A 70,759-nucleotide genomic window follows, 5' to 3' on the forward strand; every position below is an offset into this window, starting at 1 on the left:
CCAGATACTAACAAATCGTGGCAGGTACGCTACTTACTTGGAGAGATTTCACCATAGCACTTCGAAGCTATGCCCAACGTGCGACATAGAGGATGGATCTTTGCACTACCTCTTCCATTGTCCTATCTTCGCAAGAGAAAGGACTGAATTACAAATCGTCCTGCATGAGCAAGGCATCAACTGGCCCTGCAGGCCAACTGACATATGGACCACAAAAAATACCTATACTGCCTTCGAAAGGATCAGCAAACAAATCAGCTATATTAATAACAAACAAACTTTCCTTTAACTCCTCATACCATTCTTCTTATTATGTTCTGTGTCATTTTGGCTGCTCTTTTCGGTCACTTATTTTATCTCCATGTAACTCCATGGACTCCTACACGCGTCTCTACTATCATATACATGTGATACTGCCGTCCTAGATAACTCAAAATTATGTAATATTAATGTCCTTTTTAATATCAAATGATTGTATATAATATATTATTGTATTCTCTCCTTGGTAATGCCAAAAGCGGGGCCAAGGTATGTACTTATTAGTACTGTACCTTAATAAAAATAATTATGTAGTCGACGGCCGGCGGAGGTTCCGGACGGAAAATGTCCTTTCCTATCCAATTCCGCGTACGAAACGAAAAAAGCCAGAATTTTTCTTACGTTTGTCGAAAATCTCTTCTCCCACCGATAAATAAAGACATTTCGTAGCGGAAGGGAAGAAGTAATAACCGACGAAGAGAAAAGGCGGAGAGGAGAAGATAAAAGCTTATAAGACACGCGGCATTAATTACCGCAACCATCGTAATTCGAAAGCCAGCGACATTTCCGGCAGAAAACACGCGGCGGGCGGAGGAGAATAGGGCGGAACGTCACACCCGCCGGCGTCTCTCGACTTCTTCACCTTTCCTCTATCGATTTCCTCCGTTCGTTCCGACGCGTACGGCGGCGGAGGAGACGACGAAAGGCATTTCTCGCCATCCGCGTGGCCCGGATTAATTTTCTTCGGTATTTCGTAAGAGAAGAGGCGACGGGTCAGAAAAATAAACAAAATACCAAAGAGAAGACGTACGGTACAAAATCAATTTTAAAATGCGGGGCAAAAAAGGCGGACGATTCCGCTTTAGGTACTTTAGACGGGCGAGTGGCGAATTTCGACTCGGCAGGAAGCGGGAATCGGCCGCCGGAGTGGGGGTGGAAATGGCATTTCTTCCATCGCCCGGACCGGATGTTTGGCTCGGCGCGCCGCTTTCCGCCGCCCGGGGACGACCGACGCGACGCGTACGAATTTTAAATTGGCCGGATTTTCCGTTCCTACCTCCCTCCTTACTCCGCCCGACCGGTGGAAAAGACGTTTCGCCCGGACGGCCTTACGTCCGTGGATTTTCGGAACGCGACGTCTTAACGGTCGACGCGGGTAAGGCCACTCGTCCGGCATCGGCTGCTAGGCTATATCGCCCCGTGGTAAAGTGTGACGTAATTGTCTGGTAATAGTAGTTGTACGCGTTTACGACGGTGGTTACGCGGGGAAAATGCCTTCCGGGAGGTGTTTCCGGGGTAATCGGCCTCCGTTCGGGCGTTACGGACGCGGATCAAACCCGGAAAACTCCGTCCGATCGGTCCGTCGGGCCGGGCGCCGACCCACTACCGCCTCCCCGGTGTGGGGGGAACGGAACCTCTCGGCCACCGGCGAGCCGAGAGGTTCCACCGGTAATTAATTTTTTACCGGTATTTCGGATTTAAAAAAAAACCTCTTAATTAGCCCGATATTTATTTTCCTAAAATTCCCAGGAGGGAAGCGGATTTCCCTTTTTTCTCACCCCGTACCGTAGCGAGAAAACAGAGCGGGTGGCGACGAGTCGTTCCATTTGTAATTTAAGGTTACTAAAAGGAATTTTCTAGTCCGTTTATAACTCGATTCCTTCCAAAAACGGAATATAATAACCCGGGACAATGAGACAAATATCAGCCGCGCGAAACATCCAATAATGTTAAGAAAAATACAATTTCGAACGGATTGTAGAGATAATCGATCGCTTATCAGAAAATAAAAGCGAATCGTCACTATTAGTTGGGACTCGGATTGTGGTCGGAGGCGTTCGAGAACAAAGCGCGCGATAGAAAAGTCAAATTTAACAACGAAAGAGAAATCGGACTTATTGGTTAAAACGTACGAGCGTAGACACCGATAACCGCCGCGTAAATAAATTTAAAAGTGTCAAAGACGTAGTTAAGAAAGAAACGAATCGTTTCTTACAGCAAAAAGTACGAAGAACGCTTCTTAATTAAGAAGACGCTACGTCCGGCTAGTATCGATTCCACCAGAGCTTTTTCTAACGCAGCCGCCATTTGTAAGTAAATTAGATCTAGATTAGACGACCGCAGCCAAAACGTATTATGTTTTTTAAGAGCCTACGTTCAAAATAAAAAAAATAACGTAATTAATTAATAATCGGCATTATTTTAACGTCTGTTACGTCGTAATAATCGCTATTACGAGAATGTTGTTTGTCTAAGCGGGAGTCGACAAACTTTTTTCGCGGCGGGCGGAATAACCCAGAGAATGACGAGCGCGGGCCGAGTGACCGTTTTGCTGGATACGGTATACCGAATACAAAAAATAAAGACAATCGATATATTTATTAACCAATAAACAAAAGACGACGGCTGCGGCCAGCCGGTAACGGCTTTTCTTAAAAACTTCGTTGCGGGTAGGTCTACTTAGAGAAAGAGCGCTCCGATATTGGCAGTGGCGAAAGGTCGAGAATTTTCCTTAATTAATATTATATTACCGTCGGATACAAAAATCGGATTGGACCAATTTTGGCATTTTTACTTACGCTTATTTTAATTTTTTTCTACGTAGTAAGTTTATCTAAATCTATGATATTTCCGTAGAAATAATTATATATTTTAGCTGGTTTGCGGCGCGGCCAGGCGACCGGCCGGACCAACCCACCCGGCGGGCCGTAGTTCGATGACCCCCGGTCTAAGCCCATTAAAACTCGAAAATAAATGGTTGTTCGATAATTCTGTCGGTAATTCGGTTTAGTTTTAAATCGTTGGTTAATACGAATTTATTGGTAAATTACCGACAAACTGTAATGTAATGTCCGGTAAATTGACAATCGCTAGTTCCGACGGATTTAAGTTTTAAAAAAAATCGGAGAGTTTCCGTCGTTTCGGTCATAAAACGTCTTCGGTCGTCCAGATTAAGATTTTCTCTTATAAATATCGCGTAGAATAAATTGCCAAATCGTAATTAATTCCGTTTTAAGCCAGGAAAATGCCCTCTTTTATTTACTGGAAATCCGCCGCTAAAGGTCGCTTCGTCCGGTATTTCCGTCTCCGTTCCCCGTCGGCAAATTACCAGAATTTTCTTCTTCGGCCCACCCTCTTCCCCTACGCTACTTACCTTCGCTTTCGGGGCCGAAACGGTTACGGCCGTTTTCCACGGTGGGACGAAAAACGGGGTGAGAGCCCGAGGGCCGCGGGTCCGGGACGTTGGCCAAATTTAAATGTGTCTCGGCCCCACCCTTCTCCGCGCGGAATTTTCGAGTTTGGTCGTTTCTTGGAATATTTACGCCGGATTGCCCCCGTCCGACGCTTTCCAAACGATATAGAAAACTCGTCGGCCCACCGTTTTTACAAGTTTTGCATTACGGACGGATGTTTCGATAAGAGGCCCGGACGGACGACGATTCGATTTATTCTTCCGTTTGTCGGCGCGGAAGGATTTAGTCGAAGGAAGGAGACGGGTAATCTCGCCCTATTTTCCTAATTCTGTTTTTATTCGTCTTCGGCGTGTAAACGTTACAAAAAATGCGCGGTCGGAGTCCCCCGCCCGAGGTATCCTCTTTACTTTTCTTACGTAACTTATTCCGACGACGTCGCTCCCCGAAGGAGTATTTATTTCCTTCGCCCGATTAATTGACGTATTAAACTTGGCGTTTCTTGGCCTTTATTTTTATTATTAATTCGCCGTAAACATTTATTTTTCCTCCGTTTAATTCTCTTATTATTCCGGCCGTTTCTTCTGGGGGTGGCGCCCGGCCTTCCGTTTCTTACCTTTCGTACATTCGATACGTTCGCTCCGCATCTTCCGCCAGTTTTGTTATTTCTGCCCCGGAAGTGTCGCTTTAATATATCTATTTCTCCTCGAAGAGCTCTTCTCTTTCGATTAAGTTATTATTACTTTTTCCCTCCGTCTATCCCGACGACGGACTTCATTCGTTTGTCTTTTTTATTAAATACACTCCCGGTTCTTTCCTCTTATTTCTCCCTTTATATTTCTCGTTCCGCCGTTTTATTCGAAGCGAAAAAAATTTCGGGCCGGGACCATGGTAACCGGCTTTCGTCGGCGGTTCGGACTCTTCGGACGACAACCGCGCGCAAAGTTTTCCATCCCGGAGGTTAGAGTTAGAGAGGGGCAAAGAGGCAGTTATTAATAAATGCGGAAAGTTTTTACCGGAAATCGATTATTTATTCCCAACGGTTTTCGTCCTTTGCCGAATTTTTCGTTATTCGTTTCCTAACTCGTTCTTCGGTAAAATAAAACCCGGCAGGTGGGAATTTTGATCTTACCACTTTTATGCACCCGCCTAGCCCCGAGCAAAAAGTAAGCTTAAAAATAAAGAAACGAAACACGGGAAAATTTACGCCAACGTTGCCGGACGATTAAAACCGCCGGGAGGTAGTCCGACGTTTAATGGAAACGCGCCAGTTTATGCAAAACGTGGCGAAAGCGTTGTTTCCGTCGCGGTTTAACCTTCCGGAACGGATTGCCGGTTTATCGAATGACGCCATCCACCCGCCCGTTTTAAAGAAAGAATTATTGCCGGAAACGGGACTCCCGGCGCGCCCGGCGGCGTCTTATCCGGACTTCGGACCCGCTTTCCGAGTACGCGGTTACGCGGTTAGTGGGACGCGTAAGAGGTAACGGCGGCTCCTAACGAAAGATTTGGCGGCGCCGAACAAATATCGCGAGGATGCGCGCGAATTTCTAGGGTCCGCGGAAGATGCGTAATATTTGCATTCGAGCGTGACGTAGAAAAAACCATTTTTTCCGCGGAAGTAGTCCGACCGAAATTTTCTTTTACGTCGCGTGTGTTATTATCCGCTCGTATCTTAATCGTTTCGTCGCGCCTTCCTTTAGTTCGCCTACCGACGATTAACGACGAATCTTTTAGACACTTTGCGGTATTAGTTTCGGGTGGATTCGACTGTTTTTTTTTTTTTAAATATTCGTAATTACCTAAAAATGAAAAATGAATAGTATGGCGATTAATTATCGGTAGATAAATTCTTAATTAATCGACTTACGGAATAATTATCGAACCGTTTAAAAAATAACCGTTCGACGGGGAACCGGACGGGTTCATATAATACGGATTCGTATAAACACGCTAAAAGAAACTCGTATAATACAGTAAAACGTCATCGCCGACTCGTGTCGCGACGGGATCGGTCGAATCTAGACCAATAGCTGATATTGCGCAAACTGTTGAGTTTAAGGCCCTGTACACACTAGGCGTTCGACGAGAGTTTAGCGGAGCATGCGCACTGGCTCGGTTTGGAAATGGATGTGGAAGTGATTGCTTGTGTGTGGCTCCTCTATCGTGGCTATAAAAGACGACGGCGGAGGCAAAGAGAATTTTGGGTGCACCCAATATTACGAGATAGACTGACGCATGAAATGTTTGCGACGTTGTATCCAAAACTAAGACAAAATAAATTCAAGTTTTTTAATTCTTTTAAAATATCTATAAAATCCTTTGACGATGGTTGGTCTCTTTTAGATTTCATCAATAAATAGATCAGTATCGAAATGATCGTTCTCCATTTCAGCACATATATCTCAAAGCGCTCGGCTGACGCCCGCAAAACGCGCGATCGCATGTACGGTAACATGGCAGCACATATATCTCAAAGCGCCCGTAAAGCGCTCGCAAAACGCGCGTTTTAACAAAAATCTATAAGCGCTCGCAAAACGCGCGTTTAACGCGCGCTTGGCTTTTGAGTGTGTACGGCTACATAGAACTCTGGGTTCTTTTAAACGCGCGTTAAAAAACGCCTAGTGTGTACAGGGTCTAAACGAGCGGCGGACCTACTAAAAACCATTTATTATTTAACGTCCATAAAAATTATATTTATATTAATGACGTCTCCTAAGTTCAGCGAATTTCTCGCAGAAAAATAACTTGTCGGAAAACACGCGCCCGCCGTTCGATGAGCCGCACCGCCACGAAAACGAGCTTAAGCGATGGCGCGGTCGAACGGTGCGCGCTCGGTAAGTAATCCTACAATTTTTTGTTTATAGCGTAGTTTATACGGATTATTACCAAAAAATTATACGTGTTTTGGGAATGTCGAATCGAATTAGTCTAGAATCGATTAATTTTATGGAAGAAAACCTTTCAAACAGCCAGTCCCTAAGCTGCACACGTGCCGGGCTGTGATTGGCTGGTGTATTTAAGTGACTCGTACAATATGGAATTCATAAAACACGGAACGTATCAACCGCGTTATAGGGTGTCTACGGTATTAGCCGGGACACCGCGCTCTTTAATAAATTCGTCCCGTTCCTTAAGACGCCTTTTTACCTAAATAAAATAGATTTCTATCGAAATATTTCGGCGCGAATCGGAAGCGCGCGTATTTACTCGGGTGACTATTTATTTGTAACCTCCAATAAATTCTTCGATATAATAATTGCCCCTCGTTTTATAGGGTTTGACGGGAAAAAATTCGTGGCCAAAGACGAAAAGCGGAAATTCGATTATTTCGGACTCCGTTTATCTTTCCGTTAAATTAATTTCCGACGAATTTCTTTCGATACGGAAAACCGGGTCGATGGCCCGGACGATTCCTTTCCGCCGGCATTTCTTCCTACTTTACCGAAATCGAAGAAATTTCGTCATTTTGCCGTTTAAAAAGAAACTTTTTCCTAAATTTCGGTAGATCGTACCGAGTATTTACCGTTTTACTTTCGTAGGTTGAAGAATTATTTCGACGGGAAGATTGTTTACTCTTCGTCCAGTTTGGAAAATGTCGGGTTGCGGGACGAACGGGAATCGATTTCGGACGATACTTCGATTACGGTAACGTTGTAAAGACGGAGCCAGTCGACGGAATCCCCACCGCAGCTCGGTTTCTATTCCTCTTCTTCCCTCCAACTAAATGCCAAAGGTACAGTACAAAATACAAAGATAAAGCTTTCCAAATTTACACGGAACCGACGGCCCGTAAAAATACGTCGGTTATAAATTTCTTCCGAATACTCGAAACGCGTCGATTATAAGACTTCGGACACTTAAGACAAAAACAATAGACTAGATTCAGAGAATAGTTGTCCGACAAAGAAGTTCTCTACTGGGACGGAAGGGCCGGAGCGGACGTTTCTTTCTATGTCAGAAATAACAACGAACGCGTTTAATTTTCGGTAGTTTAGAAAGAAACGTGGCGGTCGAGTGGTGGAAAAATCAGCCCGTCGGTCTACCTCGTCGACTATTCGACGACTGTCGCCCCCGGTTCCTCCCCGGTCACCCCCGACTTCCGAGAAAAATGGCCTCAAACGTTTGGCGGGAGAAAAAGCGCCAGACGTTCGAACGACAAAGGCTTTATTTGTATAAAACACAAAGGCCGTGGGTGCGGCTGCCGGAGGATAAAGGTTTCTATTTGTTTTAGCGGCAGTCGTCTTTGTACCGAGCAGTACGTTCGATTTTCGAAATCGTCGACCAGATTACCGATTTGCCAACGACTTTTTTCTCCTAACGCCCGGAATGCGTCGTCTCGCGTTCGCGGCCCTCTAATTCGGCCGGCTCTTTCCCCAGTCGTCGGGTAAATAACCATATTTATTTTTTTCGTTCCATCTATATTTATTACAGGAACGGGTTTCCACCGGAAGCGGTCCTCCCACCGCTAGGTCCCGGGTTTGCTCGGCGGCCTCCTCCTTTAACGGCCGGATTAACTTAATGATCCTCCCCCGCGATTTCTACCCGGAAAATTAAGGAATATCTCCGGAAGGCAAATTTCCTCGTCCGATATTCGAATAAAGTATTAAAACGCTTCGAACTTTGATTTCCGGCCGGAGACCGGATTTGTCCGGTGGAATATATAATTACGCGCTTTTGTACACTTCCGGGGAATTTCCCCGGGCCCGCCACTTCTTTATTCCGTTTCCCGGGAACGGGCGAGAAGCCTCTTCCCGCATTTCTTCTTTCCGCCCGGCTTAACCCACGGACGAAACGCTTTTGCGCCGATCCCCGTCATTCCGTCGGGATACAAACAACGGGAAAACCGTCGACCGGAAGTTCGTCTTATTAAAACCCCTAAGTGCGGAGTAGTCTGGCGTCGAAAGACGGGCAAATTACTCGCCTCGTGTCCGACAATAGAATCTCTATTTACCGCGCCGCGAGAAATTCACAAAAAAAGAAAGAAGTTCCCGGACGCGTAAGGACCGAGTAAGTAACTCGGCGTAATTTTTTCCTACGAACGAGCGACGGTAATCCTCTTAATTGTCGAAACTCTAACCGTACGCTTAATTATTCATTAAGCGGAATCGAATTACAATAATAGGGGTAGATGGCGGGCGGTGATCCGGCCAATCCTTAATTACGTCAGGCGGCAAAAATTGAAGGTAGTTTTCGGACTTGTCTAGGGAAAGTCGATCGACGGGTGGACCGTATAGTTAATTATTAATATCCGCATTATTCCGATTTACCGAGAAAATTAAATCAAGCCAGGACGAGTAGTCGTCGCTCGTCTACGCAAAATGAATTACGCTCTCGAGAATTTCCATTAGTTTCGGTGACGTTGGCATTTTTCGAAGTCGGACGTTTCTGCTTTTATTTTAATATAAAAACCAATTAATTCGACACCTGGCTCGGACGATATTTCGCCGTTAATTATCGGAAATTGCCTTAACTGGCTACCCGCGTCGGCTATAAAAACAGTCGCTTTCTTATAGTACATATTAAAGAATAAGGAAATATGGAAGAAAAGTTTTACCGAGTCGACCACGCCATCGAAATCTATATATATAAAATTGCTTGTCCTGACTCACTGATTCATCTCACTCCATTCACTCACTGATTCATCATCCCCAGAGCAAACCGCTGAACCTAAAGTGGTGAAATTTGATACACAGTTAGGGTACGTCATGAAAACGCGCACTAAAAAGGGATTTTGAGAAATTCTCCCGCGGGGGGAGAGGGGAAGGATTAAGTCTTAACCGGAAGAACGGCTTCCACTGTACTATTTTAAATACGATTTTTTGTTACGATTAGTCTTCATTAAGTACTTAGGTGTATTAAATTGTAACATTTCAGACATTGTCATAAATATTTTTATCTATTTCGATTTTTTAACCAAATGTTCGAACCTTTTTAGATTCGAATTTGTTATTGCGTATCAATTCGATTATAGAACGATTGTAAACGTTCCAGAAAATTGATCAAATTGAAAATAGTTGGTTTGATTCTCAGCAATTTCATCATTCTCGGCAGTAGGTGTTATATAACAATTACTATGGTTGTTGAAATACTGAATATAAATAGGGTTTGCTGGCAAAACCTCCGCGGGCCAAGTCGCGGGTAACAGCTAGTGTTTTATAAAGTCGGCTAAAGGAAAATGCTATAAAAATTAGTTAAATCCAACTAAATTTAATCTGGTAAAAATGAAAGCGGCAAAGTCTCTCTTCTCCCAGAACTTTTATACGGGCAATTTACCTTTCAGAATATACATTGGGCTGGGAAGTTGTTGTTAGAAATTTTTAAATATTTTCGAAAGAGGAGGAGGAGGAGGGAAAAAAGAAATTGCATTATTCTCCCCTGCCGTTTTCTGTTATGATAATAAGAGTACTTTCGAGAAGCTTGTAATTTATCCGAAGCGCCAGTCTTTAGCGACTAAAGGCATTAGAGAAAGATGTATTCGGCACATTAGAAGTTACCCGATTAGACCGTCGCTCGACCTTCCTTTTTGCCAGCGCCGTTTTCCACCCCACGAAAACGCTCGGCGCGGAGTCGACTAATTTCTTCTTACGTCAACAAAAGCCGAGAATTAACCTCTAAATTACTCCGTCCGGTCAATGCCGATTGCCAAAAAAAGACGTCTTTCGCGTCGGAATATTTCTTTCCGAAAATATTTAAAACGCCATCGTCGTTTCTAAAATATTTAAATACGTTTTACGATTAATATCTGGTTAGGTAATTGTTGCCGTTACGTTTTATTTCCGCCAGCTTAATTAGAATAATTGAAGTTTGGAAGGAAAACGACCGGAAAATAATTTGTTTTTGCAGTATTTTCCGACGATAAATTCCCAACCTTTGCTAAGGGTATATAATTCCGTTTGTTACGAATACGGTTTGCGCGGAACGGTCGGGAATTTCCGTTGCCGGGGATCGAACGTACTGTACAGTACTGTACGGTACCGCGTTCCACCTACCGAGCCGGCATTGTTATTCGTTATTTCTATATACAAATTGTAGAAATTACTTAATACGGAAAGGAATTTTCCAAAATGACTTCGATATTTATTTTCGGTCTAATTTACGAAAATTTTCGTTACCGGGCAATTAACATTCGTATCCGCGCATTCGTACACCTAAACGGATATTACATTTTTATTAGGATCCTCTAGTCGAATTTAAGATAATCGAAGGTAAGGAATATCTATTCGTAAGTGGATTAAACGCTTTACTATATTAATATTTAATTATTTAAATTCGGATTTTAGTTTAATTTCCTTTCGTTTACTCGGAAGTTTTATATTTAAATCCGAAAAACGGCCGTAATAAACAAATTGTTATCGATGGGATAAAACGAGAGACGATACGTAAAGAAATAGAATTAAAATCGATGTAATTGGCGAGAATTGGGAAGAATCCGACGAGAAGGAGCAGCATAAATTAAGGGGAAAATAAGATCATCGATCGGACGGGACGAAGAGTAACGTCTTTCTACACCCGGGTTATCGTCGGTTTCTATCCGTTACGTCGGAGAATTTCTCCTAATAATTGCTAGAAAGAAACTATTTCCCACAGAAATAACTTATTTCTTTTACCCACACGCGAACTCGCGATCTTTAGAAAATTCTTTTTATCGATTTCCTTCGAAATGTATATAAATATGGCGAAAATATTTCCCCGCGATATTTTACTCTTCGTCTTCCGCATCTCCGTCTCCCTTCCGCCGATTAATTATTTACAGCCAGGCTTAAATCTAGTTCTTATAAAATACCGATAAGTCGGTTTGGGAATTTTAATTTTCCGGCGTTTTATCCGGAAAATCTGGCGTTAAGCGTCGGGCGAAATCCTTTAAGTACGAAATTGGTTTACGTCGGAGTCGATTTAAGAGAGAGAAATCTGGAGCGGAATGTAATTTCGGTGTAAGAGAATATAAAACGGTCCGGCCACTCGTCTTCCGCAATTCCCCCACCACGTTTTAAATATTCATTTATCTTTACCGCCGTTGGTTTCGACGGGGTGGTCTGGGCCGCCGCACCGGTACACCAAACTGCGGAAAACGATATATTTCCGACGATTTTTTGTGCAAATGCGCCTGGCAAATATCGAAACGACATTAAAGAGTAATTAACGATTTTTGGCGCATTTAATCTTTCGTAGCATCCGACTTTTCGTCCAGCGTGAACTAATCTTTAAGACTATTACCTTAAACTTTATATTTACGAAAAACGAAGATAAATAACCGCGAAATCCGACGGAGAATCTGGGAAAGGAAGAATAAATTAAGAAAATAAAAATGGCCCAATCGATTTTTCTCCGGCGACAAAGACGTAAAGGCGCGGCCGCTCCGCCATATAATATCGACGTTAAATTGATAGCGAATTAAACGAAGAGTCGCTTAATAAAGTTCGTAACTACCTGCCAGATATTTTCTTAACAATCTAATTATACTTTCGGCATCGAACGGATAATTTATATTTTCCTTAAAACCTCCGAAATATTTGCTAACCCCTATATTTGGCCGGAAAAGAATTCCCGAGTTTTTTTTACTTATTAGTAATTAATTTTCTGTAACGAATCGGCCATAAATTCCGGCAATTTCGGTCTTTAGAAATTTGAAAATTTGCTCCGGATAAAACCGTTTTATTCTTTGGAGGAAATCCGGAAATTACGTCGAGAGCGGAGTTTTCTCTTTGTCAAATTCGTCGACGTCCGTTAACGTCGTTATAGTTACGTAATATTCGCCGGGTAAGCTGGTTCGTTCGGCCATCTTATCTTTTGTATTTTATTAAAATATAAATTAACGAATTTCTCCGAATTCTCGAAAGATCTTTCAGCGAACCGAATTCTTCCGAATATAATACAGTAGAGCGTCGATTTTCCGAATCAATTGGGGACTGGGGTTGTTCGTATAACTGATATTTCGGATAACCGATTTAGGTACGAAAAAATAGTTTAACGTATCCGATGTTAAAATTTTTATCCGTTGCGTGTCGCTTCGCGTTGAATTTTCGTCGATGTTAAGCCCAACAAAGACTATTGTATCGTTAAAAATTATTTTTTTATTTTGTACGAACAAAATAAATATATTGAAAAATATGAAAACAATAAAAAATTATACTTCAGATGTTAATTTAGTATCAAAAACGTAAAATATTTGAGTAGCCCAAGACATAGCCAAAGATTGAAGCGCCACAGCACTGGCGAAAATTTAAATTTGCCGACTGGAATTCTTTCGGATGATTGACGTTTCGGATGATTGACTTTCGGAAAATCGACGTTCTACTGTAATTCGATAAACCGAAATCCTTCCGGCTTTCGTCGGTCGAAATAAAAGGATAAAGGAAAAGAATTAAAAAAAGTTTGGCAAAACATTTTATTCGCGGTCCCCTAACCGGGTGAGCCGCGTCGTTTCCAAACGTCCCTTTTTCGTGGCCATACTTGGTCGTCGACGTTCCGACCTAACGTAGTTCGTACGATTAACTTTTGCCAGCGGCGGCTTACGCGAGAACGTAGTTTAAATACAATAGACATTTTGGACGAGATAATCGATGCCGGAAAGAAAAAATCCCAAAGCCCGAACCAGGCTTTTTTCCAGTAATTTCTCTCCGCCACTTTCTTCCGAACGAAATTTCATTAAACTTATTTCTTTGGAATTTTTTGCGGTTACGTAATTAAATAAAGACTTTAGTAAATACTAAAATCCTTACTGGGCGAAGAAGAGCTAATAGTTTCTTTTTCGTCGACCGTAAGCTGCTGTCGACTCCTCTTACGTTTTTATTATTATGCGCATATTTTATAAAGAAATCCCCGGGTTTATTTTTCGCCGGTTTGTGCCGGGAGATAATTTTTAATTCTTATCGAAGCTAATTCTAATTTTTACTCTTTTTTCCGGACGACGAAGGATTCTATTAAACGACTTAACGTCGAAAGAAAGTAACGAAAATAAATAGTTGTCGACGGATTAAATTTGGAGTGGCGGAAAAACTCCGAAAGAAAAACGTTTGGATAAAACAAAGAGTTCGGACGTAAACGTATAAATGCCAATTATAAGCAAATAATTAAATTTTACGTTAGTTAAATTATCGTCGGTTTACGTCGGACGATAATTTTAATATCTTTTAAAAATGTCCCCGAATCTTTCTAAAAGTTTTAAAAACATAAAAACTAATTTGGCCACGATAACGATTTCTATCAAAGTTAGAGAGAAGAACAGAGAAGTGCCACCCGCGGAAATTTACAGAGAAGTGCCACCCGCGCTTACTACTTCCGACTATTTTTACAATTTCTCTCGTATTAAAACTGCCGCGTAGGCGAATGACAGTTTTTTAACGCTCCGAACCAGCTTAAACGATATTACGTACGAACCGAACCGAATTAAGTGGTCCGACAGCCGAGTTTAAAAGAACGGAATTTCCGAAATGGCCGCCAAATCGGACGTCTTTCGTTCGTTTCGACGCGGGCTGGAATTCGGCATAATTCTCGCTCGGCTGGTTTTCCGGGCCACGATCTTAGTAATATAGCCTATATACGGTAATCGACAATGCGCACGATACTGTACGTCGCTTACTACGTAATAAAGTAAGATAAACGTGGCGTTACGTTTTTTTTTTTTACAGTTCTTTACCAAACAAGTTTCCAAACTAAACTCCCAAAACTAAACTTGCAAAATCGTCGAACTGCGGATTATTTTTCTGCGCGTACGAACGTCGCGCGTGGGCGCCATTTTATTCGCTGGCTTCGAAGCTTACTACCCGCCGCGCCTTCGATCGAAAATTTGTAAAACTCGCGGGGACGCCGCGTAGCCCATTACGGACATCGATGCTAATAAATCTTGTTGGTTAAAACACTTAAAAGTCCAGGGGGTGAAGAGATAGAGAAGAGTCGGACTTAATGAAGAGTTTACTCGTTATTAACATTTATAAATTTTTTATTAAAGTCGTCTCTACCCGCGGAACGAAGCTTTTGTCATATTCTAGAATTAACCATAAAATATTTTTTTAAATAAAATCTCGTACCGGATGGCGCCACGCGCAACTTTAACATTTTTGCCGGAAAAGCTACGCGACTGGTTTTTGGATATTTTTTTTCGTGCGGCGAGAATAAATTTAGCCGCACGACCGGAGACGAAAGGTTATAAATCGACGCCTTCGGAAAATTACGTTTACGCGTCGAGGATCTTCTGTAATTAAGTGCGAATGGAGGTCGATCTTCGAACGCCATTTGTTCCTAACGATAGCGTTTTAATGAAAATTCTACCGCCGAATAAAAGCGCTTCATATTTTTCGAAAAAAAAATGTTACCGAATAACCGGTTTTTTCGATTCGGACGCCGCGTCTACACCCGCAATACTTCTACGCAAATAATCGAATGTTACGATTACCTTAGAATCGAATCGCGAGACTCGTAGACGACTTTCTAATTTCCCGGATAGAAAAATCGGTGGACAAATAATTCAAAATCGAGCGACGACTCTGAACAAATAATCCCTTTACTGACCATTTATTTAAATAACGAGTCCGTCGTTCCGTCTCCGACAAATTCGTCACGGGGTGGGGGAAGCGCCGTTAGAAACCGGCTAGAAAAATACCGGAATCGGACCCTAAGCGCCGGAGAATCCTTTATCATATTTTGCTTAAGAAAATTAATTTTTTAAATATCTAATCCGCGAAGATATTATCGGGCGATTAAAATCCACCGTCTAAATACTGTATTATAACCCGACGACAATAAATTACCCTTTATCTACGGGTATAATGCCGATACGTTTGCCATCAAAGGTGTAGAAACTGGTAAAATCGGAGGGAATGCCGACGTACAAAACCCGGCGTCGGTCTTCGAAACTAAAGTGAAACCGGGAAGGAGAGCGATTTTTATCGTTTCGTTCCTTAGGTAGACGACTTTCCGCTATAAAATAAATTTAATAATATTTTTAACTAAATAATTAAGAAAGATTCTTCGAAATTAAAATTAGAAATTATTTTTCGACCGAACGATCGATGGGTAACGGAAACTTTAAAGTAACTTTTTCCCCCATCTTAATCCTCCTTCCGTCCGAATGTTAATAACTAAAGCGATTTTAAGTTTTCCCCATTTTTATCTTTTAAAAATTTTCCCGATTCTTTGTAAAAGTTTTAAAACCGTAAGAACTGATTGGGCGGCGATAACGATTTCTACATTTTGGCAAAATTTACACCGGGTGGCGGCGTTTAGCGTATTCGCCAACGAAAATCCGCGTTTGCATAATCAAAAAAATCTTTGCAATCATTTTCGCAAAGATTTCGCCACGCGGGCGCGATAACGAAACTAAAAACTTTGAACGACATTAGGCGGAATGCGGGCGAAACTTTTCAGTAAATCCGGGGAAAACAATTATCGTCGTTTCGATAATTTACGATTTTCGTTCCTTCGTTTCGCTTCCCGCCACGGAAAGGCTACAAAAAGCGGGCGACGGCTGGCCTCCGAGTTTATTCGTTTACTTCGGGAAAATAAAGTGTTGTCAACTATTAATTATCGCCTTCTTTATATTGTATGTACCGTATAGTACAGGTACAGTACGTACGCCATCGTTTATTACGGTAGATTACTTTATCGGGAATTAGTATCGCGTATTTTTATACTTCTCGGTATTAAAATGTATATTGGAGAACACCTAGCGCGTGGCGGGAAACGAAACGACGGAACTAAAATTAGAAATAATGTTATCGAAGCCCGGTGGTAATTTGTCTTTGATTTATCGAAAAGTTGTGTTTAATTCGCCAAATCCGTCGCCTCTATTCCGCGGAACGTGGCCGCGGATGGCGAAATCTTCAGACCGAATGCCGGCAGGAAACGCGATAAAGAAATGGCCGAGAAAGAAATATTCGTAATCGAAAGAGCGTGCGACTTAATCGTCGGTTGGTGAATAGCGGAGTACGATAAACGAGCCACTCCCGGCATCCGAGAATTCCGTATTTTTTTCTGTCCGACTTTTAACCTCCGGAAACCGACCCGTCAAAATACGAGATTTTCTCGGCACAATTCTTTCGGCTTTCAATTTTCCGTCATATCGGATTAATTAACGAATTTTCACTTTTTTGGAGTAAGAAAATTCTGTCCTTCACCCGTCATTTACGCTAATTATAAACGCGGGTTTCTTCTTCTTCGCCGGTCGATGGCCCCGGGCCTGGCTTACGTCTTCCTCTTAATAATTCGATTAGAATTTTCTCCGAGATTAATTTAAAGAAATTGCATTTTAATGCGTTTTTCGTAACAAATATCTTGGACGGATTTTAATATATTAAAAGAGTTCGAGTAAAACGTCGGTGTTTATAATTTGTTCGTTTATTCCCGGGACGACCAGTGAGTTGCCCGCGTAACTTAGTTGGGTTTTCCACAAACCGCGAAAATAGTTTACACCATTGAAAATGAACGTTTTTATTCGATTCGATAACCGCGGCCAATTAATAAACGGATGCGTCACCGGGAAACTTGGTAAAACCCAGTATCCCAGTCGCCGAATCTCCGCATCGCGACTGGCATTCGGGAAAACTTTCCGAAAAAGGGACGTCGACCTTAAACTATCGTCCGTCGCTTTTACTCGCCGATAAAGTAACCGGACGGATCTTAATTAACCGGTGTAGATTAGAAAGGAAGAGACGATAAATTCCGTCGGAAGGCGCTTCTTTTGGTCGTAATTTCGCTTTTATTTCCACTTATAAATTAAACCGTAATGGACTTTAACCGGGAAGTCACCCAGTTCCGCTTTCCGTCCTTTCGTCGGACGTCCGTCACTTTCTTAAGAAGATTCTTCCAAACGTGGCAAATCGAAGGGTAAAACCTCACCGCCCAACGTTTTCCGGGCTCCGAAGACCGTAAACCAGGATTTTGCCGCAAAATGTTATAAAAGAGTGGAATGCCACCCCAGCCGAAATTGCTAAAATTCTCCGAAAATTCCGTCCGACCGACGTCGATCGGGCGAGAGGTAAGGCCGGAGAAGAGACGGAGCATTTTCCGTAGGGGCTTACCACTGACGAGGCCGGAAATTTCCGGGAAAGCGCGAAATTCTACGCATTTCTGGTTTTCGTCGGGAAGTCGGGGAAATAATTTGGCCGGGCGGACGAAGGAAATTCCTTTCGTTTTAACGGAAGACGTTGGTGGGAGAATAAACCGTAAAACATCATTAAGTGGATTTTAAGGACCCGAATCGAAATAATCTTATTTTTTAAAGTCGAAACGTTTACCACAAAATTCCAAGTTACCTTCGATTTGTTGGCGGACGTGGTTTAGAAGGACCCATTTGGCGCACAGGTCGAAAGCCGGTTCTTACAAACGGTATTTTATAATCCGCTGGTAAAAGTTACTTTTTACGCCGACGGAACCAGATTTTCCCGCAGATTTTTCTCTCTGAGAAATTTGCGGCAAAATAATTTTTCGGGAAATAACCGATAAGATTATTGAAAATAAAATTATTTTCCCGGCCATACACTTCCTTAAAACTATTTTTTCGTAAAACCATCTTTGGAAAGATAACTTTAGGAACAAATTCCCGCCTTAGAAGATGCCGTAAGTCAATTTCCGGTTTTACCTCCGACCCCTCGGTCGAACGTCACCCACGTTTTACCGCCAAGGTTTTTCTTTTACCGAGCCGGGGTGGCAATTTAGCCGCCGACGGGGTGGAAAGGCGGTAGCATCGATTTTTAACCGCCACGACATTTTTCTGTCGGTAACAAAGGTTACCACTCCGGTAATTGTTAAACGGCCGGGTGGCGCGCCCTTCTTATTCCTCCTTCCACCACTCGAATATCCAGTTTCACCAATATTCCTTTCGTATCGATTATCGGACCGAACTTTTTATTCGGTTTTTAAGTCGATCGTCGATTTTCTATAACCGTTTCGGCTTTATTACTTTTTCTTCGGCCGGTTTGCGGAACGGCGTAAATACAAGCGGGCTGGGGCAAAGTCGGCCGTCGACGGATGGGGCGGAAACGTTTTCCGACGTCTTGGAAACGAGATTTTGATTAGCCGATGTTTAATTACGCTAATTAGTCGCCGACAGATAAACGTCGCTTATCGAAAAATCGCCGAAAGCCAATTTCGCTCCGACTCGGGGTCGTCGACCCCGTCCGTTCGAAATTCGAAAGCCGCGGGATACTTTAATATTTATTACGAAAGGGAAAATGGGTGGGTTATTAACCGGTTAAGGCGACGAAAATCGATAATTCCGGCCACCGGATGCGTAACGTTTTTTTCGACGGAGGAAGGAGACCGCAACGGGCGCGCCTCCGTCGAAATTTTGCCGGTTTAGTCCCCGTTTCCGATTTCGTAAATAGGGGTCGAGGGTAAAAATAGCTTTAACAAACTCCCGAGGATACGCGGCCGGTGGAGATTTACGCGCGAAATCCCCTTTACGCGATAAAGGACGAGGGAACGACGTGGACGGCCACGTTTGGCTTCCGTCGGGCCACGCCGGACGAGGAAGCGACGATTAACTCACTTTTTAACCGGAATATTAATTCCGTACATCTATTCGACCGCTTATTCCGCGCGTAAGGTTTTTCCACCCGCACCTTCTCCCGGTTTCCCGGGCTACCGCGTAAATGGCGTTAATTTAAAGATAAAAGCGGGCGAATAACGACCTTGGTAATTTCCGCAGAAACGAAAATTAGTTTCTCCGCGGTCTTATTTATTTTTCTTTTTAAATTATCGAGAAACCTCCGACAAAATCGATACCGACCAACTCCGGAAATTCGTTTTTGCCGGGTCGAGCCGGAAACGGGAGCGGTTTCTTCCGGCGGCGCCCTTATTCGTCCGCGCCAGCCGTAGGTTAATTTAATAATTCGAGACCTTTACGGGAGGAGACGCCAACGTTTTTTGCCCGGGCCGCGGATAGGCGGCTCTTATCGAATCATTTTTTCGACTTTATCAGAAAATGTACGCGGCCGGTCGGTCGTTTACCCGAAAGGAAAAAAAATTCTTCTCTCCAGATTGGCTTCTATCTGCCGTATACATGCATAGTAAGTAATTCGGCGCTAGAGAGGCGTCGAATCTCATTTATTAAGTTTTTTCCGTTTGCGAAACTCGAATATTTTATCCGTCCGCCATCAAATATTAACCACCTCGCCCACCTCTAAAGGTACAGACGGTGCGCGCGCATTCTAGCCTAATGCGCCATGCAAATTAGGTTGGTTACCGCGCGCTCGATACGCCAAGTAGTGTTTGTAACGTTTCTAAATTGGCCGAAGAAAACATCCGCGTAGGCCGTAACATAAGGCATTCGATGGAAAATCGATGGCCGCGGGATATGGAATTTTTCGCCGCCGAAATAACGCGTAAACAATGTAATGGAATGGAACTCGGACTTAAAAGCTTTAAAGAGAATTTAAATCCCCGAGAATATTCGGCCGGGAAGCCGGCGGAAGGACAAACATCCGCCGGTTTTCCAGCTTGGAAATCGTTAAACCGGGAACGTCTGGTGAAGACGGGGAAGTTTCCGAGTGGCGTGTTTCCGAAAGGACGGGAAGAAAGAAATCACCGGAATAAGTTCCGGGCAAACGGGGAAATGGAGTAGACAAATATTGACCGCTTTTAGAAAACCCGCGGCAAACTTACAAAGTCGGAAACGACGATACTCTTCCGCTCCCTCCGTCCGAATACGTTAAAGTAAATTAGGTATTTTCCCTTTAAACCCACCGTTTGGCGGAATATTCTCTCCTCTCGGCCAATAAATGCTCTTTGACCCGGGATAAACTCGGCCTACCCGGTCTCCTCCCCCCGTAAATAGCGAATAAACGAAAGACAAAAAGCGGTATTCGAAAAGAAATCTTTTTTCAGAAACAAGTAATTTGGTAGTTTCGGGGGGGAGTATTTTAATCTCCGCGGGTCGACGGTGGTTCCTTAAACATTTGTCCGAAAAAATCGCTTTTTCTATTCTTTGTTTCCCGGTCGAGCCGACTTTAGCCATAAAACGGCGGCTTTTTGCGGCAGTTTTTTTCCTTCTCTCCCTCCTTTGTTCGAGTTTCCGCCTCGGATGGGCGAAAATCACCCGGAGATAATTAAAGGTATTTTAAGAAGTTAATAGACTTTCCTAGCTAATAAAGAAGCGATTAATTCCGCCGCGCACTTTTTCGAAAGAAAAGTCTTTCTTTCGCCGTTCTTCCAACGTTTCTCGTTATAAGAAACTTTCCATTATTCTCGTAAATTTGCCTTATTTTGCCGTATTCGTTTTCCCATAAAAACCCAAATGTTTTTTCGTTTTCTTTTCTATTTTTACTCGAATATTTCCTTTACTATCGGACGAGAATTTGTTTCCGGACGTATTCGTTTGATGCGAGAAAAGAAAATTGCATCGACTTCCTTTTTTTCCCCGTTATTACCCGACCGCAAATCCCCATTTTATTCCGCTTTATTTTATTTCTAACCTCCGAGTGGAAATACGGCGCCTTCCGAACGTTTCGAACCTGCCCGATTCCCATTCTACTTTAACATTAATTGGCGATTATCCGAGTCGACGGCCTCCGCGTGCTTACGCGTACTTACGCGGTCCCGCGCATTTATTCCACGGTCGGGCCCAGGGTCCCGGAATCGCCGCCGGACGAGAATGCGTAGCGAAAGGAAAAAAATTATTTGTAGACCGCGAACGACGAAATCGACTTTTCGTCCGTTATCCGTTGGGCGGAAGATTCGATTGTAAGAAAATTCGTCGTTTGGCCTAGACGAATTCTTCTCTTATGCCACGCGCGGAAGTTAGACCTATTTCGGACGACTTGGCCGGGGGTGGGGTAGCGGAAAAACTGCGGAATTCCGACCGGAAAGGAAATATTTTAACAAATGCTAAAAATAATTCCTTTTTCTCCAGGAACGACGCGTATACCCCCGGGGACTATCGGCGAAGAAAGAGGTGGAATAACCGAGCCCGGGTTTTTTTTTTTTTTTTAAAGCCTGGCACCGATAAAATTAGGTGTTACGAATTGGTAGATTTCCCCCAATAAATTACGCTCCGTCGCGACATTTAGCCAAAGTTTGGCCACCGAAAATGTACGTTTGGAAACAAAGAACGTCTTGGAAATAAGTGGAAACTTTTCGCCAAAGACATTCCGTTGTTTTTTTCATTTTACGCGCCTTGTCGTACCGAACTCGACCGTACAAATAGGCGAGACGACGCGGGCTAAGATTGGCCGGAAAGCGCCGGTGTTTCGGGTAGCGTATGTGCGCGGACGGCCGAATTCTTCCTCCGGAGATTTCGAAAAAACCGTCACTTACGGACGAAATTAATAACCTCCAACGAAAATGACATTCTCGCCGGCGTCGAAATAAAAATTTTACCCGGGATATCTCTTTCCGAATAGAAGTAAGAAAAATACCGCGTAAAATTGACAAATTTGTTGCCACGTCGTCGGGATGCCGGCCTTCAATTTTTAATCGTAATTCCATTTAAACCCAACCCTCCGTACCTGTTCTCAAATTTATTAGTGTCTCGCCCCCGTACGTCATACTTTCCCGCTAGCGATAAAGTCGTGCCGGTCGGTCGTCTATCTAACTCCTTTCGGGGGGAAATTTTTGAATGGAAATAACGCCGCTTCCCGCCCAAACCGGAAGTTGGTATATAGTTAATCGAGACTTCCGGTCCCTAAGTTTTCCGTATTCGGCCTGGATTTTCATCTACTTAACGCGACGACCATCCGTCCGTAGACCGGGAAGAATCTTATCTTCTAGCCGTTTTATTTCTCCCTTAGGAATTGTTAAGCCGGACACGATAGGTACTGCCATGTAGAATTATTTCTTTGGTTTCCGCGCCATCTCCGCAGCCGATTTCCGGGTTGCGTTTAATAACGGACCGAGTTAAATGCCACCGTTTCCAAACGGTGGCGCGTATCTGTCCGAACGCGACACGGACCGGCGCACGGTCCGCGGCCGAATCCCGGGGAAGAATATTTCTCGGTGTTAAAAAACGGACGTGGCCGTACGAAGCCCAAACACGCAACCGTCCCGCGACGGACAATAGGTACGGAGAAATTAATTTTTGAGGGTTTTACGCGCTACGAAGGACGTGACCGTTATCGACGAGATAATTCGGACAAAAGAAATACTTTCGTCGAATATTTTTTTTTTCGACACTCGGAAAAGGCCAATGGCCGTAGTGTCGTTTAGTTTAAATAAAATAGGAATAATTTGTAGCGTATTTGTTGCATTGTACAGTACGGTACAGTTACGGTTTCTTACGGTAGAAAAGTCTATTAATCGACGCATCGTAAGAATGGGGATTTTTCCGGTACGCGACGGTCGGGCGCGGATTAACGCCCGGAAGGACGAAAGGGGTTCTCCGCTCCGTGCCATCCGCCTCCCACCCTCTTCTTCGCGCCTCGGCCTTGTTTCCTCGGACCGGAGAGATGGGAGGAAACCGGAAGTGCCGAGAAGTTTCGGACCGCCGGTAAAAACTGCGGCGGAGGGGAAGGCGAGAAAAAATTTTCCCGCCTCCCGACTCGGATCCGTCTCCGCCCGCGTCGAACGCCGCCGGTTCCGGCGGTGGGGTGGGCCCGGGCCGTTTATCGATAGGAAAGGAAAGGGCCGGCCGACTCGTCGGGAAGTTCGGAGGTAAAAAAGAAACCGGAACTATTCCCTACGTCCTTTCCACCCTTTTCTCCCACGGTTTCCGACGCGCAGTAATGCCGCGTCCGTTTCCGTCGTCCATCGGAATTCGCATCCCACCGGAATCCTCGGTCCCTTCCTTCTACATCTCGTTCCCGTCTCCCTCTTCCGGCCACCCGCGCATTTTACTCCCGACGGAAGAATCCGGAAGTACCGAGCCGCGACCGTTCGCACCGCCTTTCCCCTTCGAAAACAAAAATAAATTTGTGTTTCCGTCTAATTCCGTTTTTTTATCCGTCGGAGTCGGACCGCTTCCCGGCGTTTGTCCGGAGATTAAGAAGCGACTTTACCCATTTAAAGCGCGTCTAGGAGAGAACTATAACGGGAAATTCATCCCGGGAAAAATCACGGGCGACTTTTTTTTTCCGGAAAATTGTCCGCATGGCCGGGAGGAGGAAAACCCACCCCGGACCGAAGCGAGGCCCGCGGAGAGGGAGTATCCGGAGGGAGAGAACGGCGCCGGCGCCGTGGTCGGCAGGTGGCGCTGTTTCGTAGGTAGATACGGCGTCCACCCGGCCGAGGCGCAGTTTTCTCCCGCCGCGCGTTCCGGTGGCGTCCAAGATCGCCAGCGCCGCTTCCGGTTATGCGGCAGAGGTTCCCGCCCCGAGCGTCGACCGGTCGCCGCCTGCCACGGGCGCCATGAAGAGGACCGCACGAGCCGCCGCCTTCTACCTGCTGCTGGTCGTCGGGCCGCTCTCCGCCCAGTCGACGCCCGCCGCCCGGCCGGGGGTGAGTCGCCTTTTCTCTCCTCTTTTCCCGCCGCCGGGGCCCCCTCCCGGACCCTTTCGCTTCCGCCGGCGTCCGTCCTCCAGCCCCTAAATACCCCGGGCCCGGTCGGCACCGCTCTCCGCCGCCGCCCTTTCGTTTGTCGGATTATCGATCGGCGCGGGGCGCTTCCCTTCGGAAACTCGGCGCGGGTCTCCGCCGGCCGCGACGGAAGGGAAGCGCGGAGCGCCAACGGAACGGTCCGGAAGAGGGGACCGGCGCGCCGGAGGGTAAAACGCGGGTGGAAACGACGGAATAGGAAAGGAAACACGCGGAGATTTTTGCCCATTTAAGAATGGCGAAAAATTAAAAGAAAGAATCGGTAGATGGACGGCGTTTGCCGGGCGTATTTCGGACGAAAAACGTAACCGAAAAGCGGCGGCGCGGATCCGTTTCCGGTTTCACGTCGGAAGTTCCGGCCAGATTCCGGTCCGTTTTAAGTTAGGGGTTGGTGGGTGGGAGGGCGCGCGCAAAGTTTTTCTGCGCGCGTTGTCTCCCACCCGGGCCCGCGCCCGGCGCCGTGGAAGGCGTTTCGAACGTAAGAAGAAGCGTAAGCGGACGGTTGTCGGAAAATTCCGTCCGAGGTCGAACGAGTACTCGGCGTCGATCCACGGATTCCGGGAATCGTCGGTTGGCACGCGCCAGACAGATTCGATCGGACGCGCTCTCCCGTTAATTGTGTACCGAGACGCGCGCTTTGACCTTCGGTTGTTGCGGCTTCTTCGGGGACCGAGCCGAGAAAAGGGGCGAACGCCGACTCTCGTCTTCTCCCTCCGCCCGCGAAATTTAAAGAAATTCCGGGTGGTTAGCGCGTTCTTCGTCTATCTCGGGCAGGGCCCAATTTTTCCCTCTTTTTCCCTGGAAGGAGACGAAATGGCCCTCGATTTAACGGATTCCGCTATTAATTTTGGCCGCGGCTCCTTTTCTCCCACCGTCGGGAGTCCTTCTCGTTAATCGTAATTGCGAGAATCCGTATTGACCCCGCGGATCACCCGTTCCCTTTTCCGGTCCGCGGCCGGCAAACTTTATCCGCATCCACCTAATAACGGGGTAAACGGGATCGGGTCGGGTCTATTTCCGGAGTAGGACCTCCTTTCCTCCTCCAAACGGCGTCAACTTCCCGTTTTACCAGAAACGAATCCATTCTTTTCCGCGCGGAAAATTTTCCAACTGGCCGGGGGAAGCGCGCCTTACTTTTTCCCGACCGGAGGCAAAAATTGCCGCCCCTAAATAGAAGCCCGCCACACGGTTGCGCGGGCGAGAATTTCGGCGGGTTAAAACTCTTCCGGTTAGTCACTTACCGACGTGGAACGAGGAAGGGTTTTCTCCTCCCTTCCGAAAGACAAACGGGCGGAAGAGGCAATTATCGATAACGTATTATTCAAGAGCGGGCATTTCCGGCCGCCGTAATTAATAAAAGGCGCGTAAAATACGCGGCGGAGGAGGGAGGCGGCCTCTCTCGGCCTCTTTACACCGCGGTTAATTACTTTTTAATTAATTCGACGAATATTATCGATCGGTTTCCCGCGTCTATCTCCTTCCTCTCCTTCCCTCCCTCCCCCCTTTTCCTTTTCGTCTATTTTTCGTTACGGTTCCCCACCGAAAATATTTAAAAATTTCGGCCACACCCACCCGCCGCATTATTTCTATTATAATTACGTGGCGGTAAAGGGGAGGACGATTGGCCGGATGGGTGTCGAGTGTAGTTTCCATCTAAATAAATAAATACCGGAAATCTTTGCTAAAGAGGAAGCCGTGCCCAGATCCGAACTGCCCCCTTCCCGCAGTAAAAAGTTTAGCGGAAGTACGGGTTCCGGAAGTGGTCCGGGAAAACCGCGGGCGGGATTTTCCAGGGCCCGAGCCTTAATGTAAGCCAGGAGAGCCACCTCCTTTCGGCTAAGCCCGTTGGCCCGGCGCTTAGGAGAAAGGAGGGGCCGGGGCGCTCTTTTCGCTCCCATCCGGGCCCGGAAGGGTAACGGGTCTCCTCCCCGTTACAATTATCGGTTCGTCTCCTCTCTGCGGCCGGGTTTTCTTCTCCCTCGGGTCGCCCGTGTCGTGGCCGAGCATCTCCGTCTCCCATAATAGCTAGAAATCCGAAGGAAAGCGAATTCCGACGATTATATCGCTAGCGATATTTCTCTTCCGTTTTACCTTCGCCCGCCTCCGTCCGGACGAGCTTAAAAACGTTGGGCCGCCGTTGCCGTTTCTTTCTTTTCTTTTATTTGCGGTGGTCGAGATAAAAATCCGAATATTCGAATAAACTGCGTTGTAATTCGCGACGAAATCGATTTTTGTAGCTAATACGGCCAACTCCCGAAGAAAAAATTGCCATTAGCGCTCGTACAAAATTCTAATTTTGTCGTTCGGTGGTAATTTTTGCAATTTAATTTGTGACGGCCGATCGACGTCGTCCCTCCACCTCTACCGGCCCCCGCCAAAGTCGAAGGACGGGCCACGCCTTTCCTTTTTCGATTTATCGTTCGGAGGGGAATTATAAAGATGTGTCTAGTTGGCATCCCTACCGCATTTCTTCCAAAACTCTCGTCCGTCCACTTTTCCGACCAAAGTCGCCACCCGCGCCAACCCGTCTCGGGCAATTTTACGTAACTGCATCGACCATGCAGTTACGGTAGTCCGGTGGAAGAGGGGACGGAATGTTCGGAATGGTTCTTTGTTTAAAACTCTTTCTTCCGTGCGGGCACCGAGACTGACTCTTTTAGCCGGCCCGTTGCGGATTGGCTCGTTGTCGCGCTTCTATTGTTAATTAATTTCGTTATACAGTAATTCGCCCGAACGAAAACGGTAATCGACGAGGAGGATGTCCTCCGTATCCAAATTTCCAGTTATTCTTAGTTTGACACTACCCGCCAACGGTTTACTATAAGCGTGACAACGCCCGCGGACCGGAGACTTTTCCATAGGTTAAGGTGACGACGTAATCGCCCGTCCCTTTATTCTCCGCGCTAAATGCTGGCCGTATCCATGTTATCCGTCGAGGCGCCGGTTGGGCGATTTTAGCGAAAAAGACTATCCGGCTATTTATTAATTTACAATTATTGATTATTATAAACGCGTCTACGCCCAGCGGAATAGAAATTCCCTTTCGTAACCCATTTTCGTTTTATTTTTTAAATTCGGTTTTTACTTTTACCCACTCCGTTACGCGTAACGGAGGGAAAGTACGGCCATCGGCCAAAAAAATCGTCCCCGACACTTTTACATTTTTGGACTCGGGGATCTCGAAACGTCGAGAAATGCGAAAAGATGGGGGGGTATTTCCGTATATATGGATGTTTGCGTGTGTGGGGGGAGTTACAATTTTGTTCTCTGTTCGAAGCTTAGGGGATAGGTGGGGTATAGGGGAGGTGGGGAGGTAGAGGGACGTCGCGTGTCGTATCTCGAGTAGGGTCGGGTTAATGACGATTTTTCTCNACAATTTTTTGTTTATAACGTAGTTTATACGGATTATTTTCAAAAAAATATACGTATTTTGGAAATGTCGAGTCGAATTAGTCTAGAATCGATTAATTTTATGAAAGAAAACCTTTCAAACAGCCGTAGTCCGTAAACTATGATTCCTACAAAATTGATTCATAAAGAACGGAACGTGTCTACAGTCTTATAGGGGGATCTACTGTAAATCGGCAATTAGTAATAAAATGTCTGCTGTACAGCCTGTAGACGCTATTATCATTCTGGCAAACTGGGCTAGTGTAAACCGTAAGCAAGAATTAGCATCGTGGAGCAGTCTGTGATAAAGAAAAAGTTAAAAATTAATTCTACAAAACTAAAGGCTTTAAAAATTTCCGTAAGGAAGGAAGACGGTTCTAGAAAATAAAAATTAGAATGCGGTGGAGCTACGCATACAGCGAATGCGTGGACAGCTTTAAAAGTTTAAGCACGAGGTTCTTATTTAATAATACTTTACACTTCGGAGTAGCTAGTATAAGAACGCTGGCCACCAGTGGACTAGTATGAGAAATTGTAGGCGATGTTTCTAGGTACAATACGACGTCTCATACTCGTAAACCTTTCTTATACGAGTTATTCAAACATAAGCGTCGCTTGTAAGCTTATTTTGAAGATTCGAAAGCCAATTTTAATGTATTGGATCGATGGGGTAAGGCCAGGCAACACGCGGGCGATCTGCCAAGAGAAAAGTGTCCGTATTAAGGTATTACAAATGTGAATAAAACCCGTTGGCAGGGACGAACCCGCGACGGACTACCGACGTTGGATGATTTATCCACTCGATCACCGGTGGGCCGAATTTTAATGGCGTCTACAAAACTAATATATCGATGAAATTTTGAACTCTTTCCATCCGTCATAAAGATATTTAACTCTATATTCATATCTGCGATATATTGCGCCACACCAGTGTGGGCAGCTAATAATAGATGTGATGAGAAAGTGCTTTACCATTGATCTTTCACAGCGAAACAGAAAATGTATCTTTAAGACTACTTTTTTTTAATGGTATTAAAAACTATCGAAAAAAATTGTGGAAGATAAGCGAATTGGTTAGATTGTTTTGAAAGGGAATTTGCCAATTGTCGGGTAAAGTAGCGCGAGCGCAGTGATAAATACAGGAAATTGGGGTTCGATTTTTTAACAGTAATTGAATAACTGTAATATCTGGCGTTATAATAATCCTATTACGTAAATTGCAGCGTACGATAAGAGATAAAAATGCAGTTTATGAGTCGAAGCGATGGCCTCTAAATCCGTACCTCTTTTCGATGCGATTAAGCAATCATTTATTCCGGAATACCATTTGTATAATGAAGGAAATAAAGCATAAAAGCGTATAATTCGATAAAATAATGATATCTCGAGAAGTTGTAATGGTTTGTCTTTTTTATTCGGTTGTAACTACGTTTACGCAACTGTAATTACACGTGTTATAGATTGTTTTTTTACTTCAAGGACGGAGGAATTCGGTGAATTTATTTAAATGATCTAGCTGATGTCTACTTTCTCTCTCATCCCCATCCCAATTAGTTTTGAAATGTCGCGATTCTATGTAATAATGGTAACAAAAGCTTTATCCGGGTCCTTTACAACTACAAGAGTTCAAAATTTATTTATTTATTTTTACTGGAGGGAAAATAGGTATATGTATATATTCTCTCTCTTATGTTCTTATATATATTCTCTCTATTATATAGGCCTATAGCCTATATATAATAGTAATTAGCTTAAAACGTCACGATACTATTTTCTGGGAAAAAGTAGGAAGGGCGGCACCGGGAATCGATGAATCGTCACGAAATTTTGAACAAGTAAGAGAACAGAGTAGTGAACGAAATCTCCTAGAATATAAATTTGTTACGCGCTAAAGCTAACGGCTACTCGATTAATTTATACAATGTAACCAGCAATTATTTACTGCGACGTAGTCACAGTGCCGGGCTACAATTTTTAATCATCTTTAATTTAGAAAATCCCGTGACTTCCGGGCTAGCGCGGAAGTTCGTATACAGATTATCGGGTTCCTAAGCTTTCCATACTGGTCTCGATTTTCAGCCGGGTTCTCGAGATAAACAAAAGATAGACGGACGATAGTGGGAATGTATGTAGGAATAGTGATTGAAATAGAGAAGTAGAAATGACAATAATCCAGCGTTCGTAACCGTCTCGATAGAATAATAACGTTCTCGCCTTCGCAACGTCTTTTTGTCCTTTGTTCCTTTCGCGCCGTCACCAACTGTCGTCTTTCTCACTTCTCCCCTTACTTGTCCTTCTCTCCCGTTCTCCTCGTCTCCCCCGCAACCCCTCGTAAAATTTATTGTCTTAACGGTTTAGGAATGTTACTCGTCTAAACCCCACACGTATAGGTCGACAATTGCCACCCAATTAATAAGTTTATTTCGATGCAATACAGCGTTCCCTCGCTATCCGAAAGTAGGGTGTTGTCGCGAAACCTGCCATAAGCTTACACGGCTTAAACGAAGAATCAATTACTATTAATTTATATGGGCACATTTTTCATCGTTGAAAGACTTAAAATTAACTTAGTAATTGGGCTGCAATTTGAAAAAAATTGTAGACCTATAAATTTCCAACATCGTCCGTTCGTCTATCTTTCCTTAATCTCGAGAACGGAATTAAACGGATGAAATCCGAGACCAGATATGAAGAGCTTAGGGCGGGAAGCCCCAGCTAACCATATACGAAGTCACGTTATTTCAATTCAAAAACTTTCTTTACAGCGGAGTTAAATCGATGACCGGCACGACTACAGCGTCACCGGGAAAATTATGACGTACTGTACGGCTCGAGACACTACTAAAATCGAGAGCGTATATTTTAAATTAAATAAATTAAAAATATGATTAGAAATTGCAGCCCGGTATTGTGACAACGTTACAACGATTTTGTCGATTTTTTACACTAAATAAGACATAAAACTTAAAATAATATTGACGTATACGAAAGCTCGAATAATACCATAAATACGAAGTAAAAATGCAAGAACGGCGTAGTTAACGATACCACACCAGAAGTAGAGTACTTTCTTCGATAAATAATCTTTAAACTACGAAACTCCCCTCTTCTCAAAAACCAATGAAAAATGCACGGGACTACCTTTAAATTCCACTCCGACAATTCTCCCATCACCATCGTCCTTTTTTCCGTTTCGGCTTATCGAAAAGACCACCCGATTTCACTGGGAGTAAAGATGAAATCCACTAACTAAAGACCGATCCTCTCCGGCGGTAGATTTTCTATTTTCTCACGTTATTTCTGCTAACGGATACAAAATAAATCGACATAGTATGGCGCGAATGCCGACGGACACGGTTCGAAACTAGGGCGACTCGATGCCAAGTGTAGTTGCCGGGAAAGGAGGTGGGAGAGCCTCTGGCCGTTGGCTGCTCGGAGTGCAAAATATCTCTAAAACGGTTGGCTGCCAAACAAACTCTAAGGTTTATTTTTGCCGTTTGCTTCTCTTTCGTAGGAGCGAAAATCCTCTCGGCATTTCTTTCCATTAACGAAAACAGATACTAATTCCGGTCGAAACGTTTTTCACCAGTGAGAAGCGGGTTTTATATTTCTACGTTCTTCTGCCCGTATAAAACGTTTCTTTTAATGCTTCGTTGCCGTATCTTCTCCGTGGTTTCTTATACGCAAAAAAGAATTTATATTAAATGTTCTGGACCGTCGTGTTATTTAACTTTGTCGCCCGTATTGCGCAAATCTGCACCTTATAGGGAAACCGAGGGACGCTTTCGGCTTCTATTCGTAATACCGACGGTTGACTTTGTGATTATTACAGTATTAGGGTAAACTTGCCTAATTCGTACCACTTAAGGAAAAACCATCATATTATCGAAATTAATAAACACAAATTATTTTTTATTTTAAGTAACTTTTATTTGGGAAATATTTTATCACTACCATAATCAAATTTAACATAAATCTTATAAACTTCTGAGAAATAAACAATTTAAAAAAAACACTAAAAAAGTACGATTTAGGAACATTCGTCTTAAATCGTACTGATATATTCTTAAATCGTACTTTGAGATCCTATCGTTTGTTTGCAGTCTTAAGAATAAAAATCTTAATCAATAATATATTAATACGTGTGTATATTAACTCTTAACAAATTCGGCGGATGGTCTTCGCCAATTTTTGGCTGTCATCGCAGTTGTAATCCGTTGTTTTTTTATTGGTTCCTGCGCAAAGTTCATGTACCCATATCTCACATTGTGTGCATTTGATCATACTTTCTTTTACGTCTTCTTGGCATAATTTACAGTACCAACTGTTATTTTCATCTTGTTTTTTTTTTATTCTCCTTTTGTGATATTTTAGTAGTTTTACATTTGTTTGCACCAAGATTCTTTGATACGTTTTTCTTCTTGAATTCTTCTATTTTATTCTCGAGCTCTTTTTTATAAGGATTTTCTGTAAGAACAAGAGCACCTGTACTTTTTTTTTATTTTTTGTTTTGAATTTCCAGGAATAGCATGTATTGGAGATATCATTTCAAGTGTCGCTCGAACTGTCTCTGTATTAGAAATGTTTGCTTTGATACCTAAAGAACATTCCTTCGCTTTCTCTTCTAGACATTGATCTTACTGTTTTTCCGAAGGGTGAGTTGTTGGTACCACAGGAAGTTGTGGGTACTCAACTTCTTCAGTCTGTTCTCAGTAGTCTGATTGGATTGTGCCACACACGTTAAAGTATCTGTTTGTTCTCGCTGCCTTTCAGTTACCAGATTCTGGGAGACTTCCGCCGATTCACTTAGATTAGCATCTTCGTCAAGAACAACATATTCCTCATCTCCGATCTTAAATTGATTGCCAGGCCACAATTCGCAAGATTCGGATCCACGCATGCCTGTGTCCATACAAACGGCTGGAGGATACGCTTTATTAAGGAACTAGGATGATTTGCATCCACGATGCGCAAGCGGCACTAAAATCAGTTTTAGTGATTTGAAAAATGACCTATCTAGTCTATTCTTTGATGCGTATTCAGTCCTTGTAACTGTGGTCTAAATGTCAATTTCGGTACATTATATACACTACAAACTTCGTTCAATTATAAGGTCCCGTCATTATATTTTTTAATCGCTTCTTTCATATTTTCTTTACTCCAAGAATTATATTTTCTTTTTGACACGTTGTTCTAAAATTAAATACGATTAAGTTTTAATTTGTTTTGAACTTTTGCGGTTATTTTTCAAATCAGAAACTTAGAAAAAAAATAAGTTTACGAATCGGTAATAGCTTATTGTGACATCCATCTAAAATGGTTTTCCTAAATCGTACCGGTACGTTTTAAGAACACGCCTCGAGTACGAAATAGGGGCGAGAGTCGAACAAACTTTACATTAGTCGCCAAAAAATTTGACAACAGATACGCGTGTTTCATCACTTCGGATGAAATCACAAAAATACGCACTAATACATCACAGACAGTTAAAAAAAAACTTACACACGATCCAATTTGAAGAAATTTCTTACGAAATGTGCAAAAATATTACAGAAAAAGTTGAAAAAAAACTTTCCTTTTCAATATTTTTGTCGGGAGCAGAGTAACAGCGTGTTGTCTGTCAGATGGTAATATGACCGATTGTTATTTACTTTTTTGCTACTAGAGACACTAATAACTATTACCAGAGTCGAGATATAAGCCAAGTACGAATTAGACGCAAGTACGAATTAGGCAAGTTTCCCCTATTATGTTTTGTCTGAGCTACGGACCGGGGCTTTTTTGTCGCCGGCCATCCCGTATTTTTAACCGTGGAAAATTTTGGATTATCTTTATTACAAAGACGGTAGGTTTAAACCGACCGTTTACCGAGGTACGGACGGAAGGATAAACCGAATAAATGTTTAATATAAAGTTTTCTCTTTAGTCTATCGGATGTTGTAACAGAGAAAACAAGATAAAGAAGAAGAAACAAAGAAGATGTAGCCTATTTGTTAAGTTGAAAAGTAAAGAAATGTTTTGAAATTTAACGCGGTAGAAACTGTCGGCATCGCTAATTCGCAGTTCCTCTTTTCCACCGGAACTTTTATTACGAATAAAACATTAATTCCGAACCGTCGACCACTTCGTCCGGGTATCGAAGTCGATTAGAATTCCAGTGTTACTTCGTCGTCTTATTTACGTATTAAAATAATATTTTAAAAAAATGAATCGAGTCGACTCTTCCTTCGTAAATTTTACTGACAGTAAACTTCGGACGCCGCGGTGGTTTACGTCTACCGTTAACGAAAAATTCAAATTACCGGACCATGGCTAATTATTTATTTGTTTTTCAGTCGGAGGTAGAGAGGTGTTCCCCCTGTCGGTGTCCCGAAGAACCTCCCTCTTGTCCCAGGGGCGTGGCCGTGGTGACGGACGGATGCGGATGTTGTCCCATCTGCGGAAGACAACAGGGCGAAGCCTGCGACCGCGTCCAGCTGTGCGACTCCGGCCGACGGCTACGATGTCACTACCGACGTCCCCGAGATCCCACCGGCATCTGCCAAGGTGAGTCTCTCCCTTTCTCAATTTCTCTTCCTCGGACTCCGTTAACTTCCGCTTTAAAAGCCGTTCGTATCCGACTGGCGTCGCCTAAGTGTTCCCGCCCGCTTTTGTCGTCTTCGATAGAAAAAACTGCTGGAATCGTCGACATCTCGGTCGAACGAACTATTCGATAGATTATCGATAACGGGGCTGACTTACGGTTAAACGAAGCGTAATTCGAGAAACAATAACCGGAAGTGCCGACGTAAAATATACGCCCAACGAATCTTTCGCCGGCCAGTCGAGTCTAGAAACAAATTCGAGTCGGGGGTATTAAGTACTTCGTAAGTCGATTACGCCCGCACGATGGCACAGATTTTTCGCAGGAGTTAAGTCGATTAGACGATAACAACCGATACTACCCAAATGGTTCCGTTCCCCGAACACCGGGAGTTCGGCGATGGGTTGGCGCCTGGCCCGGAGGGGTTGGCCACGTAGAGTTTTCCGAGTCTTCTCCGCGTCTGTAACGCCCGAATAGGAGCCAGTTATCCTTAAAATAGCTACGAAGACATTATTTTCCCGATGTCACGTAAGGCCGGATCATCGGATACTCGCGCTCTATTGGAGTAATATAGCCGGAATGGCTGGCATTTCGTATAAACAACGGGGAATAGCTAGATAACTGCCAAGACAGTGGCGGAACTATAATGGCCCAAAGCGGTTCGATTCAACCGCGGGGTTAGCTAAAGCGTCCGGCAAAAGACCTACCATCCACCACAGAAACGACGGTTTTCGTCCGGTAAGTCTTCCCTTCGGTTGGTGGCCGAAGATTTTTTGGGGGATGCAGTCCCGTCCTTTGCCGCGGAGGGGAATGGACCGGCGTTAGAATTTCGAAGGGCGAACCGAAGGAAAGTGGCTCGACTTCCGTCCCGCCACGATGCGTCTTTTGGACAATACAGATATAGGCTACCTATTTATCCGAATGCCCGCCGAAGTTCCGATTCGTTACGAAACGGAACTTGGTCGAATAAATAGATGATCGAAGTCCGGCACGGGCGTCTCATTGGTTGCCGCCACTGCGACGTTCTTCCAACATCGTTAGTCTATTGGTTGCCGGATGGCGGCAAAAACGGACTCGGTGGCTACGTCAAATAGTACGCGCCCGGATGTATCCGACCGGGGCGAATGTCGCGTTTTAGCGGCGAGAGGTTTTCTCGAAAGAGATGCGGAAAATAAAACGATTTCTCCTTTATTTTTTACAATTTTAACGGGCAATTTGCCGATTAGTTTGTTTTTGCTTTAGATTTTCCCAACCGGCGAATTAAATTCTTCGATGGCAAATATTTATTGTGATCGCGCCGGCCGAAAGTTTTAGTCATATTTCTAATTTATTTCATTTAAAATACGGACATTCGATTTTAGTAGTTTTGCCCCCGCACAGTACTGTACGCCGTACTTTTCCCGTTAACGACCAAGTCGTGCCGTCCGTTTACGGAACAAAGTGATTTTCGTCGAAAACCAGAAATTTGTATATAGTTCGTATATAACTTAATCGGGGCCTCTGGCTCCTAAGCTCGAATCGAATCGAAATAACTCGACTTCCGGTGCAAACCGAAAGTCACGTAATTTCCATTCAAAAATTTTTCCTCGAATGGAGTAAGAATAATACACGGATGGACGGCACGACTCTATCGCTAACGGGAAAAGTACAGTAGGATGTACGGGGAAAAACGCTACTAAAAAATCGAGAAGGTTGAGACTAAAAATTGCGGCCCGACATCGCCACCGCGTCGCAATAATAACTGATAAATAACTGATGGTCACTTAACGAAACGTCGCCCTCCGAGTCGAACTTTTGGTATTAGAAAGGATTTGTCTCGGGCTCAAAGGTTCTTCGCCCCGTCGTTTCCTACCCATCCTTAATTTTCTTCGAAAGAAGATCGACGGAGGAGCTTCCGAGCCCGGTCCAATTATCCTTTCGATTAGCTCCTGCCAGCGCTAATAGCCAGGCGGATAGAGTGGCATTAAGAGAGGAGAGATTCTTTTAAGGATTAGCGGAAAGCCAGACGAAAATCTCTCCCGTGGCTTTGGTCCAATCCTCGGACAACTTTCCAAATAAAACCCGTACTCGCGTCGGCCGTCCGACGGCGGGGATTTGGCTATAAAAATGGCCAAGAATCGGGCAAAAGCGGCGAATAATCGCGCGAAATGTGAAGGAAGAGGCCGAAGGAGCGCTGAATATTTAATCGAGGAAAGAAGAAACTCCGTCGTAAATTCGAATTAACGGCCACCGCTTTGTAATAAAAATCTCTTGCCGCGCCGTGCTTCGGACGAAAACCTTTCGGTGCGGTTAACACGGGAAGAACAAAAGCTACTTTTTCTGAATATTTGATATTAGTTGCCAGTTCTTTTCTGATTTCTACAAATGCTTCGTTCTCTTTTCGGACGGAAACTTTGACTCGTCCGAAATTTTCCCCTTCTCGAAAGTCGAACCGAAAGAATTTCCTCCTCTCCATTCCTTTATCAGCTCCGTCTTTCGCCGACGTCGTCTTCCGTATATTTAGGGTTACTGTTTTATTACGCCAACGAAGGGTGACTCGGTCGACTTATCCGCTGGAAACAAACGAGTTACATTGGGAAATTTTTTACCTAAATTACGCGCGGTGCGAAGGTGGCAAATAAATAACGTTGGCGCGATTTTTGGCAAGAGTTTTAATCGGAAATTTCGGCGGTTGGTGCGGGTGGGACCGAGAAGGGGACGGCCGATAAAAAATAAGACAACTTTTATATTCCCGGAGGAACGGAAAGCGTTTCCCCGTTTTCCAGGATGGAAAACCCGGGAATAGGGCGACGGTGGAAGACGGTAACGGTTTAACCTAATAACGGAGCAATAAAAGGCGGAGAGGAGGACCGGAAAAAAGAATCGGCCCGAATTAGGCCATTACGATAAATACAATTACCGGTTATTTAGAGCGGGTTAATTATTTTATCCGCCACGGAAGTGGGACTAATTGCCCAAGCATTTGCGGGAAAAACCTGGCTTTTCTCATTACGTTAACCGACCAAACGAAGAAAATGCTCTTACCGCGGACAACGCCGGTGGGGTTTTGACCTGGCTCGAAAGTTCCCAGTCGTTTTCCAATTTCTTCTTCCGGGCGTCCTGGCCGAAGTTCCGCTGGGGTTTGCGACAATTTCCTTTCGATATTTTTAATTTCGGATATTTGAATGTAAATCGGTGGTAATTAGATATCGATTCGACGTCGGGAAGGGAATAGGGGAGGACCGGGCCAGAAGACGGCGTAAGTTTAAAGGAATAAATGGAGCGAGAAACACGGAGGACTTAAACTGGCGCCGTCACCGGATCTTTTCGAACTTACCTTCGTTCTATTAATTATTCCTTAATCGTATTACAATTAACGAAAAATTAACGTTACTTACCGTCCAAAGTCCGAGAATAACGTTACTTATTTCTCGTATTATATTACTAGACGATAAATAAGCGACCTTACGTTAACGTCGGACGTCGCCCGCCTCGGGCTTTACTCGGCCTTTACTTTACTATAATACGCGGGTAAAGCGGACGGTGACCCGGCCAAAGTTCCCTACGCCGGGTAATTTTCTTCTTCGGCCGCAATTTTTAAAAAATTGTAAACCTATAAATTCCCGCCGTCGTCCGTCCGCCCGTCTTTCCTTAATCTCGAGAACGGAGTTAGATAGACGAAAGAGAAGACGAGACGAGAAAATCTTAGAGTCGGTAGACCCGATTAACTATATAAGAACTTCCGACGTCGCATCATTTCGTTTCAAAAATTTTCCTCCTTAAAAGTGTTAGATAGACCACCGGCGCAACTGTATTTCTAAAGGAAAAGTACTACGTACGGGGCAAACCGCTACTAACTTCGGGTGGAGAGCTTCTATTTTAAATTAAATAAATGAAAGACACGATTAAAAATCGCAGCCCGGCGCTGCAATTTTAATATAAATAATAGCCGGCCGCTGGCTGGTGTCCGCTTTTCGTATTTCGAATCGACGATTATTTATTTCGGCGTCGATGCGCCGCGCTCTCCATTTTACTAGCGTCTCGTCCCCGTATTGCGCGCCGTACAGTACTTTTCCCTTAACCAGCGAACGTCGTCTATCTAACTCCTTTCGGGAGAAAATTTTCGAATCGAAACGACGCGACTTCCGGTCTAAACTGAAAGTTAGTATATAGTGAATCGGAGTCTCGGCTCCCGAGTTTTCCGTACCCGGTCTCGTCCGTTTCCAGATTAAGAAAGGTCAGACAGGTTGACGGACGGATGGACGCTGGTGAAAATTTGTAGCTCCGCGGTTTCGAAATCGCGTCCCAAAGAAGAGGCGGTAAATACGCGGACGACGACGACGTTGGCCTTTCCTCGGTTAAAATAGAAATTTCGTATTTCTCCGGAAGATCGGGCATTTTCCTTCCAATGCAAATAATGTATTATTTACCTTCGGATATTGGAATGCGGGTCGCTCTTCAAATATTTACCGGAAAAATACTTTTAAGCCAATTAGTCGCCGGACGAAGAAAATAACCATCGGCCCGCGTTGGGCGGAAGTAGACTCCCGTCGGACGCGGGTGCCCTCTTTTTCCGGTAGCCTCGTTCCTTCCGCCTCCGGCAGAAATGGCGGCAACGGGATGGCCGAATTGCCACAAAAAGTGTACCGAAGAGTTCCAAATATCTCTGGCCCGACAACCCAAACAAACTGGTCGTTTACGGTCCATCTTCGGCAAATTTTCGTTGCCTTTACTTTTCCCCGTGGCCGGACGAATATCGATGGCGGCCCCTCTCTTAATCCTTTTTGCGATAATTTCCACGTTGACGACGGTTTAGATTTTCGTATGAGCCTATCGATCGATAGGTTTATACGAAAAATACGAAAATTTGCCCAAGATGGACCGTAAACGGCGAGTTTGATTCGATTATCGGGCCGCAATTTTCCTATTTCGGTCCGTACCATCCAGCCGTCGCCCGTCCGTCCTCGGTTAATCCGGCATCGCACTTACGGGAAAACACCATCGAAAACGTAAACCGAAGGCGGAAACCAGAAGAATGTTTCGTCCGTCGCCGGTAAAATTTCTGGAAAATCAACCGGAGAGACGAGGGGTGGAAAATTTTTTCCGGTCACGTAAAACGTAGGCGTCGATCAATCGGATCCTCGGGAGTGACGACGCGTTTACAACGTCACCCGGGTGGCCGCCGCGCCGCCCGAGGCCGAAAACGAGAAACCGCGCGAGCTGCCCGGCTGCCATTTTGACACCTCCGCCGCCGGTAACGCCCACCGACCCTCTAGACGGAGAAGAAGTTTGCTATTTTTTTTTTATTCCGTTTTTCTTTTCTTTCGCGATTTTACGGGCGAAACGCGAAATTCGCGCCGAACGGAAATTTGCCGTTACGGCGTGATTCCGGCTTTAGACGGAATATGGAAGGTTTAGGGGCTCCGACTAACCGTACAGTACGTCAACTTCCCGGTTTAAATTCAAAGACGATTAAAAGTTGCACCCCGGCAACTCGATCGCTGCACAATAATAGGCCTATTAAGTAACTTTTTACGCCGCCAAAGGAAATAAAATTAAAACGAAAGTACGGTATTCGGGCGATGGGTTTACTCGGATATTTTTTCGTTTTTAAGAGACTTCTCGCTAAATATATACGAGATCTTCTCAAATGCCCGCGCCTGGCTACCGACGTCGAAAGAAAAGATTTAAAATAAGTGCCGGTCGATTAATTATCGCTACTCGTCGGGTCCGGGCTTTAACGCGTATTTTCCCATCCGACAACGTTGGACGGTCGAGGGTTTTTCGCCCGCCCGTAATTTTCTTTTGGTAATAATTTAATGGACCGCCGTCGAAACCCGGCCGCGCCTAACGCGGCGCTATCGATTTCGTCCGTTTCCCCCCCACCCACCCAGAACTTAATTTGTAAAATCGTCCGGCGTCCGTCCGTCACGCTTTACCCGGCCGGAGTTTATCGGCGCGAAAATTCTCTCGACGTTTCGCGGGAAAAGGGCGTAAAACGAAAAATATAAAACCATTCTCTGGCGGTTTTGGGTTTATAAACGTATTGAATATTACGATCACGTAAAAGGATAATAAGGAAATGCCGGGGATTATTTTGGCGCTATTCGGTCCGATCTCGTTGTTAAATCGAGTAGAGTCGGCGCTGGCCGGGAAGTCTGCGGGAATTTCCGCGAATTATGGAGTGGAAAGGAGGAATGTTAAAAGGCTTTTTTTCCGTCGACAGTGGAACAAGGTCGAAGCTGTTTGGTGGCGGGACGAGTCTATCCAGACGGAGAGACGTTCAAGTTGGACTGCAGAACCCAGTGCACCTGCCAGAACGGAACGTACGGCTGCGTGTCGCTGTGCCCTCACGAGAACATCCGTCCATCCGGAAACTGCCGGAATCCTCAGCTCGTGCCTCTACGTAGTGCCTGCTGTCGCGAGTGGCTCTGCGAAACGTCCGTTTGGGAACGTAAGTCCATTTTTAATGGTCGCCGATGTAAAAGTAGGGTCGACGGCGGAAGTTTATGGGGAGAGAAAACGCCCGGCGACGTTTGCCAATTAAATGCGACGAAGATAAGGATTTTGCCGTTGGTTCTTCTAAAAGTCGTAACCGGATAATTTGTTTATAGAAGGAGAATTAAATTCGTAAATCGGTTTATCTACTTTAAAATTTAAAGCGGAAAGACGATTCTTTTTTCTCTTCTTGGTCCCGGGGTATTCCCGCCGTTTTAAAAGTCAATAGCCTCTTCTATGAATCTTTCATTCTTTATTCGAAAGTCGCCGATCTTACTTTTATAAAATGGAAATAAATTTATTGGTAAAACAAATTTATTCCTAAGTCGCGTCTAATACACACCGAGCGTCTATCTATATACACGCGTACACCGATTGTCTTACCAAGGCCGCCGCTATTTTATTTATTTATTTATTTATTCCGTTTGATTTTTCCCAGCTCTTTTTTTTTTCGAAAACGCCACTCGTTAGCTTTCCCTTCTCCTTTCTTCCAGCCAATAAATATTAACTGAAATTCTTAATAAATCGAATAATTTACCGGAGTAAGTCCGTCTTCCGTTACCCCCGCCTTTCTTTTCTCGACAGAATTAAGGCCACGAATCTTTTATATATTATCGATTTATTCGCAAAAATTAGAAATCGCCTCCTAGCTTTAGTTCCCCTACGGCCTTTTTCCCCCTTCTCGTTACCGTCACGCGCAACCTAGGCAATTAAAATAGGCTTTTACCTTCACAGAATATATAAACATTTTTTTTCTTTTCGGATATCTAAGGCCCGCGAAAAATTGCTCCGGTCCGTTACTTAGCCAAAACGCGGCGTAATACAATAATAAGCGCGGAAGCCGTGGTAGGGGATGCGGCGTATACGCTCGGTCCGGCGCGTGGAATCGTACTTAGGAACCCCGGAGTAACGTAAGGAGGTGGACAGTTTACGGTATTAAAGGCGAAATAAGGTAATTTCGGGTTCACAGAGTCGCTCGATGCAGAAATTTCGAGAAAAATACGAGACGACGACAAATATTATTAGCCCGTGTATAGCTATTTAGACGGAATCGAGTGTATCGAATATTAATTACATTACCGCGTTTACATTAAATGCGTAAAAACGGTTTAGCTACAGCCGCGGCTCGTCCTCTAATTGTCGAGAGTGGAACTTCCGGTGGCGGTCGACGATGGGTTTGTTCCGTTTCTTCGCTAAATCTGAAAAAGGTTTACGCTTCTAAACAAACGCCGGCTTGGTTTTTATTTCCGAAAGATAAATGTATTTCGCTTACGCTGGGTGGGCACCCCCTCTCCGCTCCTCCGAACCGTTTTATTTTCGTTAGGATCGGTCTAGACGTTAGGGACGGAAAATCCAACGTTTTCCCTTCTCCGCCACGCGGATCGTTGTAAATTATCGGCGCGCACCGAAGGCGGGTGGACCATCGTCTGATTTTGACCTCTCGTCCACAGATAAAGAACCGGACTGCGAGAGATATTCTTCGGAGTGGTCGCCGTGTTCGGTCAGTTGCGGGGCGGGATGGTCCTCCAGAGTGACCAATCACAACGCCGAATGCCGGATGAGAAAGGAAAGTAGAGTCTGCCAAATAAGACCCTGCCAGAAGACGACGGGGCCACCGGCCGTAGGACACCACACGAGGGTGAGGTTGGGTACTCTTTTCTTTTTCGTTCCTTTTCCTCTAAGCCTCCCGCAAATTCCCTTCCTTTTCCGTAATTATTAATATTTAAAGAGACGACCGGTATTTTTACCCAGGTAGAAAACGCGACGGAGGAACACCCGCTGTCGTTTGGGAAGAAACGCGATTAGGGACATAAGAGGATTTCCGGCACTCGATACATTAATCCTTCGGAGGGCGACGGACGGGAGGCGTCCGGCCACGTATCCGCAAACACCGGCGCTTTTCCAAAAGTTTTCGTTTACGTAAATGGGGAAAAACGCCCCATTTACTCGGAATGCGATTTGTTTTTGATATTTTGTTTTTTTTCGGCGCGCGCTAAGCGGCCCCGTTTTAATCGTACCGGTGGCGAGAAACCGGGTTCGACGCGTCAGTAAATACCCGTACCGCGTAACGTCCGTAGTAAGAAACTTACGTAAACGGGACGGTCGGTTTCGTTAGTCCGAGACGTTTGGTCGATGGTCGACGTGGATTCCGGACGACCGCCGGATCCACGTCGTCCATCCTCGTAATCGGAAGATAATAGGACGAGTGGGCCGACGCCAACTCCTCCGGAACGTCTATTCCACCTGGGATTGCGGTCGGCGATATAAAAATTCCGACGTTACTTGCCGATTAAGAGACGTTTTCCGAAAGTAGAATACGACGGCCCCGCCCATTGCACCGTTTAAGTCGGAATCCGATGATTCCATGGCGCGGAATTGGCCAAAGTTTAAAAATTCCGTTGGCGGATAACGCTTAACGCTAAAGGCCACGTAACCTAATACTCTGTAATACCTTTATACACCGGGAACGCCGCCGCGTAAAGCCAAGTTTTGGTTCTGTTTAAGTTGGCTCTTTCGGTTCCGAAACGATTTCGAGTACTTTCGGACCACCATACGTCGGTGACCACGGACGTATTTAAGCAAACCGCGTGAAATTTCGAGTGCGACCGGAGACAAAATACGAGACGAGTAGAAGTTTCCGTCGACCCGTAAGAGTAAAGTTATTTTCTTTTACCACCGGCGCGTTCGGTAAGAAGCGAGTTTACTTTTTAGGCATATTTTCTTCTCGGCGCAGCCGTTTTCCCATCTCGAGCGAACCGCGCTAACGGCCTCATCTTAACCCGCGTCGCCGTCCATTGTGCCGGAATTACGGCCGTCTACCGACGTTTGGCCGGTCGAACCACCCGCCAGAATTTACTATCGAATCCGAATTGGAACTCGAGTCCCCGGAGCGATAGATTAACCAAAAGCCGAGCCGCAGAAATTTTTGGGTACGTGCCTACCGGGAGGACGGTCCCGGCCTAGCTGTCGGGCGGGTTAAGAAAACTCCAAAACCCCACTCGGCCGGCTCCTTAACCCAGATGGCGTTCGATAGTATTGTTCCGCTTCCGGCCTTTGTCCGATATGGCCACCCATCGCGTCCCTGGCTATAGCCCACGCTACCGCCGTTCGTAGGTACCGAAGGATGGTTCGGACGAATGACGCGGCGTAGCTAAGGGGTGTAGCCCGTTCTACGGGCAAACCGGCAATTCGCGACCGTAGTAATTAACCGGGCTGGCTAGGGTGAAGGTGGGTGGGAACGGGACGGGACCCGAGCAGTTTTTCGTTCTTGGGAAAGTTGCGGCTATCTTTGGTCCACGTCGTATTGGTTGGCAGTCTATATAGTCTCTACACCAACGGTTCCCAACCTTTTTCGGGTGGCGACCCCCTTTTTATAAAAGCCGAGTGACCCGCGACCCCGATACAATTGAAAAAGGTATTTTTAATAAGGTAATTAAAAAACAATGAAATTAGTTTTTTAGTATAATTTTATTTTAAATTATGTTTAATAATTAATTTAATGAGATGGTTGAAATTGCATGTATTATTAACCAGCCTCAAAATTCGCGGGTGAGATTTTGTTAACGCCAACCTCATGTCATTCTCAACATTTAATTTATTCCTCTCAAAACTCTCAACACATGATTCAACCAACTGTGACAGAATAGCGTACCCAGATTACACTTGATTTAATTTTTTAAAAATATATGAAATTATTCAAACTTTTAAGACACCATTAAAAATAAATATTGCATTATAGTGAAAATTTTGCTTTAGTTTACCGCATAAGTTGGCGACCCCACAGAAAACCCGTCGCGACCCCCTTCTGGGTCGTGACCCGTAGGTTGGGAACCCGTGCTCTACACGGTAGGCCGTGCGCGGTTGGTAAAATCCAACACGGAAAGTTTTTGGGCAGAAATTTGAAAAAATTATACTCGTATAAATTCCCACCGTCGTCCGTCTGTCTTTCCTTAATCTACAGTACGGAGGTAGATAAATGAAAGACGAGACTAAGCGTGGAAACCTTAGAGACGAGAGGCCCGATTAATTACGTAGCAACATCCGTTTTTCGAGAAGATTCAAAATGTTTCCCCCGAAAAGCGTTACGTAGACGACCGGTGCGACTCTTGTTAGAGGAAAAGTATGATGTACGGAGGCGAGACGCTACTAATTTCGGGTGGAGAGTTTATATTTTAAACGAAATAAATTAAAAATCGCAGCCCGGCAATAAATAATTGCCGATTTGGTTTGAAAATCATTTAGATGGTCGATTTGTTTTTGTAAATAAATTTTATTTTATTTAGTAAATGAATTAAAAATAGTATAATTTACAGATTTCGATGGCTTATTAATCGGTAAGTCCGTAAACGATACGACCTCGACCCGGAAAATCGTTAATACGAATTTTCCATAAAGCCAATTAACTAGGCCATCGTTCCTCCCGCCAGTCGATTGTATTTACGCGCCTTTAAACATCCGCCGGATACATTACCGTTACATTCGCGTACACGGTATTTAAACGCCAATTCTTTGTCCTTTTATTCGCTAAATAAGGGCGAGGAAATTTTAGTCGACCGCCGAAAAACTGATTTTCGTGAGATTCGGGCCAACGTAGCTACCGACCTTATTGCCCTTAACCACATTCGAAAAACAAGGTTTACGTAAGAAATTCGCGAGTTCCACAAATAATTTTACAGTAATAACTCGGTTTTCGTCGACTTCGGTTATGGTGGAAAAATTTGTCTCGGATTTCGAAGGCGCGCTCGCGCCACCTCGCCGCTAATTTTGCGAAAACAAAGGGCGACCACGCGTTTTCCAGCTTAGCGCGACGCCGTTTCTCGGTGCGCGCGCATTACCCCGGGCGCCTAGCCAAACAATTCCATCGCTTTCCTTTCCTTTTAGTCCTAGTACGGGACCAAAGAAAGTTTCCAAAGCCGGCAGCCCTTCGAATGCCACGTTAAATGCTCATTTATTCTTTACGTTAGACCTTTATATTCGTTTCTTATTGTTTTTATATTTATTTTCTATAAAATGTGTTTTTCGTATGTATTTGGGAGTGTCTACGACGAATTAATTGGATTTACATCGATTCGTACGGAAATAATTGCCCGGGTTTTCGTCGGTTTCGGATTATCGACGAAAACCCAGGTATGGCCGTACTTATTTTTATGTCGGAAACTTTCTGGATGCGCTGGAAATCTTATTTCGAAAGAACATGGGTACGGCTATAAATACGCATTATAAATGTTATTAAAAAATAAAATCTCCGAGTTTGTTTCTTTTCCGCAGCGCGCGCTACGCTTTTGGCGTAGGAAATAAACGATTTATACCTCGGAACCGTTCCGAAGACATTAACTTTACGTCGTAGTTTCCTATTTAGTAATAACTTACGACGGTAAGAGTAGAAATGCTCCCCGCGCGGCTGCCAGTCGGAATTGGTCCAAACCGTCCGAGTAAAACTCGTTGCCAATTATTACCCGTCCAGGCCGAGATAGAAAAATGCTTCGTTTTTCGCCGCTCTAAAGGGTCCGGGAACGAATTCCCAGGATTTTTCGGAGTGGTCCGTCCCGGACGCGTCGGATCCGGTCCCCGCCACCCCACCGCTCCGTCGAGAGTCCGGCCCGACCGGTAGCGGCCGGATAAAATGTCTGTTTTGGTGCCGGCGGGGAGAAAAGAATCAAAAATAAAAAAGAGGAAAAGATTCGATTGGCAAATTTGTCGAAAATAGTCTTCGCCCCGTCTTTAAGCCGAATTTAATTTTTTGCCTCATTTTGCCGCGAGCTAGAGGCTACGCGCCAGAACTTACATTTGGCTTTCGGCGGTCCGACGACGGAATAACCGTATTTACGGCCAGCGGCCGAGATTTTTCGAAGCTCGGACGAAACGGAAACGGGAAGGACGTTACTGGCCGCCGATACGCCACGCGTTAAGTAGAAATTGGCGACACTTCGGACAGTCCCCGCCTTGGCCAAAGCGCTTCCTCTTTTGTTCGCTCGACCGAGACGAAAATTTTTAATTTCCCGGTTACCGGCGAGAAACTCGCGCCGTTTTCTAGCGTATTTTAAGAAACGAAGGCGGTAGGAATTCCGTCGGTCAATACTTCCTTTTTACGTTTGGACAATTGGCGAAAGGATGAGAAAAAAATCGCGAAAGAAACGGTAAACAAACCCCCGATGGTTTTTGTTAATCCGAGATAATCCAATGATTTCTTTATTTATTTGTAATCCTAAATGCCTTCTACCCTTCACCCCCGTGGACGACATTTTGTCCGAGTATGGCGCGGAGAGAGAAAAATAAATCTGTCTGCCGGTGGCAATGGCGGCTTTTATCCACTAAGCGCGAAATGGAAGACGAAAAAGAGTCGGCGTTCTCTTTGCCAAAATCCTAGGTCCGAATATAAGGACGGCGCCATCACTTACATTTTGAAAGTCTTTCGGACCCCGACGCCCGGCCGATGTGGCGTAGATTCGAATTTATCGCCGTATATATGTTTGCGGCCACATTTTACCTCCGTTTTTCCGCGAAAATACCACCGGCGACGCATTTCTGCAAAAAATTGTCTCGCTTCTACGCCGGACCGTCGACTACTGTCTGGCAGATTGGCGCGTGACTTTATCGGTGGCGTTTCGTTATAGCCAATACGTATTTTACCGACGAATTTTACTCGGTTAACGTAGTTTTTCTTCTATTCTTCGGTTTACGAAAACAAAGGACAGAGAAAATGACCAGCGTGGCAGATAAATTATCACCGGTCTCCGGAACCGTGGCCGGGCGGTTTCCATTCGGTTCCTCTCTTTCGGACGCTTCGTCGTAACTTTTCCGTGGCGGTGAAAATCCGTCGGTGGAATTTCGTGCCCGGCGCCGCTCGGGATGGATAATTTTCGCCCGCTAACGCCGCCGTTAATAACCGGATAAACGGCCCATCCGTTTTCGCCACCGCCCGATAAAGACTCGGAAAATTTTACCAAACCGCAACGGCCGGACCGGTTCTGTCCGCCGTTATTGACCGGGATTTTAACCCTTTCTTTTTCCGCCACTCGGGTTGAGACCGGCCTTTGGATTCCCGCCGCTTTGGCCTAAATGGATTTATTCTTAAAATAAAAGAAACAGAAACCGGAAATGGCGAAAGAAGACCGGCTTTCATTTTCCCGCGGTGATTTTATCACGCCCGGACTTTATTTTCCACGTAGTTCCCCTTCCCGAGTGGAAACATTAGCGGCAATTTTACGGCCGCCGGTAAGGATAAAAATCAAATACGAAAGAAAGCGGCCGACGCGATTTTAAAATACGTGGACGGAGACAGAAAAGGTTAGGAAGATGGCCGGGTGGCCGGGTGGGTGGACCAAGGCCACCACACTAATAATAGACGTGAAAGAAAACGTTACGCGATAATATTTAATAAGTAACCCAGCCAATTAATAACGGTAATAAACGGAAAACCTTACTCTTTTAATTATTTTAAGATTAACGATTAATATCCTATTAAAAAAGTAATTATATTGAAGCCGCGGGGACGGTGGCACCCTGGAATTTTTATTCTAACACCGGCTTGGTTATTTCTTTCGGTTCTACCAGAAGCCCCGGCGAAAAATGCGGGCGGAGAAATACGCGTAGATAAAGGCGACGGCGTACGCGCAGTTTCGAATACCAAAGATATAATTGTGGATAAACATTGGTCTCCCGTTTAGGCCACCGTTAAAATATTTCGCATTCCTACGCGGCAATTTACGCCGTCATTTTATAATTAATTAATAATTCGTGGCCGCGCGAAAGTGGACCGTCTACGACGGGGGCTTTAACGCTCTCCGGGGTAAACGTTTGCCGAGAAAAATTCGGGAAATAAAAGCCAATAGGTTTTATCCACGAACTTTATTCGGAAAGAAAAAATAATAATATTGTAAACGAAATAAATACCGCCGAATAAATAGTTATCGAATGTCTGCATCCTCTCGAATTCCCCATTAGTTCCGGGATGCCACGATTCTACGGCTCTTTTACTATTTGTACCGGGATTCGAAAGTTTTCTTTTAGTTACGTACAGTACAATACATAGACGGAGAAGGAAAATAGGCTGATTTTTTAAATGACGTTAAAATCTAAATATTTTAAATTCGTTTAATTTACAATACGTAAAGCTTTTTATGGCGGTAGTAAGTAGTTTTAAAGACGGAAAAATATTATTTTAAATTAAATTACGCTCTTATATATGGATGTGTTTAAGAATTATTCCAATACCTAATACAGTATTATTTAATTCGCTATTCAAAAATTAAGGCCGTTAGAACTATCGTATTTATATACTTTAACCCAGGGCTTCTTAAACTATGGGTCGCGAGATTTTAATGCAAAATATTGAAAATAATTTGCGAGAGTCTGAAAATGGCACGCTTCGTGTCGTAGGTTTCGTCAGTCGCGCTTTGTGTCACTTCTGGTGCAGCGAGACGACGATTCGGCAACGCTGTAGCGCGAACCAGTGTAGTGTCGTCGCTTTTCGGTGTATTCTCTTGTCTCTGTTCTATCGTAACACAAGAGCGAACTGTGTTACGATAATAAATATTCGGCTTTTTTATTCGATATTCCACCATTATTGTTTTTGCAAATTTGTATATACAGTAACTTTATTTTTTGGGCGGGTCGCGAAAAAAAATCACAATCATAAATGGGATCGCGAATAAAAAAAGTTTAAGAAGCCCCGCTTTAACCGGACAAAATTGTTTAAAATAAGTCGAGTTTCGTTACTCTTAACAGCCAGAACCCGTTAAATATTCGCCGTCATCAGAATTTCGACGTTATTCTTACCGAATTAAATCTTTTACTCGTTATTTTCTGCCGGCTTTTTCCAAAGCCTGGCTCGACTGCCCAGTTCCGGCCCGTAGCGTCCAGCGCGCGGCCGAAGGATGGTCGAATCGACGTCACCTTGGCGCCCGTGGAAGTTCGGGTACGGCCGTTGGAATCGACGTCGTTTCGTTACGCGCCGGCGTCGGGCCGAGAACTTAAATCCGGCTGCGGGTTGATAAGCAGCGGCCGGGGAGGGAACTTTGCCTCGGTAATTAGTAAATATTCGAACGTCTTCCGGACAAATTTCACTACCGAGGTAGACTAAAAAACACGGGTCAAAAGACATTCGAACTGGGTGTAAATAGTGGCGAATATCGAATAAAAAAGCCGAATATTTACTCCCTTAAATTAGTTAGTAGTTTAATCGTGGCGGGGTGGCGGACTTAACGAAAATTTAAACCCGGCACCTCGTCACTCCTCCTTCGGACTATACGTCGTTCAATTCTTTCTTTCGCGTAACGGTTAATAAGGAGTCGCCTAAGGAGGAGCCTGGTTCGTATAGGCTATTTATTCCCAGAGACGAGAATAGCCGGCCTTTAGATGGAATGGCCGAAATAATGCGGGAGTGCGGGAGAAATAATGCCTTCCGGGAGGTCTTTTAAGGGAAACTGGCCCCTATTCGGGCGTTACAGTTAATCGAAGCCGTCTATTCTCGGCGGCAAATGGCGCGGTCCGGAGTCCGAACCACCCGTAGAAATTTTACTTTCCGATTCGAGTCGTGGTTTCGGACCGGTGGTGCCATCTGTCGACGAATATTGTATAATAAGCCATCCCACCGACCGAAACGTTCGATTCTTTTTACCGGAAATCCCCCCGGATACCGAAGCCGCGGACGAAGTCAAACGCCGGACCAACAAACGTTTTTCATTTTTTGGACGTAAATCGAGCGGACCACCGTAAAAAAAGATTAAAACCACGGGTTAAGAATACGACCGCATCCTCCAAGCTTCTCCTCCCGCTAATCGGCTCTTACTCTAATCTGCTAGAAAGTCTGGTACTGTACTATACGTATCTCTGGACGCCACGTTCCCCCCGGTCAACGTCCGCTTAATAGGCGCGTATCTATCCGAAAAAGCCATCACCTCTGCGAAAATAATCGACAAATTTGGTAATTGTTAAAATTTTACCGGTGGGCAAATATTTCCCGGCAAAAGGCCAATCCGGCGCCTTTATCGGCTGTGCATTAAATAAATTTAATATAGAGCTAGACAAAATTTTACCCCGGACAAACTATACTATTGCATCGGCAATTTACTACTCCTTCTCGTCCTTTCTGACTCCTTCCAACGTATTTATACGTACAAATATTTTAACGGTCTTCTTCCCACTCCTTATCCTTTTATCCACATTCCTACCTTTAACAGTAGATTAACTCGTATCCGTACTCCCTACCGCCGCCCCCGCGTAGCCATCCCATACTTTTTCTATCCGAGACAAATTGTTCCTTAACTTCTATAAATTCCAAGCCATTTGTAAGAGGATGCTCCGAGTAATTTTTCATTTCTTTTCTTTATTGTTTCGTTACTGCGGCGTTTTTTTCTCCTTTTACTTTTACCGCGTATTTTCAATTTATCGGGATTGTCGTAACGGGGGTGGCAACTATCGTCCGCCAGACGTGGCCAAATTCCCCGTAATAAAACGAAACAAATAGTTTATTTTTTTCCCGTTTTTCGTCCGCGCCACACGAAGGAAATTCGGTACGAAATGCGGCGATCGAGGGACCACGCTTTTCAGCCGCGCACTCTACGCTCGGAAATCGACCAAATATTTTTGGTAGCGTATAAAACGCCATCCTTTCCGAGCTTTTCGCGCGTGTGGCGGGTCGGCGGGCGGACGAATGTTTAATGGAAAGAAAACGAAGGGAGCGCGCTCCCTTCGGAGGTACGAGACGAAGGATTAACGCCGTGTCGGGAAGCGTGCGAAAAGCGGATGTCGGAGCGGAGTTTGAATTGGTTTCCGCTTTGTTTTACAGAGGAACCATCTCTGCAGAGCGACGGTGAAGAGTTCGTCGCCCGTGCGCATCGTGGACGACAGGAACTGCTCTAGCGTCAAACTGTACGAACCGAAATTCTGCGGCCGCTGTCGCGGACGGCGCTGCTGTCGACCGCGACTGTCGACCACGGTGGAGATGACGTTCGACTGCTCGTCGTCGGACCGAGAAGAAGGATCGCCGCTGCGCCTGGCCAGGGATTACATGTGGATCGTCAAGTGCGTCTGCGACGACCGTTGCTAACGCCCACGCATATCGGCTTTTAACAACCACAAATTCATAGTTTTTTAGGCGGCGCGGCCGCCCAGTATACGACGGTGGCCGGTCGTCCGGAATTCGTCTTTAGAACTCGTGTCGGCCCCCACGCCTTCCGCCCGCCCCGTCCCGGACGGCTCTCCCCCTCTTAGATCCCATCTCCCCAACACTTACGACGGTCTGTTCACCAAATACGTACGTTCCGGCACCGCGCTCCCGACAACCTTAGACTCGCACCGATCCTTGTAATGAACGAATTAAATATTTTGTCACGTTTACCTTCGTTCCTCTTCCTTACCTCTTCTCGCCGGTCCGAATCCCCTCGTTTCTTACTCGCCTCCCCAAACTTTCGCAATTGCATTCTTTTGCAATTCCGAAACGTCCGCCACGCGCCGACTCCAGGCGTTTGGGTAGGGCGGTGTTTTCCACCGTCTTCGCGGCCCGTAAAAGAAGACGCGAAACGGCAAGGCGAAGGAAGCCTCCATTTTTTTTTTTTTGTTTTCGTTTTTAAGACGCGCGTGACGTAGATAACGAAGGCGGACAAAGACCGCGCGGATTCCGGTTTCGGCACCGCCTCTTTAAATTCACGCGGAATATAAGAGAGAATGTTTTTTAGGTCGAACGCCACGCGCCTTCGTATACACCCGGAAGAAGGTCGAACGCCATTTTTCCACTTCCGGTAGGCGAAAAGACCGCGCGTCCGTGGGACGACGTCGAACCGATACTTATAGAAACGCCGACGGGCTACCGATACGTTAATTTCCGCTGAAAATAGTTTGGCATCCACCCGTTTTGCACTTCCGGTTGTTATATACGACGAAAGAAAAATATGGCCGCAAAAAGAGACTTTTACATTTTGCGAGACTCGGGCAATCTCGAAACGTAGAGAAATGAAAAAAAACACTCGAGTTTTTTTTCTGTATGTATAAAAGTAGATACTTTTTTCGGCTATATTTTTGATAGTTCTTGCAAAGTTTTATCGTAACTTTCATCCAGAAATTCCTTTAGTGTGTGATGTCTGGTGTGCGTGCGTGTGTGCGTGAGGTAGTGGCACGATTTTTCGTCCGCTTTGAAGCGTAAAATTCCGTGTCCTCTGTCGAAATTTTCTTATTTTGGAGGCAGGTTTGTCTACCGGGGCGACGATGCTATTCAATTTTGCCGGTCGAAGGTGGATTAAGTGGGGAGGTAGAAGGGAGTCGCGCGTCCTATGTGGAGTGGGATAATGAAAATGTTACTACCATTTACAATTTTTTATACAACTCGCCTCTACTCCCAAACTAACCTTTTTCCCATTTTATAATAAATAATAATATAAAAAGTTTTCGATAAAATACGGTAACGGATGGCGCCGTCGCAATTTAAATTTCTTGCCGGAAAAGTTAAGTAACTGGTGGCTGGATTTTCTAATAACGAAACCGGCCTCGATCTTCGCACGATTTTGCAAACTTGTCTGGAATCCAAAAAGTGGAAAACCTCTGTCTTAATTAAGACACGAAATCTTACTCTCTCGTTCCTCCCGCTGGACAATTTCCAAGCGTCGTTTTCGGACTAAGAACTTAAAAATTCGTTTACTGCTAAAGTTTGCTAACGATACTCCCAGCGGTTAAGGCGTCAACCTACCGCTCCGGGGTCCCGTCGTCAAATTCGGCGGTGGAAACCCCCGAAACCCCGGAAAGGTCGCGTGTACCCGATATTTCGGATCCGCTTCCGGTCACCCGGTCGTTCTATTCGGAGTGGCCGAACCTACTTTAAAAGGGCCGACAAAATTTTCGGCCCTTTTATTGCCCGTGGAGCGGAGAGTCCAAAAAATCAGCAATAACACGAAAGCTAAATAACTTTCCGTGAAAGCGGAGGGAGAGGAGTAAAACTGCAATTTCTTTACCGATAGTCGCTAATTATTCTTACAGTACAGTACGTTAGTGCCTAACGTACTGTACTGTACAAGTAGAAAGAACGTTTCCGTCGTCCGTTTCTGCGTATCGGCGATAAGCCTCTGACCTAGTTCCGCTGGCGGATACACTGCGACGGAAAACAGAAAAAGAAAACGAAAAGAAATCGTTTATACATCCATTTCGATTTTATAAAAAAAAAATACAGAAATTCGAACGACCCGTATTAATGGTATGGCAGGAACGACGTCAGAATTGCGAGACGAATGATCGTACGACGATAGCAAATGGTTGCAATCGGATTCCCGTACGTGTTTTCTGTTTCTACTTGTTTTATTTTTCTTTTTTTTTTCGTGCAATAAACTTTGTATCCGCGCTGGTATTTTTATGCCGAGCTTAATTTTTTTTCTAAAGAAAAGGAATTAGGAAAAGCTCGGCATGTAACACTCCGGACAGTTAAATATCTACGGATATTTAAAGACATTTTAATGTACAGTACAGTACAAATACGTTTACCTTTACCCTAAAAATATTCATTCGAAATGCCGAAGTTACCGAGTTATTTAAGAAAATTAACCAGTAAACCCAACGTCGCAATGTACTGTACAATACATTGTTGTACGACGTCGTCGAGGTAGAATTCTACAATCCGAAAGATAATTCGTTTACTAAGCGGTGTTGCGTGCATATCCCGAAACGATTTAATTCCATCGATATTTTCGAACGGAAGAAAATCGGAAATTCCGGAAAGACTAAATAAATATTTTTTTAGTCCGGGGCTTAACTTTAAATCTCTTTCCGCCACTAATGGAAAGAGAAATCGGCATTAAGAATAATAATTCCTTTTCTATTTGGTTACTTTTTATAAATAAGCGTAGGCTTCGAATCGAATCCGTTTCGCTTATTTTTTCGCGCGTTTCTCGCTTCTTCGTCACGAGCCAAAATGAGGTATTTCGCGCGAGAAACTGTTTTTTTTCTTTTTCTGCCACTTCTCGTAGCGTTTAACGTCTTTTTTGATTCTGTTTGTGTTCGGAAGTTTCTACACGCCGTTAGTAGTTAATTTTGTGGAAAATGACACGCACCGCAGACTACTATTAAAACTTTCGTTAAAGATACGAGATTTGTATTTTCGAAATCAAATATTAATTTATGGGGGCGTTGTTTAGTAAAGCGCCTTTATCCAGCCGCATAAACGAGCCAATGACGTAACGGTTTGGTTGGAAACGGGCTCGTTTACGCAGCCGTATTTTATTAGACACGGCGCCCCGTAAATTTCGAATAGAAACTAGATTATGTTCGAACGGAATAAGAGTGGGATGTATTCTTTAGTCGTAATTAAGTTAAAACATGGTCACGCAAAATTGTTTAATACCCCGTTTTCCCGCAGTCTACGATATTAATGATCCGTATCAAATTTGGAAGAGTCGAGTGCCTATAAATTAGAAAAAGTCGACGTTTTACCTTAAACGAGAAAAGATACTTTCAGACAGCTCGTCGAATTAATGGCAAGATCATACAAAAATGTACGCATTCGTTCTTGGAGAAAAGCGGTTAACATCGGACGCGTAATGGAACTACCGTAGAATGCGCGGAACTCGGGCTTTATTAGCTGTAACGAAATCGAACATAAAAAAATATGAAAATTATCAAAATTTATCAGAATATCTGACTTTTCTTTCAAACACCCGAAAAGTTTCTATTTAATTTTGTTAAAATAGATTAAATTTCAAAGAAATGTCTTTATAATACGATTATATAGGCTATCTATTTACAATACGAGTATCGGATCGAAATGAAAACGCACCCCTCAATATCTGAACGAATGCTTTCCGCGCCGTCCTCGTCGATACTATTTTTTCCCATATAAAATCGATCGACATGGCGGAACACGTTTGCCAACCTTCCCAGGATTTTTTTATCAATTGTCTCCCCAATGCCATTACTTTAGTCCGGGAGGTCTTCTTATAGCGACTGCATTATTTTTCCTCCTCGATAACTTATCGCGAATAACACGTACGAGTCTTAAACGATTTTAAAAAACAATCTAAGCGCAAATATAATACTCGTATTTTGTCGAGAAAATCGCGCGTAATGTTATATTAGCGACGCGCGGAAAACGGATGAAATTTAAAAGAATTTAAGAAAAATAGTCAAACGATTTTTTGGGGGTTAAAACCTTTTTTTATATAAACTTCGACATAAATTGGGGAAGTGAGAATCCAGACGAGTATACCGTTTTCGGTTTGGGATGGACGAAATAAGCGGCTTAACCGCGCTGGCACGCAACGAGAAGATGGACTCCGGCAAATTAATCTACGGGAATGGCCACAATTTGGCCCCGGTCGACGAGATTAGGGAATGCGCGGTAATTACTTCCTTAATAACAAAGATTAATATCGTTTACGCAATAATACTTCCAATGGTGTTGTTCGGGTAAAACTTCGGATGCCAGAAAAGCCAGAGTAAACGGATCGATGGCTTCGAATTCGGATCTATAAGAACGATTGCGTGGGAATTAGCCTAAATGAAAATCGACTTAAAGCAACGATTTGGACAAAAATATAGACCCGTATTAAATACGAAGCATGGAGGAATTCGAGGAAATAGAAATGACGGAAGGTAAATTTTTCCCGCAAAGATCCGCGTACGGTTCAAATATCTAAACGATTTCATCATTTACGAAACGGTTCGGAATCGGAATAGGTATTGTACCCGTACATATTTGACTCGAATGCTTTACTCTATATATTTAATATCGCCTTTTGTTAATTTATTAATATTACTACTACCGCTGCTAGAAAATAATATTTCGTCGCCTTTAAAAACATTAAGATAAAATAGTTTTTCTAATTTTTATTTTTTATTTTGAAAATGAACATGTTCGAAAACCTTAAACTAGGCGAACATAAAAAATATATTTGATTTTTATCCGCGGGGTTCTCGTTGGCGGGGAGGCAATTTCTTTTTCTTCCAAACATTACCTTTTGTAAATTAAATGTTTTTTAGAAACGTTCCGAATTTTTAATTTTTTACAAATACACATTATTCGGAATATTCGGAAAATCGAAAAGAAAACGGAGATGGAAAGATAATTTTAATTACCAAAATTCTATAATGGCGGAGATAAAAAAAACCAGAGAAACGTACCGGGCTACAAATTGAAGAAAATGAGGACAAAAAGTGAGAAGAACAAATATAGATACGCGCGTGAAAAATATATCGATGAAAATATAATTATACGCTCACTTGTCGGTTCTATTTTCGTAATTATTCCGACGCGTAAGACAATTCGAAGAAATCGATCGTGTCGGACGACTGTCGTTTTTCGTAACGAAATCAATTTATTGGCAATTAAAATATATCGCTAATTAAATTCAAATTTTAAAAAATGTTTTAACGAAGTTTAAGAATTTTCCAAGAATTCCATTTTTCTACAACCTTTTTTGCTTTATTTTACATAATTCGTAGTAATTTTACGTAGCCACGCCGATAGACGACTACCCGCTGCTGGGAATTTGAAGAAGCGCCGAAAGACGTCGCAATGGTAATTCGAATATAATTAAAATTTGAATCGTTAGCATTAATTATTAAAGGCGCTTCGAATACCGGTATAAAATAAATATAGTATTTTATATAACTTAAAGCTTAAAAGAGTTAACGCGTAGCTTGTCTGGGGCGCCAAAATTTTTTTGCTGCGGCCTTGCCCAGAAGTAGAGTAAAACGAAATAAAAAAAAGTGTAAGATTGTTATTAAATACAATTACAAATAACCTTATTAATAATCCGCTCTAATTTATAAAACTTTTAATAAGAGCGTAGAAGCTAACCCAGTGTTTCTCAACATCTAACGAATCGTCGCCCCCTTCAACGTAGTATCGCCCCCTTCACTACAAAATTCCCATGCCGAGGGACAAGGCTAAAGCCTAATTCGTACTGCATCGAATAGACTAGTTACTAGTATAATGTTATTTGTTTAATTATTGTACTATATAACGAATAAAATATCTAATTATTCTTAATATAATGTTTTACTATATCGCCCCCAAAATATAAATTGTTACTAATCGCCCCGTCAACATGGAAAAACGCCCACATGAGGGCGATATCGCCCCCGTTGAGAAACACTGAGCTAACCGATTGCGTCGAAGAATAAGGATAAATGTAACTGGTACAAATAAAATTAAAGGACTAATTTGAAAGTTAAAAATACTTCTAAAAACGATGGGCAATTCGGCTAATTAAATGACAATAAAAAATAAATATTTTGTAAATTATAATAGAAAAGTTAAATTCATAAACAGTTTTTAAGTCAGAATAATTTAGTGAGTTTCCGAGGACAATTAATCGTCAACAATGGACGTTGGAGCGGAAAGTAAAGAAAAAGAAACGAAGAAAAGAAAGAAAATAGTACGACTGCTATTTACAGATTTGCGCGGCGTTTTGTACTTAAAATTAGAAGAAAAATGGATTTTGGTTTTAAACGAAATCCAGCAACGAGTTGCGTAACTTTTCCGGTTAACAAATTTAAAATTAATATGTGGCGCCATCTGTTGCGAGATTTTATTTAAACACTTTTTATATCATTAATTATAAAATGGCAAAAAGTTGAATCGGAAGGTAGAGACGAGTTCTAAAAAGTTTTAAATTCTAATAAATAGTAAATTCTTCATTAAGTCCAATCTCTCTCGAGATGTGATATATAAGGAGGCCTCAAAACGTGAAGATTGAAAAAACCCGGAGTATCAACTTTAATACAATTGCAATACTTTCCCTCGTAAAGTATACATACACTTTTTGAAAATGTGTGTATATTTTCAAGTACGGTACAGTATGCCCAAAATAAACAGTACCGAAATGAAAAGACCAACAATATTGCCTCGTTGTCATCTCAGTTTATCTCTCCAGAAAGAAACTAACATACACTCTATTAGCGTGTTGATTTGCCACGGTATGCGTAATGTACTGTACAGTACAGTAAGTATTCCAAGTGTTCGTATCGTTCGCGCAGATTCTCAAACATATCCCGAAACAAGGGTCGCTGTCGACTCCTGTAAAAGGAGACGATTTGCTCGCGTAATGCACGATACAACTTCCTTTTCACTACCGGAAACACGTAAAGCTGGAACTATGCCTTGTCCACAGACATGTATGTATGTATATATATATATATATATATATACATACTTCTTAATATAGGCCTATATATATATACATAATTCTTATATATGTATATATATATAAGAATTAAGAGTTATGTAAAAAGTGTTGGCACGCTGGCTTATAATGAAAAATTTTTTATAGAGTAGACATTCCATCGGACCCACGCTACCAGCTATTCGATAAAAGAAAGATCTATGCGACGACAAACGGAAATGAGGGGTATGTATAAGCTACACGTAGTGTTACGAATGTTTCTTCCGGGGATTCTTAAATTCAGTCAAAGTTGTGGAATTAGACCGTCAAAATATTTTATCAAAAAGTGGGGTGTGGCTGTGTCCGGGACACGGCCGTGTGTTTTACGTGAATACGTGTACGTTAACGGGTAATATTTTCGTATTATACGTATGTCATAATCATTTCTTAACAGTAAGAAGTCCTTCGGATCTCCATGATTTTTTACGTTCCCGGCACCGCTTCTATCATATGGTGTTTTATGGGTATCACTGAATTGCTCTCGAGAAGCCCTTTCCAACCGTATACGATTTCTATATTTTGATTTGGCTTTTCGACGAGTATAGGCCGACATTGTGTTAAGTTTTCTTAATTTTTAACTTAAACACCATATATATTCGCCATAACTATTCCACACTAATGTTTTGTGTACGCAATCGATAAATATTGACGAGAGCTGTAAATTGAAAACTGAAACAAGCGTCGTAGCTTCTCCGAGCCAAATATATACTAAACGGAAAGTATGCGTCGCGGCGCTTCCCCCTCCGCCGCGCGCGATGCGTTACAGTCTCCACTCAACGTAATGAATTCTTCGATCCTTTAACTATCCAGTGGTGTAGTTAAATTTTGGATGTAGATCAGTGTTTCTCAACGGGGGCGATATCGCCCCCGTGTGAGCTTTTTTTTCCACGTTGAGGGGGCGATTAGTAACAATTTATATTTTGGGAGGCGAAAAACAATTTTCTGGGCGATATAGTAAAACATTATATTAAAAATAATTAGATATTTTATTCGTTATATCGTATAATAATTAAACAAATAACATTATACTAGTCACTAGTCTATTCGATGCGGTACGAATTTGGCGTTAGCCTTGTCCCTCGTGTAAGGTTTGCCGACGTTGAGGGGGAAAAAGTCTATCTCACGTCAGAATGAGCCTAAGGGAAACCGCGTATGTGGGCGGTGGCGAGGGAGGCAAATGATGCACAAGTGTTTTACAAGATAAAACCCGTTTATTTGTTCGAATTCATGCTTACATCGATAATGGACAATTCCAAAATCTCCTGGGAACGGCGAAAGTTCGTGATCTCGGTTGCAGTTCGGGCGGACGAGAAGGATATCCGGACGAAGTAGAAGTTCGTTGCGGCGTCCTCGGTGATCGGCGGATGCACAGCACAAATTTAATCACCACTGTAGGGTTAATCCGGAGGAGACTCTTCTTCGACCTTGAAGTTCCGATTTTTATAGTTTTTCCCCCACTGTTCGCCTTTCGGATTGGTCCCTCGTCCCTTTTCTCGCTTCCCGATTGGTTTCTCCTTTGTCTCCAGGTGCAAGACGAAACTTTTTCGGGTCGCGGGAAAGGTCCGATTCGAGGTGTCCATCTGATACCTCTTTGTCGACTCTGTTCGAGGACTGTTTATAAAATAATAACACCTGCACTCATAACTCAGGCCGTTATTTACCATTTTTGACGTCTAAGAATTTAACGATCATTTTCACCTTTCACCTATCAAAAATTCCTCTATTTTTTTGTTCGAAAAGGTTTATTTCGGCCAACATTTTATAGACACGCGAGTCAAAGATCTACCTGTTTATGAGCGCTCGGGTTAGAGTTTGTCTTCCGCTAAGACATTAACAGATAGTTGACACATACTCGAACCGTTCCGAGTCTCGTTGTTTACATCTCGTGTCGCGCAAGAATTTCACGGTTTACTCGAGTTTGAACCTCGTCTGGGAACCCACACTCGGCATCTGAATTTTGTAGTGAAGGGGGCAATACTACGTAACGGTCTTATTGAAGGGGGCGATATGTTGAAGGGGGCGACGATTCGTTAGAGGTTGAGAAACACTGATGTAGATGATAGATGTGTAGATGCAATGCCAAACTGTATCCCCCGATTTTATCATCATCAGTTTTCTGAATTGCTTCCCACTATGGAAGCAAATTTAAAGACGTATTTACGTCAAGATTTCGATCGAAAAATTTAATTCTCTCGAAGAAATCCGAAAGTCCTAGTCTTACTCTAGCCACGTTTGGGTTACTGGTTTGCGGTAGACTACTAAACTTATGTAGAAGTAGGTAAAGTTTATAGAGTTTTCTCAATATTTTAGCAAATAAAGAGGGCATCCGTGGATCAAGTAAGAAGACTCCACCAGGGGTTGAAAATTGGCAGAAAAATATTGACCGTAAAACAGGTTTAGAGGCCGTCGTTACGGCTTTGCAAGAACGCCATAATGACGATCAATAATTTTACTGTCTTGTCTATATGGCTTTATAAAGTTAATTTAGTGTCGAAAATAATTCCCAGGTCGTTGCGTGTTGACATATTGCGATACGCGCGTATTTATAAAATGCGTAGTAGGGGTAAATTCTCGAATAAAAGAAAAGCAAATTATTACAGATTTTTGTAGGTTAATTCTAAGGTTAATTTTACTAATGACAGAGTAAGAGGCGAAGATCGAATTAGAGAGCATCGGATCGCGATTTAACACTTTATATCGTCTGCGTAGACGATAACGGAAGAATTTAAATTAATAAACAATTTGTTGATATACGCGGAAAAGAAAAGGCCACTTAGAATCGCTCCCCGTTGAAGGTGAAAAATCGAGAAAAATAAAATTTCCTACTTTGATCTCGTACAAAAAGTAGTTGTTCTGCCAGAAGTGAAGAGCCGGCTGGATATCGAAATAGTCACGGAGCGTATCTAAAAGTATATTTGAAAGGCTTGACTTACGTTCATGTAAGCTGCGTACGGAGAATGTTTTTTTTCCAAAATTATTCAGGATTGTAGACATTGTATCGAGTAAGTAGTAGTAGTTGATCGATTACGCTAGTCAGCAACGTTGAACAGGTAAAAGTTTTGAAGTTTTCGAAATAAATTTTCTTGAAGAGACATATTTCGAAAATTCTAAGCATCGAGACAGATAAAGAAATGGGTCGGAAAGACTTTTTCTATCGTTTTGGTATAGGCATAATAATAAAAGAATACTATTTTTTCGGAACATGACTATATAGGAGTACTTTAGGAAATATTCTTCATAAAATTACCGCGGTAATTAGTTTTAGTTTTATATAAAATTAAGGGAATGGAGTCAGGACCGAAATTGGAGGGCTTCGACTTTCTTGGCATTCTTTACATCCGGAAAAAACTGTATTAATTAATAGGTAAAGTTGTGCGGCATAAGGGGAAAATAATCTATCTCGGTTATAATTTGGAAAAATTTCGCTTTAATAGATTTATAAGTATCGAATGTCGTGCCATCCGAAAGGAAGTTGATTTATTTTGAGTTCTTTTAGAAAATTTTGGGATGAATCTCCGAAACGTACGGAGACCGGAAGCGAAATTAAATGTGTTAAAATAGTTTCGAATTGATGCATTGCATTCTTTGTATGATACGATGAATATAGAGATGGCGTGGATTTCCACCGCGTTTCAACCCGGTCCAATTCTTTCTAGTAATATTTATTTTTATTATTAATGGTGAGAGAACCACTCGCACGAGGACGTATCAACCCTTCGATATTGTAAAAACATAACGATAGTAGAATAAAAAAACATCATATGTTAAATTAATAATGGTTTGAGGAGGTAATACGGAAATTCCAGAAAAGTCCAATCCGTGGAACAAATGTGTTTGGCGCCTTTTCAAAATCAAAATAACGTCATAAAGGGATCCGGCATTCGGTAAGTATGTATATGTTATAGTCTATTAATAAAACTCACCGAGAATAGTTGGAAGTGGGAGGCACTTATTTTTGATAGATGTAACATTTTGTATAAAAATCTCGAAAGAATTAAGATGTAGTGGCATTTATGACCTTTATACGTTTTATAACTTTAATAAGTTTTAAAACCATAAAAGTACTGTACTGTTTCAGTACTGTATATTTTGGCGCATACTTTATATATGTAGGCCTATACTAAGGTGTCCCTTATTTTGACAAAAAATGTTTTTTTGTCAAAACGTTTGCGACCACCCCCCAAAATTTTTTTGTATTTGATCAGAATTGCCGAAATATGAAGTTTCGTCTCGATAGGATGACATTAACCCGTGTCGGCCGACTCGAGCGGGAAACTCGAATACGAGGAATGTTTGACGCGAGAATATTAAGCGATAGTAAAAAATCAATAACTTAGAAATATAACATTTTATTAAATTGTCTGTAACATTCAATTACAAGATTAGGAACTACTGGGCATAATTTCTTTTCTGCAATCCGAATACTGTACAGCCTTCGATGGTCTCGCGCACAACGCGACGCAAAGTCCTTTTATTCTTCATCCACTACGTTAAAAGTCTGGCAATAATTTAAAATTACGCTTTAGCCCTCTTTGGGATCTTCTAGATCCGCCGCCGACGATTTAAGAATGAGAACCAATATGTAAGTACCGTACACTAAAATTACTTCTACTGTACGTTAAGTATAGTAGAATTTTGACATTTTTAAGTGTGTTAGAGCTCCTAAAACACGAAGAAATTTAGTAGATCGAATACCATTTACAACCCTCCGCGTGTTCTTGTTACGGAAGCGCGATCTCGAAGGCGCTCTCTTAAACCAACTCGAAGCTACTGTTTCGATACAGACAAGGAGCGGCTAAAGTCCTACATCCGCAAAGTTAGAAACTTTGTGACAAATTCTCGGAAAGTAAAACGTGTTTAATAGTAAAGAGTTGCGGATAGGCAAATAATACTTTAACCCGTTTTTCGTCTCGATGTAATAAAAAGGACTGGTATTTTAAAGTTCGATTTTAAAGTTATTCTCTTCGGTAGTTAGTATTTACGTTCGTACACAGATGTGGCTAAGTCGTTCGCGTATTTCTCTATTTATCATACCTTTAACACATTACAATATTACAAATTTTCGGAAGATGAATGAAATCGAGGGGAACTAGAAGCGAAAACGAGATACAGACAATGTTTGTAAGTACCGTAGTCACTTAAATTTTTCTCGCGAAGTGAAATGTTCATTTGTATTACACGGGGGAAATGAAAAACTTTTATAGGCGCGTATTCTAAAAATCTGCACAAGTTTCGATAGAGTTTTCCGATAATTTCAAATAATTGTTCACGAGACAGCATACATTCTTTTTACAATGTTCTCGATTCCATTCATCGGAAAAGTTTACATAAATCGCGTTCTATTTTTAAAAAACGAAAGTAACGTAATTAGCAGATTTTATATCCGAAATGGTGAAAATGGGAAATTTCGTACGTTTAAACATTTTTCCGCAACGGGAGTTCCGCGGCGTACGGCGTATAATATCATTACAAAAGTAGAGCGAGAGGAAACTGCGGGAAAAAAAGGAAAATGGCCGAAGAGAAGAGAAACAAATTGGAAAAAGAAGTCGAACAAACGCGTAGAAAATTGAAAAGAAAGTTCGGCATTTCACACGGAAGCGTTCGCCGGATTCGTTGAGTGACTGTACAGAAGCAAAAGTTTCCTCTTTGATATCTCTGCAGATTTTTAGGATACACCCCTTAGTTGCAATAGTTGCCACCGTCTGGTCTAATTTCGTGTCGTCAAAATCTGAGAATTTCCGCCATCACCCCTAACGACTGCCCCTAATGTGGATTGGACTGTATTTTTGTTTTCCGTTATTGGCTCGCATCTTCGTAAAATTTCGACTAAAACTAGATAGATGAAATCGACAAACACCGTCCATCTAGATTTAATTAGCCTGGGCCAGCAGTTTGAGTAGTAATACGTCACGAATGAAAGATTATAAGGGAATTATGTTGCGAAAATAAAAAATACGATGAAAAGTACAAATAAAAAAGAAACGTGTAATAAAGAAATTAAATGAAACTAAAGTAAACGAAACTAAAAACTAAAAAATAAAAGAATAATAAAATAAAATCAGTTGGTATTTAAGCGCGAAAAGTCTTGGATAAATTGGGATCGCCGCGTTTGAGATTTTGTTCTGTCTGGACTGAGGGAACTGCGTCTCTAACATAACGTTGACCAGTCGGTCGACACTGCTAAAATACATACAGTATATTTGAAACAGTTAAATAACAGTTGAAAATTTCCGATGACATGAAAGGAAGAAGTTGAGCCGGTTCAATCCGGAGCAGGGTCAGTAGCTCGTATGTGGGTTCGCCTCAGACGGGATCCCGGTGTGATACGTCCCGCCGAGTGAAGAGAATATTGCTTTGTCTCCGCCAACCGTTAGGCCTACGCGACATCAGTGATGTATCGTATTTTAGTACAAAAATGAAATCAAAAAGTCCGCGTTGTTCCGGAAGCTTCTCGTTATTACAGCGAAGCAATTGAAGAGTTAGATAACGTGGTACCATCTAATGGGGACGAGTGACGTAAATCTGATTCCTTTTTTCTTAGAACTCGATAGAACTACGAATATCGAGCAATTGTGCCGCTTTATGTTCCAAAAAACAGCACTCAAAAATGTCAAAATACTTTTTTATTAAGCGTCAAAGAGGCGAAAGTCGACACTTTCGTTTTTTGAATACATATTATTTCTCGGAGTTAATTATATTTTACAAAATGTAATTTATGCACACGCCACAGTTCTACCGAGCATTTGACACCAAAATTATCAAACTCTAACGTAGGAATGTTTTTTTTTTGTAAACTTGAAAAAAGTGAAAATGTTACCCCGGGTAGTCCGGGAGTAGCCCAGGCAATTAACACCCGTGGACAAGAAAATAAACAGAATAAGGAATATTCCACACGTTTGAGAATATGAAGATTTCGCCTTAAAACTGATAAAAAGACAGTCATCGATGTTAGTATGATGCGAGCGAATTCTCCGAATAAATTAGTAAATTTTCAAAGAAAGAAAGAAGATTGTCTATTTTAAGACTGGAGATGTATGCCAATCAACAAGTATTGACGATAAAAATTTTCAAACTTCGTTTTTTGTTCTTTCGCATAAATTTTAATTTAACTTACGCTACGTACCCAACGTTTTACGATCGCTGAGTGAAAACAGGTTCTTACGCGCTACCTATCTAATAAAATAAGAAGAAATATAACACACATACGATACGTTAGCGGATTGCAAAAAGATAACCTATTGGATGTTATCTGGATGTTTCTATGCAACGACGTACATTTCGATAATTATCGAATGAAATATCACTTATGTTGCCCGAATATAATTTTGGTAAAACCTATTCGTCAATACCTTTTCTTGTAATTTCTATTTTTAATATTACCGTATGTCAATAGTTTGTTATTTTCCATCGTCCTTCGGTTATGAAAGAAATCGATTAATCAATCAAAATTTTCTGTTTATAACCTATGTCGCGAGGATTTCATATCTTATAAGGAAAAAACGATTTTTTCCATTGAAATTGTCTGTTCTATGAGGGCAAGAAAGAAATAAATACCCCTGCTACAGAATATAAAATGTACCCAAAGTTAATTCGCTCGTTTCGGAAACACATTAGACAAGAGGGAAATAGATTGGTGCGTGTTACACGCACGTCCGTCCTCTCGATGGCGGGCGGCCATATTGAATGCGAGTCCGAAACTGTAAATGGGAAGGGGGTCGTGCGACACATCATTTAGGGTTAGAAAGGAATTGATTGCGGAAAGACTTTATTGACCTACCTCGAACGGTTACAAAGTTATGTACTTTACACCATGCGCTCAATGCATATTCTTTGGGTATATTCTATATTCTATAGCAGGGGTGTTAAGACACTTTCTTTTTCACCCTGTATATATAAATAGTAGGCACCTGGCACGCCGCTAATACGTACTGTACACTCCACGATGTGTAGGCTGTTAATAAATTCCTTTACGTTAGAATATGAATTGTGTTTGTTTTCATTACTGTTAAATACTTGTAAAGATATTTAGGAATCGGTATATATTAATAAAACAAGGAAACGTTTTAAATTAATGGCGTTGGTTAGCCACGTGCTTCGATAATGGCGCTACTTTCGGTTTGCTGGAAGCAATGCCGCTATGATTAACAGAATTTAGAATGTATCGTAGACGAAACGTTGATTCTGATTGGCGATATATATTTAATATATTTAATTATGGAAATGTGTAGAAATGATAAACCACGTGTTAAGACAAGATAGACTTAAAGTGTTACAAAAAAAAGGAGATTTAGGATTTAGGGTAGCTTTGGAGTATATCGAGGTTAAGCCTATATCTTTTTATTTATTTATTAATATTATTGTAGTTTGCAGTGAAAAAGGAGCTATGATATATGTTATTCACAATTTATATTGTATTTATTAATGAGATAGAGAGAGATTAAAGTCGAGTCAAAAAAATTAGGAACAAAATACAGTTAATAATTTTTTTAAAAAATAGTTTGTCTTTATCTGGATTAAATTTCTATACACGCGCGTGAACTGTAAGAAGTCAATGTCCGATCGTTATTTTATGTTTTTGGGCGTTGTTTTTAGTTAGTTATTTTCTTTTCGGGGATCTTTTTATTTAAGAACAAACTCTTAAACCCTCGTGTGAAGAAATTCAAGAAGCAAAGATACAACTTTGTATCTGTGACTGTCCCTTGGCGCGAGCCAATGTAAATTAGGGCAGTGAGGAGCTGCTCTGAGCTTCGAATAAAAGACGGATCGTCCACTACCGCGTGTGGTATAATTCCTACCCACGACCGTTGGCGACGAGTCAAAGAAAAGAGATTGAGAGTAAGCAACGTATACCGTGGTTGAGTACAGTAGAGTGTCGTTTATCCGAAAGAATTCCAGTCGGCCTAAAGTATAATTTTTATTCGTTTTAATATTTTTCAATGTACAGTATTTATTTCGTTTGTAAAACGTAAAGAAATAATTTTTAACGATACAATAGCCACGATTATTATTTTAAAAAGTTTACGTTAGGCTTAACATCGACGAAAATTCAATGCGAAGCGCGCGCTCGACGGAGAAAAATTTCAACACGGGATAGGTTAATATATTTTTTCGTACATAATCGGTTATCCGAAAACCCCAGTCTCCAATTGATTCGGATAAACGACGCTCTACTGTATTTCTTTTGGAGTGGAAATTGAATCTTACATTGTAGTATTATAAGAAATAAGACTCTCATTTGCCTAATTGTTTATTTCTGTTTTTTTTTACTTGACTATTTAGCATTTTTGAAAATTATATTAACTTTGGTTATGATTAATCGTTTGTTGTTATAGTTCAATCTAATAAATATTTATTGTGAATTTTTACTAAAGTGTTTTGAAAATATATCTTTTTTCGTTCCCATAAAGTCCAGGCCCGGTACTTTTAATTAAATATGAACCCTAACTTTATAACCTTCGCCTTTTCCGTCACGCGGTGTGTTACATAACTTTTACGATATTTTTTTATTTTTGTTTACTTTTTCCACTCAGCTTGCATTAAGACATTTTGTAAATGTATCTGAGTCAGGCTCGTCTTTGGTACGTGCGAGGCCCTGGGCCAAGAAAAGCTTGGAGGCCCCTTAAGGAATTCGTAAAGGAGGGTTAATATTAATAAATTTTTTTAATTAGCTTTCTCTGGTAAACGTAAAATGTTTTAATAAAATTTTATCAAAAACATTTTTCGATTTGTTTACTGTTTATAATAATTTTATTACTTGTTGAACACTGGGAGTTTGGTCGTGGGTTGGCGCCTCGCTCGGATGGACTGGCTACGTGGAGTTTACGGGGTTTTCTCCGCGTCTGTAACGCCTAAATAGGTGCTAGTTTCCCTTAAAAAGACCTCCCGGAAGGCATCCTCCTAGGCGGATCGCCCAAGTGCTGCGTTGTGCCAAGTGCTTAACAAACTGATGGCCCCTGGGCTCGGACCCGGTAGACCCACACCTAAAGACGGGTCTGATCAGAGTAAATATATTAGAGGATAAGCTATGGTTTTCCTAATTACATTGTTATACATATTAATAAAGTAAAATAAATTTACATTTTACTGATTTTACCATTACCTATTTATTGAACTGATATGTTATACCAGAACGTTATGTACAAAACTTATATTGCTACATATTGTAAATGAAACAGTTTTAAACAGTAGTCTATTTAAAACCTGGATAAATTAAATTGAAATTAAAACTATTTTCGTTTTATCCACATTCTGATCTGTAATTTCAAATTGTCATCTTATTAAATTTTTTTATAAACCAAATATACTTTATCTTTCTTTTTACATGATATAAAATTAAAAAATGTAATTACGAATAAGATTTTTTGACAGAACAGTAGAAAAAGTTACAAAAATGCTTGAAAACGGGAAAACTACCTAATAACCAAATACAGTAGAGCATCGATTATCCGACCCCCGATTAACCGTCACATCGGTTAACCGACCGTTCTAGTAGACAAATTTCAAATGCCCGCTAGTGATGCTGCGCTACAATATTCGGGTATGTCTTGGCTACTTTAATATTTTTGTTAAATTTTTGCGTGTTTTAGCTGACAACACTGGCTCGACCATGAAAGGGAGGCCAGTATTTAAACGAGACTTAATTTTCTAATTATGAGTGTAAAATAATTTAAAAATAATTTTTAACGATGCAATAGCGACGATTATTATTTTTTAAAAAATTTTGTTATGTTTAATATCGATGAAAATTAAACGCGAAGTAGGTTAATAGCGATATACTAATATACTAATTATATGGGATATACTATAGTATAGTATTTTTTCATTCTTTTCGGTTTTTTCAGTTATCCGACCAACCCGCGTCCCCAATTGAGTCGGATAATCGATACTCTACTGTAGATAAACACGCGCGACTAAATATTCAGATGGCACAACGCGCTGATTGGTCAGCTGAATGACGTCAACTTATGAAGTATAGATTATATTTTGTGGTCATCAGAATGAATCGTGACGAAATAGATTATTTTTTTAGCTGTCGTAATATGGAGCGAGTATAAAGTGAAAATACAGTACTGTATAAAGTTTAGCTCGCACGTTTTCTTAAATTTATAGGAATAATTTTAAAATGGTTTACTTTTACTTAATAAATTACTAAGATTATTTATTTTATTGAACATTTTAGCTTCATACTCGATCTTTATGCACCTCTGGATCAAATCATACACAATACATCTTTTAATAGCGCGATTAGTGTTTTAAATTTACATGCACAGATAATAAATAACAGAAAATTTATACTTTGTTACAGATATTATTCATAAAAAGGTCAAGAAAGGATGAAATTTATAATTAAGACGAGTCAGAATATTTTTTGAATTTGTCATACGCATTTAATATACAGTAGTTAGACGAAACAATAAAATTAACTAAGTTTTGTATAATTCTGAAAGAGAAATTTTCACAAATCTTGCTTAACAAATTATATAGTTTAAATGTAAAAATTATTGAACAATTTTGAATAAAGAATATTCCTCATAGATTACTCCTATCAGAAAATTTTTTTAATGCTTTAGTTATAATTGACAGTTCCTTCTGTCGATAGACATTTTGTTCTTTCGAATGTCAGTTTCAAAATCTGTTAAGAAACAATACTTTTCAAATTTACAGAAATTTCATATATCCAGTTCCATCATGGATATATCTGTAAATATGTTTAATCAAACTTGTATGACCATTTTTCAAATCAAAAGTATAGAATTTTGTATAAATTATTTAACAATCAATAATACTGTAAGTATTTAAATTCCTTTGAATATTATAGTTATAAATGTGTTAAATAAGAATTTCCATACTTTTCGTCGTGGAAATTGTTTATCAATATAAGTGTCAGGACAAAAAGTAATGTTACATTTGTACTGCAATGTCTTCATAGTAAACTATTTTTTTAGCCCTTCTTTATTTTTTGTTAAAATAATATTACCATACTAATGAATAACTATTTCTAGATGCCTCGTACGTGCTGTGTACCTGATTGCATTGCAAAATATATATCCAGTGTCTATATTTAAGTTTCCACGGGATTTGATTTGAAAAGCAAATCAATGGATTACAGAATTTGTAGAAAAAATAACTTATTATAAAATGTTTTAACAATTATGCATTAAAAAGTATGAATTTTAGGCAAAAATATATATTAAATTATTAACTAATCTACATTTCCACTTAGCATATTCTGTTGTAATATATATATATATATA

At 42.4% G+C, this 70,759-nt stretch overlaps 1 protein-coding gene across 1 annotated transcript; it reads left to right on the plus strand.

Annotated features, from left to right (window-relative positions):
* Positions 1 to 23,619: 23,619 nt before the first annotated feature.
* On the plus strand, positions 23,620 to 57,187 carry LOC111632804 (connective tissue growth factor-like). Its single transcript, XM_023377331.1, has 5 exons — positions 23,620 to 23,816; positions 33,638 to 33,848; positions 40,091 to 40,318; positions 41,814 to 42,001; positions 51,152 to 57,187. Exons 1-5 carry the CDS (start codon positions 23,727 to 23,729, stop codon positions 51,410 to 51,412), a joined length of 978 nt encoding a protein of 325 aa, XP_023233099.1. The 5' UTR covers positions 23,620 to 23,726; the 3' UTR covers positions 51,413 to 57,187.
* Positions 57,188 to 70,759: the final 13,572 nt, after the last annotated feature.

This window comes from Centruroides sculpturatus, unplaced genomic scaffold, assembly GCF_000671375.1.
Source record: "Centruroides sculpturatus isolate CEXI.00-Female unplaced genomic scaffold, Cexi_2.0 scaffold777, whole genome shotgun sequence".
In the NCBI taxonomy this organism is placed as follows: domain Eukaryota; kingdom Metazoa; phylum Arthropoda; class Arachnida; order Scorpiones; family Buthidae; genus Centruroides; species Centruroides sculpturatus.

What these genes read in the sequence shown, in the direction of transcription:
- LOC111632804 (XM_023377331.1), top strand. Translation starts at nt 23,727, where the DNA reads ATGAAGAGGACCGCACGAGCCGCCGCCTTCTACCTGCTGCTGGTCGTC. An exon ending in CGCCCGCCGCCCGGCCGGGG is followed by an intron (nt 23,817 to 33,637) that starts GTGAGTCGCCTT and finishes TTTGTTTTTCAG; the next exon opens with TCGGAGGTAGAGAGGTGTTC. An exon ending in CGAAACGTCCGTTTGGGAAC is followed by an intron (nt 40,319 to 41,813) that starts GTAAGTCCATTT and finishes TCTCGTCCACAG; the next exon opens with ATAAAGAACCGGACTGCGAG.